Here is a 72,089-nt window from a genome sequence, read left to right on the forward strand (position 1 = left end):
CAATGCTACTAGGCATAGACGTGTTGTTCCAAGTGCGTTTCTGTGAAGAATCTCCCATTTTTTGTCCGTCATACTCGTCGACTTCTTTAATTTTTCACTCAATGGTAGGTACATATCTATTTTATACAAATAATATTCCATCTGCATCTTACACAATTGGTATTTTTGGCCATTAAATTTCACGACCCTAAACCTACCATCTTCTACCATTTCTCCTGCTCAAACCAAGAACCCTTCTCTATTCCGAGTTTATCAGCCAAATAGACCTTTGGCTCTAATACCAATTGTTAGAAATTATATATTACAAAGCAATGGAACACATAAAATATTGCAGAAACATGAACATAAAAATTTCATAAAACAAGAGAGGCACAGATATATGTGGTTCAACCAATTTGGGCTACATCCACGGAGAAATAACCAGTCCTTCCTTTATATTATCCAGGAAAATGAAGAGATACAACCTACAACAGATCCACGATAATTTCCTCTACACTCTCATACAGTCTTCTCTCTCTTTCTCACTCAGAATACGCATATACACAATGGAAATACAATTCCCTCATATATAGCAAGGGTTTTGCTTCTAGGGATAAAAAACCCTAAATTAAACATAAATTCTACCATTAGATCATCCACCTAATGAACGACCCGGATTAACTATGAATTTACAATATTTGACAAGAAAAATTTACTTTTATTTTTAGCTTCGGGGGTGTTGCACCCGAACCCCCAACAGGGTGGGCTCATAAAATTGTCGATACCCCCCCTGGACCTCACCGATGGAAATTAAACGAGTGATGTTGCTACCCTATTACAAAATGTAGTCCAACGTGATGATACCTATAAATAAAGAAGATAATTAGGCTCCACACCCAACAATTTAACGGAAGGGATAAGCTCCCAAATTGGGAGAGTCTTTTGTATGACTTGGTGGATGAGGAGATCAGAGGAAACACCAGAGATGGAGTTTCATCCATATCTAACGATGAATAAGACTGTGCTCTAGTTCGAAAAGGAAAGAAGGCCAAAGGCATGAAGGCACAAGGCGAGGTAAAATCTAGAGAGAACCATGGCAAGAAGAAAGACTTTAGCAAAATTAAATGCTTTCACTACCATGAGTATGCACACTATGAAACCAATTGTCTACATAAGAAATCTAGTCAGGATCCTAGAGCAAGAGTAGGAGGAGATGCTCTTGTATAAAAATTTGAGTTATATTTCACCCTCATTACCTACATGGCAAGCACAACAAGACAGAGTGAATGGCACGTAGACTCTGGTGCTTCATAGAATATGACAGGCAATAAGGAGTTCTTTAGTAGCCTAGAGGAGAAGGACCTGCAAATACACATAGAACTTGGATATGATGGAAGGTATAGTACCAAATGCACTGAAACTATCTCCTTTAAAAGGGAGTTAGGCTCCCATATTCACCTAGAAGATGTAATATATGTGCTTGGTGTTAGGGTCCTATAATTTATAGGATCAATTGGTGATTATCTATTGATTTTCTCCCATCATATGTTGTAAATAATTATTTCATTCTACAAATTATTTTCAAAAGTTCAAAGAACGAAGAAAAATAAAAAGATATGATAAAAAAGAGAAAGAAAAAGGAAAAATAAATAAATAGGGGATATATGTGTCTGTGTGTGTGTGTGTGTTAGTGAAAACAAAACAAAAGAATAAAAAAATAGAAAATAAAAAATAAGCCCCTATAGCGAGCCAATCAAAATGTTGCTTTAAAGTTAAAAATGTCAATTTCATACAGTATTTTTAAACTTTGGTTATAATGTATTATGATATAAAATAATATGAAATTTTTTATTTGTCATTTGCGGATAAATGGAGCGCTCAAACCAATGGCCCAAATTTGTCCTGCCAAGATCTACAGTGGGGGGATAATGCCGCCCCCCGCGCACTCCCAACAGTTAACACAACCAGTGGGTGGGGGGAATTGGTTTCCTCCCAAACCATTTGGAGTGATATGGCATCTCTTGGAGCATTTTGGGGGGTCTCCTCTCAAAACTACCTACCAATGGCACCCCTCGTCAAAATACCACCATCTCCCGCCAACAATCCATTACCTCCACAAATAAACTCTCGCCACTTGTCTTCTCATCTGCCACTCCACTCCTGCTGCATGTCTTCTCATCTGCCACCGCACTCCTGTCACCTGTATTCTCATCCACCACTCCACTCCCACCGTTTGTCCTACCACATCACCACCTCCACGTCAACTAGTTGTTCAACGTTCAAATATTTACCGCCAAATCCAATATTGAACATTGTTGCATTTAAAGTTGTCATTGTTTATCTGTTTTCTCAATAAATTGCCCCCACTCCATAACGCTAAGTTTTTCATTACACAACCAACCAAACTTCTATAAAATCCCCTAGAAGAGTGCAACCCACTCCTTTCACCACACCATTGATTTTGTAGGTCGAAGATCGAGCTGCCACCAACTGTCAACATTCTACAACAATTTTTCCTCCGCGAAGTCGACCAAATTTCACCCAAGTAACCTTGTTCTTTAGAATTATTTTTATCAAGCGTTTTATGATACTATTCTTCCTCCTTCCTATTATTCCATTTCCAATATGTCAACATGCAAAGGAAAGGGGAAATTTTTAGAGAAAAATCCCATGATTCCCCCTATCCTTGATTTTGATAAATCCCCTCTAATTGACACCCAATATAAAATTACCAAGACCCAGTGTGAATTTGACCTTTATGAACTTCAAAACTGGCCAAAACAAAAATTCCTCGACAAAAGTGATGATCTGAATGTTTGGAAATCCCTGCTCCCTCAGTTTACTCTCCCCCAAACTCACTTTTTTCCTGAATTCTCCACTTGGTGCCATACCTGATACCTACCAACCCAAAAGGTTGTTATTTCCCAAAATAATGAAGTCATATTCTCCATTTCCCCTTAAATTATTTCCCATAGTTTGCAACTTAATCACCAATCCTGCCACCATCCATTCTTAGCCAATGTATTGATGGAATTATAAAAAAAACTGACTTTCCCTCAAAGAGCACAAATCTTCAAATGTTTCCTTCTTGAAAATGCCAAATTACCCCAGACCAATCCCCCATACCCAGTCTTGATCTTCCCAGAAAAGTCCAAAGAAGTAATTTCTATGATAGCCTGACTGCTTGGGTATTATAATGATTAATGGGTAGATGAAATAGTTCTAGGATTTTTATCAATTTTTGTAGTTGGAAAAAAGCCATCCATTCTTTTTAATTATAGCCAATTTGTGTCTAATGCAATACATGATCATTTTGTAAATTCAAAGCCGAAGGTGTTTTCAAATATCAGTCAGTATTGGGTTATCTTTTTTATTTCATGAATCAAATAGATTCAAATTTCCTTTAAAGAAGATAGATAATGAGGGCAATCCTTTGTCAGTGATTCACTGGACTTCTCTAGTTAGAAATAAATTAGAGGAGTATACTTACACTAATTTTGTTGATAAATTTCTACATACCTCATTATGCTTGCTTTGCAGTGATGTGATCTCGAAGATTTCACCAGAGATAAAGAAGGTATTGCACTTGTTAGAGAAATAAAAAGTTGGAGACTAGTATTTATACCAGAACTATACTCAAATTAGAATATATGGATCATAGTTACCTCCTTATAGGTTACCACTATTTGTATCAGTCAGAATATTTGCATTAGAATACATTAAACAAATGTTGAACATGGATGAGCTGCACTTTGTATCCTATAAAAAGAAATCATAGTTCAAGCTAGAGGATAATATAGGTCATTATATTGTCAACACGAGAGCTGCAGCAAAGGAGGTGGAAGCTATTTTGAGTCAAATGGAATTTGAGCCTAGTTTCTCATGGTCTTATGATCCTCTAGGCATCATTTCAAAACTTGTATTGGAATAAAGGAGTACTTCATATGCACATACACCAAGGCCCAAAATTGAACAGTATGTTAACCAAGAGAGACATAGGGCACTTTACAAGAAGCTGAAGAATAAATGGTTAGTCATTCATCCATGCAGATGCCTATTCCTAAGGAAAATGAGGACAAAAGGGAGAGAGACGCCATCACCCCTACTGACTCTGAAACAAAAGGTGAAAAATTTGTTGTTTTTAAAACAAGAAAGAAGGACCCAAACAATACTAAAAAATCAGACCTTCGTGATGATCCTCAGGTGGTTACTATCGAAGATGAAACTCCAGACGAAAGTGATACGTAGTAGATGCCCACAATAGTTTTGACATGAACTCATGTCACTCCTTTTCCTGAAGCAGAAGAAACAATTTAGTCACCTATTATAGAACCAACAGTTCAGTCTCTAGTATCTTCTAGTTCTCAAATTTCAACTCAGCAGAGTATATTTTCAAGGTACATGGAGATAAAGTTGAAAAATAAAGCTTTAAAGGTTTCAACTTACTTGCAAGTTTGGAAGAAAATAGTGAAACACAACATAGATTTCTCTCTGCATTCGAATCAGAGAAACGACAGTTCCAAATGGCCTTCATGGAACCTTTAGTGCTAGCTCCCAGGAGCGCTAAAGACTACAAAGCCTCCATTTCCTCAATTGATACAAAGAAGATACATGAAATCTATCAAATCGATTTACACAAGCAAATAGGGGAGCTAATCTTTTCAACAATTACCCATTCGGTCAAGACTGTTTCCAAATTATAGTCATACTTGAACAATGTGCATTCCCAGTTAAGGATTGATAAGATGTCCTCATTTCCTAAAGACAACATAATCAAATCTGGAAGATTTGTTAGTAAAACTATGACATGACCCTGCTAATATCAATGAAGAAGAAGAGCTTATAAAAAGAAAAGAGGCAGACATTCAAGCATTAAGAAAGAAACTAAAGCTACCATCCACAAAACATCCTCAAGCTAAAGAAGTTTCTAGCATAGAAATGGAAAAGGAAAAATTATTTACAATAGTTTTTTAGCAGAATGCACAAATACAGAAAATGGAGCAAGACATGGAAACACTGTTAAGAGAAAAAGAATAGTGGGAAGCAGTAGGGACATCTACATCAGGCACAGGTACAACAATAGAGACTTCAACAAAGGAAACATCTTCATATTCTACAGAAGAGCTTGCTAAAGATTTGGAATAATTATCATCAATTAAGGCAGAGAAAGAGAAGTTATCAGCAACATTGATTTGAATGGAGGAGAATAAAATTAAAGTTGATAATGCCTATTTAACAGAAGTGTAGAATAACTTCAAGCTCATTCAACAAATTCAGAAATATGAAGACCAGTATTTTATCATTTAAATGTTGGTAGAGGCCAAAAATAAAATTTGGCAGAATATAAAGGGTAATATAACAGATATGTGGCCATCAATTCAAATCACTTTTAAGCATGAAGAAATCATGCAAATATTTAAGTCAACAATACAAATTACTAAAGAAGATTTGGAGCATAAACCAAAAGAGGCACAAAGCATTATTACGCTGTTAAACTCCAAGACCAAGGATGAATTAGAGGACCTAAACATTCCAGACAGGACAACAACAATAATTGAGGTTAAAAGAGTTTTAACAAAAATAATTTGATGATACATCTAGAGAACAAATGTAAAGAGTTCAAGTTGCAAGTCAAAAGATTCAACAAAAAGTTCAAACTACTGTAGGAAAAGGGTCCTCCTACTTCGAGGAATTCTAATGGCAAATTGATTCCATTAGAAAACTACTAGGAACAATTGTGTAACACAGTTTTGGATGCTTCAAAGTTTATAAAGTCCAAAGGAGTTATTAGTGGATAAGCATTTATAAAATGCCTATAGTTTGATTTAAATATTCAACATGATATTCGTCACCTTTTTGTGAATAAGCCAACTTTTGACATTTACACTGAAGTGGATGAAGGGTTTGGAAATATGAAAATATTTTCTATCCCAAATGAAGAAAGGTTAGACCAATTACTAGATTTGATCGAGTAAGTACAACTAAACCGCTGAAATTTTGGCAGCCGAGAAACAACATTAGTAACAAAATATCCACAGTCAGCACCAAATTCCTTCAAAGCCCCAAAAATGCAGCAAAGTTTACAAGACTTCCCTTATATTCTTCTTCTGTATCTAAAATATACGTGTCTTTAAAAAATATTATTTTTTAAATCTATTTTATTTTGAAGTTCCATCTAAGATGTAAAATGTTTCTATAAATACTTAGTAAAAGGACTTAGAAAAGGTTGGAACTTGTATGAAGAAAGGAGCCACATTTTGATGTAAGTTGTGCATTGTACTGAAGTGATCAATTTTCAATAATACAGAGAAGTTTTGTTCCAGGATTCCCATGTCAAACCATTTGGTGATGTACTTTCTCATGTGAAATCGTTATTTTCTCAGTTTTCCATATGTTTTCTATCTTTATTGTTTCAAGAAGATTAAGGGCTAAATTTTCTTAAGTGTACTCTTCTCTGGCTTGTAAACAATATAAATGTTTTCACTTTGATGTTAAGTATAGAATTCATCTCAGCATGCTCTATATTTGATTGAACTTAAATCATATTCATCCTACACAATCCACAAATACTTTAAAAGAACCAAAAGTTTGCCTATCCTGCCCTATTACAGTTGCTCTGCTATTTTTGTGTTTGATAACCCAAAGACTTGTGACTCGATGCCCAGTGGTCTTTCCCTGCAATTTTCAACCAAATCTTTAAAAAACCAAACTCATAACTCAATAACTAGCCTAATATCTTAAAACAAAAATATAAATCAGATAGAGAGATCCTTCTCTGAAGCTAGAAGTTCTAGATACTAGCTCTGCAAGTGGTTTTTTGATTACCTATGGGTTTCTTAGCATAGCCTAGGGAAATTACAGAGTGATAACATTCTGGTGACCATATTGGGGAACCAAAACCTGATATAAGTTATATTATTTCCCTCGTGCATAATATTCTCAATGCTCAAAGTTGTTTCCAGTGTGTGGCTATGAAATAAATGTTCAGATCTTCTTCTGGATTCATCGCATTAGGTTTCTTTTGATCGACGTTTCGAACCAAAGAAACCTAATGCGATGAATCCAGAAGAAGATCTAAACAATTATGATGATCACAGGAACCTAAAAGATGAAATAAATGTTATGAAGCCTATTTTTTCCGCCTTGATTTTGTACATATATCTATTTGTAAATAATCTATTAAATATCTGGCTCCCAGAAAGATCTACACTAAATCCTATCCGGATCCTAACCCACCAAAATTGTGAATATTCGTGAGAAATGTATTAGGAAGAAGAGTTTTACTGAGGGTGAAGCAAGCAATAATCCTTTTCCCAAAGTTAACTCTCTCACTGGAAGTTTCATAGCTGTAGAGGATATTGAATTTGACTTACCTTTTGAGCACACTCTTTTCTAAACCAAGTGAGAATTTTTTTGCCCTGAGACAGTTTTTGATGAAAATGTTTTGAAACCTTATATCTTAAGACATGAACCTAACATTTCAGATTCTGATGAAGATGTTATAAAACAATTTAATAAAATTGAAGATTTATTGACTGAATTTAATCTAGCTACTCTAAAATCATTTACTGATCGATCGATTCTTTCCTCTTTTTCGACCTCATCACTCACCCCTCTAGTGGTTTCTCTTATTTCCACTATCCCTATTTCATCTACTATCCTTACTACTTCTATACCAACTCAACAAATCATAATCCCACTTTCTTTACCACCCTCAACATCCACATCAATTGTAGTTTCATCTTCCTCCCATTTACCAGTCATGGTAGCTCGATATGCCCCTCTTGTCTTACCAGGACAACTTCATGCCATGCCACGAGATTATCAGAGTTGTATACCTCAATTTGATGGAACTCGGCCAATCACAACACAACAACACATAGACATAATGAATGACTATTTAGATTTGCAAGAAGTTGATGAAGATGATGTGAAAATGAGGCTCTTTGCACAAAGTTTGACACGAGAAGTTAAGAAATGGTTCAGGGTATTTCCAGCAGCTAGTATTGTATCTCCCACAATTTCATCAAATTTTTCTCACAAGGTGGGAAGTAAAGAAAAATCCTCTTCAAATCTTAGCCAAATGTGAGAGTATAAAGAGAGCTCCTAGTGTAACAATTCAATATTATTGCACTAGATTCAATAATGTTTACAATTCTATTCCAACAACAATACAGACTCCACCAGGGCTAGCTCTGATCAAATTTATAGATGTTTTTGATGCAAATATTTCTTATCAACTGAGGCAGATAAATCCTGCTACCCTCAAGGAAATGCAAAGAAATGTTTTTAGTGTGGAAGAAAATTTATTCGCAAAGAGAGCAAGGTTAAAGGCTGAGAGAAGAGTCGTGATCAAAGAACAAACTTCATCTTCTTCATCAGATGCAAAGTTAGACAAATTAGTTAAAACCATGGAAAGAATGATGGAAAGGATAAGTTTAACTGACAGGGCTCCACCAAGAGAAACTCAAGGGGTCCTCAAATTAGAAATCCTAATTTTAGGAAGAATCCACCCCAAATTAAACAAAGAGAGCAAAGAGGCCCAGTTGATTGCAACAAATTAGACCTCCTTTCCAGGAGAATTATGTAGATGAAGAAGCAGAGATAGTTGAGGAGCATGAAGAAGCTCAAATAAATCTAATTGGGGAAGGATAAATTGACAATATTTTCTTAACTAAGGAGGAACAAGATCTATTCTTGTTATCACAACTAGAAGTGATCCCTGCAGAGTTGGATGATTATAAAAAGGGATATTGAAATTCTATCAGGGAGGTACACAAATAGTACGATTTGAGAAGTAAGAAGACTATTGGAAATACTCCCAAGATGATTCAGATTGATGCCCCTTTCACTAGCCAGGCAAAGGATCATTGTCAAAGGGAGACTTCTCAAAAAAATGATGTAAGTATTAAGGAAGTTGATAAATGTCAAATATATTTCAGTATTGAAAATGAATTAGCCAAGTTTAAAATTTCTATTGCTTTGATAGAACTGATTAACAAGAACACATATAGATCTCAAGTGATGAAGGCACTAAAAATAGGAGAGGGAACAGACACAGTCAACTTAACTAATGACAAACCTAAATTATTGTTTGGACCCAAAGTTGAAGGGAAGTCTCAGGATGGTATGTTGTGAAGGTAAATCCCCTCTGTGGACAGAGGTGATCCCTCTAGCCCAATGAGTGGGTCTAGAAACAAACTAAACAAAATATAATACACTTTCCTATCTTATCTTTAACAAATGCAGAGAGAGAGTAGCCTACCTCACTTTGATGCTAATCATTCAATCCTTTGGAGATGACTTCGATTCCTTTGCTTCCAAGCTCGCTTCTTACCTTCTCTTCACATTCGAGTACCTGTAATAGAGATGAAAGAGCAATGCAAGATAGAAGAACATATATGGCATACATCAAACATAAACTACTTAATATATCAAGGAGTATTAAGCTAAAAGCATAATCATTTATACAATTGTGGAAGGTGAACATCATATATATATATATATATATATATATATATATATTAATGAGCTAAAAATGGAAGCATACAACCTATTCCTTGATGTTTGAGACCCCCTTTTGGTGGATCTCCAAGTTCAAGAAAAGACTCTTCAAGCACTCCTCCAAGTTAGAATGGGAAACATTTGGGCATAATCTCAGTATAGGAATGGAGGATGGAAGGGAGTTGATTTATATGAAGGGAGAGGGAGTTAGGGATCCATAAAAGAGGGATGAAGGTCTACATCTCAAGGGGGAAACCCATAATGATAAGATCAAGAGGTCCAAATGGGAGAGCTCAACCATATCAACAACAACCAATATCGAAACCACAGTTCTTGAAGTTTCTTGCACATGAAGCTTCTCCTCCAGTTTGTGAAATCCTTCCAAAAGAGGTCCAACACTAGTTTTCATATCAAAACCCACACTGGTAGTGCTAGGGTAAAGTAGAGAAACTTGCCATCAGCATAGGAAGGCAGTGGAGAAAAACACAGTGGCTCTAAAAATTAGGGTTTTAGCTAACCTTCTTCAGAATTGACTCAGGGAAGTTTTCCTTTGTTTCTTCAAGGAGGTTCTAGTTTTTATATCATGATGGATATGCTTCATAGTTTTCAATGTTTTAGGACTTCAAGATATGGAATAAGAAAGGAATAGGAGGTGTGACAAAATACTGTATAACATATGCCCCCTAAAGCATGAAGGCAGAATAGGGATTGATGGCTGAGATTCTTTACAATTTAGTGCAAGGACTAGAACAACACCATCAGGAGACCTACAAATCAAGCTTATACATATCCGACATCTCTGATAATCATGCCTAGTGTCACATGAATAGGCATTTGATGATACATGAATCCATGGTACGGATGAAATCATTCAAATAGAAGGGATTATGTGTATAGATCCACGATGTTATTGTAGCCATTCAAATAAAGAGGATCATATATATGGACCCACGATATGGTCACAACCATTTCTACAGAGAAAAACATGTGTACAATCATGAATAACTCATAACTCCACACAACCTAGATTTCATGAAACAGAATCCAGGGTCTTGCTCTCCATCTCGACCCGATCAATGTACAAATTCTAACATGTGAATAGATGTGTTGATGTTGAACATGATAGAAAACCACCTGATTGCTTTTGAATGATGTAAACCATTAACATGCATGAGAGAAACCATCAATAATGACAATGGCTCTCAATGTACAATCAACACAATCCATGAATGTGAATAATGAAGCTGAAGTTGAAACCTGTGGAATCATCCGATCAAAGCCAATGATGTAAACCTATTGTCGAATGTGAAGAAATTTTCCTTGAGGCATGCAAGCTCTAAGGTAGTTGAAGGGATATTCTAGATCATCTTCCCGGATAATGAGCTGACGTCAACAGGAAGTGATCCATCTAAGGAGGGCCATAATGAATCCCACATCATCAACATGAAACAAAATGATGTATTAGAATAGATAAGTGTGATCTAGGACTGTGGAAGAAAGTCAGGCAGTGTATAAGAAGTAAAGAATTGCAAATAGGACTTCTCTTGAACATATTGGCAGCACGACTCTGGGGTTTGATAACATTTGACCCAACATATAATTAGAGGTCATGATGATGAAGTGGTATAACTAAATGAGAGTAAAAATAGATTTCCCAAACCCAGGAAGGCAAGTGCCTAAGTAAGGATCTCCCAAACCCGACAAGGACAAGAGATGAGTGTCATGTTCAAGAGAGACATACTGCCTTTATAAAATACAAGAGATGATCACTTTTACTTTTTCCCCCACCATTTATAATGAGCACCCATTATTTTTTATTGCAAGATTAAAGGGCATATAATATGATTTCCATATAAGTTCATCCTTTGAATGAATCCATCCTAGTAATTTTTGCGAGCGCTAGGAAGGAGAAACTCAGTCTCATCATGGTGACAATTCTTACATCGTTTAAGTTTTACGAGTCCGACGGAGGGGAAGCTTGACATATTTTTCATGTTTAGAGAGTTTTAAAGACAAGAAAAAAATAAAAATCCAAAGGCCCCTTTTCGTAGATCGTCTCTTGAACCCAAAAAGGTAGAAAACAATATCCAAGAGAATCTCTTAGCCCTATTCGACTAAGGTATTCCTTTTTCGTACAATAGTCTATCTCAGTTCGGAAAACGGTTAAACTGATATTGAGTAGATGTCATTTCATTTACTTTATTAGGTTCGAAAGGATAAGTACTCGACATATTTTCAGTTTTTGAGAGTTGGAAAAGAGCTTAAGGATGACTCTAGTGGGTTTCTTTTTCATTTATTTTTTGTGTCCGAAAAAAGTAATAAAATAAAACTTGTTGAATCAATCAAAATAAATCACCATCATCAAGAATGCATGACCTATCACTGCACAAGGAAGCACACATTACTGATTTCGATTAAAAATATTAAAAAATCAGTGAAATATGCCCTAGTTTGGTACAAAATATTATTTAAACTCATAAAAAGACCAAAAAGTAAATCATTTTTACCATTTCACCAATTTACAAATCTCAGATCATTTTACTTCATTTTACCTCATTTTTTAGGCGAGGAGTATGATAAATCGCGGACACCATTCACTGAGTCGTTTGTTGTAGGTAAGAGATTTGTCCCTTCCCTTCATTTTGGTACTCATTTCATGCATTTTCATCCATATATTAGGTTACAAGAGGATTTGTAAAAAAAATATGCCAAGGGTGATCAACAGGGGTTTTACCCATCAGACATGTGCTACCCACCCTATGGCCAACTAGGCCATCACATTGGCAGCCTATGAAAATACACACACAGTTGCACTGCTACCGAGGTAATTTTTATTATTGAAATCCTCCATGTTGAATGGTGTCTCTTCAATTTTCTCTCCATGGAAGCTCATGAAATGTTGGTTTATTGTTTTTCCACAAGATAATCAGTGAAAAATGGTGGTTGAATGGAAATAATGGGGACATGAAGCTGAAGACCATCAAGAAACTCATGATCCAAATTGTATTGATGCCATATGAGCATGCAGGTTTCTCAAGTTTTTCAAGATTCTTGGGAGTATATGCCACCCTGAGTTATTACAACATTTTATTAGTCAGTGGGACGTGGATTGCCAAATATTCATGATCAGGGACCAAGAAATCGAAATAGATTTCACAGATATTTATTTCATTACTAGATTGTCTAGAAAGGGATAAAATATTTAGGTGCCTGGTTCACGCACTAGAGGAGAGAGCACAAATATGCTAATTGTAAGAAATTGTCTAGGGACTAAAATGGACCAAATTGGGAAGATAGATATAAAGATCATCACAAATATCCCACTATGAATGATCCTGCATGCTATGGCCCAAATAGTTGGGGCTTAGGCATTACATCAAGTGACAAAATCACATTTCCAGTACGCAAACGAGTGTCTAAATCCCACAATCTTCAATTGGAGTGATGGTTTGTTGGTTTACCTGAAGCACTAACTTACCAAGTGCAAGCCAGGAAGTCTGAAAAAATTCAGTTTCAGATCTATTTTGGTAACATTCTTCCTAGAATGTGTGCCATTATTTCATTATCAGTGGTTAGAAGTGGATGCACCAACGCCGAGAGATCCACAATTACTCAAATGGGGTGAGTTGATGCCTCAACATGGAGGCAACCAACAATTTTCATTCCCTCTAACATTTTTTGGATGGCTATGTCAGAAACTAATCATGGTTGATGATTGGGCATATGCAGCCATGGATTTATGAGGAGATCTAGATCTTCCACTTCCACTAGCTGCACAGTGGACTGATGCAGGTAAAAACTATTTTTCAATTTTTTTGAAGTTTTATTTATTTATTTTTATATGTGTACTGATATTTTAACTTATGATGATATGTAGATGTGGGACCAAGGAGGCCTCTAGGGATTTCTACGATAGCCAGATGAGTGGCACGCCAGATTGAGGAGGCTCCTTATGAGGGATTTTATCTAATTTTTGAGGTAGAGCATAACCTGGAAGCTTTAACCAAGGGCATTCCAAAGTACACCTCGATAGATGAGGTGCCATTGTGGTACCAGAGACACACTATATCAGTTTCCACTAGACTATGTTGGCTATTTAGTCATGTGTTTATGGATATTTCGTGGTATCATGAGAACCATGTGCGCAAATAACCATCTCTAGTTCACTTTCTACACTGATGTCGGCTTATGAAGCCATGTGTCTCAGAACACATATCTTTTCATTTTGATGTGGCAAAATATTTTGCAAACTCTTTATATATATACATGTTTTTCTATTCATCATGTCTATTATGTGACGTTTTATGATTTACATGTTTTATAGATATATATCTAACACATAGTTAGCCAATGCATATGTTGATGTGTTCATGTGTCTCGGAATGTGATGATAACTAATATTGTCCATTAAGTTGTACTACAATGAGATGTTAATCAAGTTTCATGATTAACTCTCTAATTCCAAGAGAAATAGATTTTGACAAAAGCTCGATGACTGCACTATATTCAGCAATGTTATTAGTCATACGACCTAAACATATACCTTGTAAATTCACTAACTCACCATTAGGGTCATATATTTCCCATGTAGCAGAAGATAGATTCTATGTACTATGACAAGCACCATCAGTAAAACCAACGTAACGGTTGGATAACATCTACAAACTAGTTAGAGTACAAGGTAATCAGAGGAAAACCTATTTGCAAAAGCAAACTAACACACCAAAACCACATTGCACAGTAATGAAAACACACTAATGTACAAAATTATTTACATGAAAAATCACACATAATACTTTTTAAGGTAAATCCTATTTTGGGGCTTAGCCAAAGAATTTCCTTCATAATCGAATAACTCATAGGCACCTTTTTGTAAAAACATGTTTTACAATGTAACGCCCATGCCACATTGGTTCGAATTTCCGAGCTCCCAATTGGTCATTGGCTTGATCATATAACAAGACCAAGTCACCCTCAGAAAAAATGCAAGGAGAAAAAATTCTATCATATTGAACCCTAACTCATTTATTTTGTGCTTCAATTACTAATGCAGCAATACGACGAGTTTCATCAAGCCTTTCAAGGTAAATTAAACATTCCTCCTTAGGTGAGGTATTAGGGAGTAATTTGACAGCTAGTTTCAGTGAAGGAATTTCATACTCAATTGAAAGAATTTCCTCTATACCATACACCAGCTGAAACAGTGTGAATCTAGTGGCAGTCTTAGCTACGGTTCGGTAAACCCAAAGAGCTGAAAATAGCATGAGATGCCAATTTCATTTATGCATCCCAATGGTGTGTTGAAGCATGGTAACCAAGAATATTTTTACTACCTCAACTTGGCCATTGGCCTATGGATAATAAAGAGTTGAGTTGTCATGATGAAAGCCCAACTGAGCAGTAAGCCCTGCCATCATGTAATGTCGAAAATGAGAGCCATGATTAATAGCGATGGTTTGAGGGACACTAAATCGGTCTATAACATGGTTAAAAATAAATTGATCTATAGTTTTACTGTCAGTAGCATGTGTGGCCATCATCTCGGCCCATTTAATGAAATAATCAAGGATGATGATGATATAACCATACCCCCTGCTCGAGCAAGGGTTAGATTTCATGAAATCAATACCCCGTTTACCAAAGGGGCCAATTGTAACAACTGGGTCTAAGGTTGTAGGTGTGGTGCACTATTTACTGTTGTAAATCTGGCAAACATGACATTTTCGGACTGCTAAAATGTAATCATTAAAGATTGAAGGCCAGAAATAATCGACAAGAAGGATTTTTTACGCAGTAGCATATCCTGAGATATGACCACCATATGCCCAATAGTGATAGTTATTTAGGACTCTCTTAACTTCTTCAGGTGTTAAACATCTACGAAGAATAGAATCGACAACAACACAGTACTAGGTATCCCCAATGATTCGATACAATTGGGACTGATGTCGAATGCAGCGACATTCAGAATTGGACAACTTTGATCCAAAATTTTGGGTTTGGAGATAAAAAATAATATCCCCATATCATGGGTCAAGAGCATTGATGAGAAAGAGAGTTTTGCCAGGAATAATCTCATCAAAAGCCATAGATATGGTCGCAGAGGGAGGTCAAAAATTAACTCGATGAAAACAAGTGATTTCTTTGATTTGGTTGTAGAAAATTCCAAATCAAATTCCTGAAGGATAACAATCCACTTAGAATACTTGTCCCCCAGCAACTGATGAGTCAGAATCTAGGTCATGGGGTTGCATTCACAAATCACAGTGGTTTTCTGCAAGAAAAAATAGTGGCAAAAGCATTTCACAACATGAACAACTGCTAAAGCCAATTTCTCAACATGGGCATATCGCATTTCAATGTCAATAAGGTTTCTTCTTAAGTAGTAAATCATATGTTCATTTCCATCATCATCCTCTTGAACTAGTACCATGAAAATAGTACTATTAGTTGTGGCCAAGTACAAGAAGCAATCACAGAGGTAATTGGGGGGATGTGTCAAAGGAGAACTAATGAGGGTGTTCTTTAATGCACCGAAATATTGTTGAGCTATTTCATCCCAAATAAATGGGATCCCTTTTTCCAGCAAATGAGTAAATCCCTTGGAAAGTTCAACATAATTAGGTACAAAAAGACAAAGGAAATTAGGTCTCCCTTGCAAGCTCTGCCATCGGTATAAATATAATGGAGAGGGTAAATTCACAACGGCCTTGACTTTGAGGGGGTCAATCCTGATGCATTCTTTAGATGCAAAAAACCCTAGGAGATGACCAAATTCGACACAAAAGATACACTTATTGAGATTTACACAAATATTGTGGTGTCTACAGTGAATAAAGATCACTCGAAGGTGGTTAGGATGGTCATGACACTTAGCCAAATGTGTTGATAAGTCATCAAGATATGGTTGAACAATGCTTTTATTGTGATGAAAATCATAAGACATCACTCATTGGAAGGTAGCGCCAAAATTTTTCAGACAAAAATGGATTTTTTTGTAGGAAAAGGTTCACCATGGACAGATAAAAGAAGTTTTATGTTGATCGACGAGAATAATGTTAATCTAGTTGTAGCCATAAAAACCATCCATAAAACAAAAAATTTCACTCCCTACACACTCATCAATTATCTAGTCAATTAATGAAGTTGGATAATTATCTTTCAGACACGCCCAATTGATATCACAGTAATCAACACAAACCCGAATCATCCATTGTCTTTTGGTCACAGGAACAATGTTGGAAACCCAATCTCTCAATGGAATGGGGTAAATGAAACTATCCTTAAGAAGCTTTTGAACTTCCCCCTTTATAGTGGCTACCTTTCTAGGGTGCACTGGGCTAAGACATTGATAAATAGGCTTCCCATTTGGATAAGTAGGTATTTCATGTACAAATATACTCGGATCTATGCCAGGAATTTCTTCATATGCCCAAGCAAAGACATCATGAAATTCCTTAAAAAGGGTAGTGTAAATATTGATGTCATATGGAGAACAAGAAACCCTGACATGGATGATTTTAACAATTCCTAGTTTAGCATAAATGTTAATGGGCATCATAGTACTAATGTTCCCCATGTTTCCCTCAGACAAAACTTCGTGCACCAAAATAGGCATTCGAAGTGGATGAGTCAGTGCATGGGAAACAAAGGTATATAAACACAATGAAATATCTCCAAGGCTTGCGAGAAACGAGGAATGATGATGGGCATCATTCCAGGGAGTTTTTTCAAGAGACATAACCTTGGTGATACTCTCATTGGTTGGAAATGTCTCATTCAAGGGATCCAGAGAATCCCAAGAACCAAGCCAAGGGAATTGTGAATACGCATCTAGATGCATACTAAGATTAGCATGACTTTCAAAAGTGGCCGCTGAAGCCAAAAAAATAGCTTCATAGGCTTGTTCTGCTGGGCTGAGCGGCATGACAAAGCAAACAAATCAACTTGATTGGGATCATGAACTATCCAAGGATCATGTGAAGTGGAGATCATGTTGACAAAAGAAATGTTTCGAGGTGGGAGGGAAAAAGTTCCCATAAGAGAAGAGTCCTTAAAGAGATCAGCCCCAACACTCCCATAAGGGATGTCAATATTTCCCACATATGGCACATTTCCATTCGAAGAGCTAGAAGAGAAAAAGACTAACTGATCAATGATGACTATTTTCCACTCATGAGGAAAACAGAGCGCATAGAACAATGTAGAAACCACACAAAACATAGCATTGGTCCAACTCAAACCAATTAGAAGGTTCATTCAAGTTTCAATCAATTACTTCTACTTCTAAGTTAATGGTTTTCCCTTCCAACGTTATGGGAAAGCTTGTGAGAATAGCATATGGACAAGATCCTTTTCCATTAAAGGCTTCTAAGGTGTTAGGAGACTAGTTGAGAGGTGGAGATCCAATAGCTTTCCAGAATGAAACAAACATGATGCAGGTGGAAGCACCCTCATCAACAATAGTCTGATGAATCATATTCCCTTTGATAATTACTTGGATTAAAAAGGCAAGCTGATGTGGAAGACATGGAACATGATTGTCCAAGTCCAAGGTAATTAGACTCGAATCGTTAGGGTCAATTACTCCTATAACGTATAGTAATGATTTCTGTTGCAATGGAAAACTCTAGAGAAATTCCAAGGCAAACATTGCCAAAGGCGTTTGACCTAAATATTTGATAATATTATATTGCTGAGTAGCTTGCGCATTCGAATTGTATGCTAATTTCCAAAGAACACCCTGATAGTGTCAGTCTTATCATACTGCCATCAGTGATCAAAATTTGCTCTTCCGCATTTTCATAGTAGGAGTCCCATATTGCAAATTTTCAATAATCCATTAGGTCATAGATCCACTGATGGTTGAGGTCACTGATGTTTTCCCTCATGAAACATACTTGCTGATCCTCTTTCTTATTGTTTCAGTCAAAATTCATTTTCCTTCTACAGTTCATTTCATTAGGTTACTAGGGTTTGGTCTCATTAGGTTTTAGGGTTGTCACCATAATTAAATTTGATGGTTGAATTCCAATAAAGATCAGCAAGGTCATGAGGATGTCAAATAAACTGAATCAAAGTGTCAGAAGAATTGAAAATCATTTTTATCAAAGTCAAACGTAATTTTCACCTCAAAACATATTTTGAGGAGAAAACAGAGTATCTTGGTTTTTATTATCATTTCCTATGTAATTTCATGTTTCTATATGTAATATTGATCCTAAGCTGCCCATAAGTCACCAAACTATACTGCCAAGCTACAAAGACTACAAAAAAATCAAGGCAACATGAGCAAATCCACCTGTAAAAGCAAAAAGTGAAAGGCATTAAAATCAGGGTTTCTAAAAAGGCAAAGAAACATTGGAAAAGTGGGTTTTCAAAAAGAAAAAATTAAAATGGGGTTCATATTTAAACTCATCTTATTATATTTTCACTCCATAGCAAATCAAAGGAGCCAAAGTAGAGGAGGAATACGAAATTTAAAAGTCATTTTAGCAAAACAGGGGCAGTGCTGCAGGTAGGAAATCGATGCTACGCTTATGGAGGATTTTTTCCTGGTGTTGCACGTAGGGAGAAGGGTGCTATGTGTAGGGCCTTACACTATGCATAGGGTAGTTTTCCACAGTTCAAATTTCAATGGGAAATGTGCTTAGAGCCTTGTGTTGCGAGTCTATGCAGAGGCGCTGCGGTTAGGGTAGCCAACTCCAAAAACACTCCAACCTTCAAATTTTTGCCAGATTTCCTCCAAATTTCACCTTACAAGTAAGTACCAGCACTTGTCTTGATGATTGGTTTGCATATATGAAGTTTTAGACAAGTTTTTCACTCTCTATATAAAGCCCTAATTTTCACTATAAAACCCTAGTCATTTGGTTTTTCCCATCATTCAAACTCATAACTAAACCCTACACCTCCCTCTCATACCTTACCCATAGCTTCATAAAGTCATCCATACCCATCCCTATAAACCCTAGAGCATATCATTCATCCCATACATTGTCTAAACTATGTAAACCAAAAAATTGACTAATCATGAATAGAGGTGATTCTGATTATGACGAGGAGACAACAAGTGATAGTTCAGTGGAGAGGAGAAGGTAACAGAGAAAGCCTCATAAGGGAGGCAAAATCAGAAGAGAGGAACCAACCAGCTTAGCAAAACTACAGGCCTCTCCATTAGTAGTTTCTTGTTTTAGGCACCTTCAATGTTATGAATTCTGTGAACTAGTGGAGAGAGTGCAGTTTCATCATGAATTGGCTAAACTCTTTGTGGCCAACCTACATAACAACAAAGTGACTCTTGTTGGGGTGACTTTCTCAGTGTCACCATCAATTATTTTGGAGGTCACTAGAATTCCTGATGTTTGTGAGAAATGGTACAAGGCTCGGGACCTTAATGAGCATTACTATGAGCCTTACATCAAGCCTCAGTATAGAAACCAGGTGAAAAGGCTTTTCCCCTTTAACTCTTTGGAGAACAGGTATGTCCCTTTGATGAGGATTATCATCAAGTATTCCACATGTGAGGGTAGGTTTTCTAGGTTATACACTTATTGTATCAGACTCGTCATGCACTTCACAAGGGTAAAAATGTTGAACCTCCCTTATTTCATGTTTAGAAACATTGACAAGATGGCTTACCTTGTTTAGAAAAATCCATATCCTCAGCAGATGAATAGTATATATCATTACTCCTTAACTAAAATTATTTTCCTTCACCATATCAGTCTTCTCAATATTCCTTGGGAGACTTTCATAGCTCATGACATGTTCAGGGGACCTCAGATTCCTCCATCCATGGTGCAAGAGACAGTTGGGCCTTCAAATCATGTGGAAACAGGAGATGAACACCATGAGACAAAGACTGCTGAAGTGCCGGTGTTCTTGATATATCAAAGAGGGTCAAGGAACTTTTTTGTAGTGGCTAGACAAGTGTTTGCTCCACAAGGAGTGGAAGGGACCTTGCCTTCTTCATCAGTCCACAGGCAAATGTTATCTCCACAAGGTGTGGAAGGGGCTTTGCCTTCTACATCGACACAATAGGTACAGGTTGAGTAGCTAAGAAAAGACAAGGAAAAAGTGCAAGAGGAAGACCTTGGTGATGAGGAGGAAATATATTTTGACTTGAATAAGCATGAAGAGCTATAGCAGCGCTATACTCATCATGGAGTTGATATCATTGACTTGGAGGCTCAAGATCAAGAAACCATCAAAGGCATCATCATAAAGGAAAGGGAAACTCAAATACAAGCTTTGTCGGTCAACCTAGAGAGAGCCAAGTATGTCATCACATACTTAGAATAGGAAAATAAATAGTTGAGTGACAAACAAGTCCTCATGGAGCTGGAAATGATCAAAGAAAATAGGCAAATTTCCAAAGAGGCTCGTCACATTGACTCCTATTGAACAGGAAATTGAAAATGATAGGGAGAATTGGCTTGAGAGAGTCAACATACATCTTGAAGGACTCATTGAGAAGGCCAGCAGGGATAAGAAAATGCTTAGACACATGGCATACCATTACATGACCCGTAACAAAATTTGTAACATGAGGATTAGAAAGTTAAAGGCTAAGCTAAGGAGAGCTTTGGAAGGAAAAAGGGAGCAAGATAGATTAAATATGTTGGATGAAACCTCCCTAGCCCATCATAGCATGGTGGTGTCTCATGCCAAATTTTGGCAGCTTTTGAAGAAATTTTCTCATTTTGAAATTTTGGAAATTCAAAACACAAGAAATATTTTTATACTAGCACCCAATGGACAAAAGGGTTGCATTTTTGGATTCAGGGCATCAAGGACATTCACTCTAGCAATTTTCAAATTTTGTTAAGCACATTTAGTCCACTAGAAGGTCCAGAAACACTCAAAATTTGACCTCTCTACGAGTTTTTGGACACACAAAGGCAGCCTTGGGAGAATTGGTTTTTGAGGGGGCTAATGAGCTCCAAATGAAAACATTCTAGGTGTTCCAGAATCTAGACTTTAAGACCTTTCCAATGACCTATCCTGGGCTCAATCTATATGATGGGAAGGCCTCAAAAAGTGGACTCAAAGTGGCACTACGCGTAGGACCAGTGGCGCTATGCATAGGGCATTTTTCACTCAAGATGACCTTTTTGCCTAATTTTGCCTATTTTCTTGATTTCTCTCTCATGCAAGTGAATTTTCTGATGTAATTAATGATGTGGATTGTAAATTTAATAGTCAAATACTAGTAGATGGTAGATTAATGGACAAAAAGTGGTTTTGAGGGTAACAAATATGTTTCCACTCGTGTAGAGGCAAGTTATTTGACTGCCTAGATTCATGTTCTTAGTTTAGAAGTGGTTGAAACAACTCCTCTCCTCTTGGATTCAACCCCTGATGCATAGAATGAGCGGTTTAGATGTCTATATCATGTATTCTCTTTGTCATTTGCAAGGGTTGGATTCAGCTGGATGCTCATGTACTGAACACATATAATTTTGTAGCAGTTTTGGCAGGAAACTAATAAAGTTGCAGCTATTTTTATGGGATCCCTATGGTATGGCCTTTAGCATGTGTTTCTTCTTTTGTTAATATGTTCTCATGTTATTTATGTATGCCTCTTTCATATAATTGTTTCGGATTGGTTGTTTTCAAGTCAGATATGTGGAATACATTAGGTTCTAATGCTCTACCTTGGGAAAACACCAGTATTTCATGTTTTTATACTGTTTAGGAAGGATTCACGACTTTCTCATGCCCTTCTTAGCTCCTCACCAGTCTAGCATTTCACCCCATCAAGCCTAAGGTGCTGAAGATCATACCTACCTTGCCCCATAGAATCCCCTGCAATTTTGACTTAGTTTCCCAGATCCATATTTCCCAGCTCCTCGTGATCTGGAAAAAACATCAACAATTTCAATCAAAACCCTTGAGATACTATACCTAGCCTAAAATCTTTACCTAATTCAGCTATCCCGACCAAGATTCATAAGGAGAGAGCCCTCTTCTGGCCTGGTAGGGCTAGCTACTAGGTTAAGCTTGGTTTGTGGTTACCCTAGAATTTCCTCCATTCAGCCTGAGGTCAATTTAGGCAATAACATAGTGGCAACCATACTGGGGAACGAAAGACTAATCAACCTAGTAATATCTTTCATATAATTTCTTGAACTTTGGATGGTGAGTTTTAGAATTTGATAGGCTGAAACAAAAAGTTGTAAAGAAAAATAAAAATTTCGAAATTTGAACACACTAGCTTCGAGAATGTATATGAGGTCCAATCCTGATCCGAATCCTCCCGCTGTATTTGAAAATCCCAACCTCATTCCAAGAATAAATTGTTGACACCTAATCCTCATGATTGGGTGAATAATTAAATTAGGAATGTGAACAATCATTAGGAGATGAACTGAACAGTCACTCCCTATTGTATATAACAAAGACCTACCTGATGGAATAATACACGAATCAATTTTTTGTTTTGTGGAGTTATTGCCTGGCCTGACATGGTATCAGAGCCAGCTCCTTTTTTTAGCTCTTATGCTCCTGTAACTCCTCTGTTTGCCATATTCCTTTTCAGCGCTCTCTGTTCTGCCATAAACGCGTTGCCTCTGCCATATTCCTTTTCAGCGCTCTCTGTTCTGCCATAAACGTGCTGCCTCTGCCATATTCCATCTGACCTGAGTTACCTACGCTCCATGAAATTTCAATCAGTATTTCCACCTCCTATTCTCAATGGGCGCAGGAGGTCCCACTGTCACTGTCACTGTGTGCCAGTCTGCCAGTTGAATGCTCCAAACTCGATTGTGATTTTGTGAGTTAAGTTGGGGGTGAGCATTTCAATAAACATTGCCGTCACATGCAGGCGTAGCAAGCGATCTGCATTTAACAATGCGAGTTAAGTTCGTGGATGAGGGTTTCAATAAGAAATATACATTTAAGAGTGCAATTTTTATGAAAAAAAATTGTCGCCGACTCTTCTCTCTGTAATGCCAAATTGATAGGGAGAATTTCGATGAAATTTCAAGAAACATTGTCGCCAACTCTGCTCTCTGGTGGCCTATGCGCGGCTTCATCAATTATTGCAAGAAACCGAGTTTCATATGTTTGAACGCTGGACGCTTCTGTTGTTTCATATGTTTGAACGTTGGACGCTCTGTTGCTTGATTTCTTGCTACTACAGATCCATTCATTGCTGTGGATGCCAAGGACGCTGCTGATTTCCAGCTATATTTTTTTGAACGATTGGCCCGGATTCACTGTTGTTACTGCGTTTTTGTGAGAAGATGGAACACTGTCCTGTTTTGTTAATAGTTGAACGATTGGCCCGGATTCACTGTTGTTACTGCGTTTTTTGTGAGAAGATGGAACGCTGGAACGCTGTCCTATTTTGTTAATAGTTGAATGTTGGTCATGGTATATCCTTTCAAATAGTTGAACGCTGGTCATGGTATATCCTTTCTAATAGTTGAACGCTGGCCTAATATCCTTTCAAATAGTTGAAAGCATACATTTGAACGCTGATAACAAATTTGTGGCAGAATGTTTGGTGAAGGCATAACATCCATGATGCATTGAGCCCTTTTAAAAGAGGCCATATGCTATGAAGAATTGGCTTTGCATGTTGCGTATGCATTGAATGTTTTTTTCATTGGTAGCCATGTACGTTTTTAAGGTCATTTTTTCTCTGTGTATTGAAGTTGTGATGGTCGTGATTCAATGGGTACATGAAAACCTTGTGTTAGAAGTTTTAGTGGACGATAATGCCCTTTGAGAATGCCCTTTTGAGTACATATTCACTGTATATTGGTAGAAGTATTTTTTTTCTATCAGCAAAAGTTTTTTTGACAGAATGCATTCAATCATATCCATGGTAGGAATAGTTCTCACTGGCAAGGAGAACTATCCTGAATGGTCCCGGATGATAAAACACACCCTCATCTTCAATGAGTTGTGGAAAGGAGTGTGTGTCGGAGAAGGAGAAAATGACCCAGTACAGCCTACCTCAGACAAAGAGCTCGTCATTTGGGAAAACAAGAACAACAAAGCTTATGCATTAACTGCAACATCTGTAAATGAAGAGGTGAGTCGCCATATTTCGTCATATTCAACTGCCTTTGAAGCTTTACAAAAGCTGAAAGAACTTTATGACTCACATTCTGCACTTGAAGTCGTTCAACTAATGATTAAACTCTTCACTCTTGAACTGCAAAATAATGATCCTCTTGCTCTTGCATCTGAAGTAAAGTCTATAATGCATGATATCAAATCCACTAAGGTTGAATTGGATATAACTCTGATTGCTTTTCTCAAGGCACTCTATCCTACTTACTCCAATTATCTTGAGTCATTGCAAGCAAATGGAAATCTCAAATATATAACCTTTGACTCTCTTGTGAAAAAGTTTGCTGAAAGAGAGAAAGCTTTTGGAAAGAAGACAACCCCTGAATCTTCTCAAGAGATTGTGTGCCTTGCTCATAAAGAAAAGTGATGAGCCCCAAAAAAGGATAATTATATGGGCTCATTCAACCTCCTAATTTGACTTAATCCACCATTCTCATTAGTTTATTGCATGTTTTTTATTATATTTATGCTAATAGAGTGAATTGGGTTAGTCATTATGCCAACAAGTCTAATGTGTGCTTTGTGTAGCCTTTTTGGTCAATTTGGAGACAAAATTGAAGGTTTTAATGAGCACTTGGCAGCCAAATTCGTGGGAGAACAAGGGAGAGGATTTGTAGGACGGTGTTCCCTTCATTTATGGGCCCTTACCTTGAATTCTCCACCATCAGCTCGGAGTTCAAGGACCACCAAATCAATTAGCACAAGGGCAGCCAAGCAAGTCAAGTAGGACTGCTGTTAACTACAAGTTTTGGGCAGCCAAGTCCCTAAAGTTTAGGAGGATTGTTGGGGTCCTCAATTTGTATAAATAAGAAGGCTTAGGGCCTCATTTTGGTTAGCCAGTAGTTAGTCATTTTGTATTCATTGTGTAGTCATTTTGTAGTTCGATTTTTAGGCAGTAGATTAGCTTTGCTTTCAGCACATTTTCAAGTTCTCCTTGTAGATAGTTTTTGGAATGTAACATTTCTTTTGATCAATAAAGATGAATCCAGCTTTTCACCAGCTCTAAATCTCTCTTAGGAGGCTGTAGCTCTTGGGGTTGGGCCCATCTCAAGTGCCGAGTACCTCCTTTGTTTACTTTCATGTGTCTTTGCTGCATTCTTAGAATAAAATCTGTTATTTAGATTTAAACCTTGTTTTATTATTTAGGTTGTTTTTGATGAGTAAAATAGCTTTTCATGCTCAGATTTAGTTGATAGGTTGTTAACAGAAAAAGCTTCAAGAAAAGGGCCAACAAACATCTATGGTTTCACCTCTCCCTCAGTGGGATCAGGAGCTGTGAGCAGGATGACTTTGCTTCCCACGAAAACACTTATTTTGCTTTCCCATGCAATCACTAGTGTTTGATCTTCATGTGTAGAAGTTGGTTATAAGTTCAGACTTTCGTTTGCTTAGTTGCATGAGTTAAAATACATGGTTTCATTGCAGGTCACACTTCTGTTCATTCCCTTTACTGACAGCTAGCAAATTAGGTCAACGAAACTAGGTCTTTGAATTTACAAGTCTTTGTTGGTTCAGATTGGAAAAACAACTTGCAGAGCACCTGTACCACTCCTTCATCTGCTTATTCTCCATCAGCACCATCCACTCCACCCTCTACTTATAATCCTTACCTCTCATTTACCACATTTGCTCACATAACCCTAGCTTTTGTACATCATTGTTTAAGCATTCTTTGAGCCAACTTAGCTATCTACACCTTCTCACCACTCCATCCACCAGTCCCTGGGCCACTTCAGACCCCTATCCTACCTCCATATCCATTCATGCATCTTCCCTCACTCACCCATCCTCCAAAATCCAATTTTAAAACATCCTGTAGAAATTTCTGAACATCCTGTAGAAATTCCTGAAACATCCTGTAGAACCCCTGCAGACTTCCTATAGAAGCTCACAAATGAGGTTTATTGATAGCCAAACTCTGTGAAAATCTCTGGAAGGGTGTTAGGGACCCCTTAGGCCCTCTCTGAACCTTCCCGACCTCTTCCAAGTATTTCCTCTCGCCAATCCACCTCTGCACAGTCACAAACAGTTAAAAGCACATGCATGATAATTCTAATAACTTATTCAAAAATACAAAAAGATGTTTTCTTCAGGTAGAGGTAGTCTAGACACATGTATTTTACCTTTGTAGAAGTAATGGCATCCCTTCCAGTAGTTTGCATTCTCTCCTTTGCATCAGTAGGACTAGCTAGTAGAATTAGGGTTTGCTAGGGTTTGTGTTACTTTTTGGCTTTCAGTTTCTTTCTGCAAGTAGATTAGCTTCCTTTGACTTAGCTTTCATCCATCAGTTAAAAAGCTTCTTCTAAGAGCTCATAGAAGTTGGCTTAAGCCCTAGCGGACTTGTGCCAGCTGACCAAGTGACAGCTGCGGCAAGAGCTAGTACTTGTGCATACAGCACCGTCGCTTCCAAGTTTGTTACGAACTACCGGGTTGATAAAAGTAAAGAAGGCAATCCCAAGAGTTGCAACATTATTGCTACAATACTGGAGCCCACCATCTTTTTGGCGCCATTGCCGGGTAAGTGTCAGAGTATTGGTGATTGCCACTTTTCTTCTATTTTCCTACTCTCACCTTCTGCTAAATAGTTTATTTCGTTTCCATTTCTACAAAAGTAAAGTAGATATTTCCTGCTTTCATAGATTAGCATTTCAATTCCACAAGTTCATTTCTGCAAGCATAGATTAGCATTTCAATTCCGCAAGCGTAGACTAGCATTTCATTCCTGCAATTTCATTTGAGCAAAATAGATTAGTCCTTTCCTTCTTTCATTTCAATTCCGCATTTTCATTTTAGCAAGATAGTTAGTTACAGTTCAATCTATTTCAATTTTGGAGGTAGAAGTAGAAAAAAACAAAAATCAACCAAAAAGATTTCATTTCATGCCTTGTAGGAGTAGAGATAAGTTAGAAAAATGATTGCACAACACCCCCACTGCTTCACACAGCCAACATTTTCTCTTCTTCGATGGTTGTGATTAAAGAACCCTTAGGTGGACAACAAGACATATTTGAAGAACTTCAAGGGAAGAAGAAGAAGAAACCATTCCTCTGGAGCAAATGGCAACAAGCAGAAATGTTAGGAGCAGTACCTTGTCCAAAATGAATTTGAAAATTAGATGGAAGATTTCAAGAGTGATATGAGGCAGTTTCTTGCCATGCAATTGGATACCCTATAGATCCAAAGGAAGCAAGAGGAATCCAAGAGGGCTTTGGCCATCTTTTGTCCCAGGTGCACTAGAAGGCATCCTAGGAGCAAATGTCCAATGCACTCCCTAGAAGTGTGTTTCGTTTGTGAAGAATACCATCCTACGAATTAGTGCCCTTCCTTTCCTGGACTTAAAGCTGCATATCAGAGAGCCAAAGGAGCCACTGAACCACTCTATTATATGAACCAAAGGAGGCCACATAGACCTAGATCTTACCAGCCGGAACTGCAAGGGACATCCGATACCTATTATGACCCCTATCAAGCCACTTTCATGCCTTCTTGGGGTCCCCCTGCTCATCCTTCCTGGTCCACACCCCCTCCTTGGTCAGATCCATCTCCATATTATGCCCAACCAGCTGCTCATTCGTTTCACTCTTATGCTCAGCCACAGCCTCAGTGGAATGCACCTCATCAGGGGTGGAGGCCCCAATACAACACTCCTCCCACTTCTTTTCCTCCACCACCTGCTCATCCACAACCATTGCCTCCTGCTCCACCAAGGCAACCCCAAATGCCTGCCCAACCACAACCCCATCCACATCCATCTCAAATATACACCCCCACTCAACTACCCATACCACCATTTCCAAACCCGCACATTGGAATAGCTCAACCTAATTGCAAAGCTAAGGCACAACATGTCCAAATGACTCCTCTTGAGCTTAATGATCTTCACCATAGCTCAGGAAAAGCATTGCAAAAAAGAGATTATCTTGAAAGCATTGAAGGACCACATCCGAAAAAATAAGATTCAAAAGAGGAGATCAAAGAACCATGGGCTGCACTTGATGAAGAGAAGAGATCAGAATCAGAGATCGAGAGAGTTCCCTCATGGTTACCATCAAATCCTCCATGTACTCAAGAGAAAGATCAGAAAAAAGAGGAAGATGAGAAGGTCATGATAGAAGGTGACATGAAGAATGATCCAGATCAGCAAAAGGACCAAGGATATCAAAGCTATATTGAGACATGGTTCCAGTCAGTCACTAAGTTGTAGCAGTACTCTCTTCCTCAGCTATGTTTGATCCCTTCAAAGTCAGATCATTTTGTCTCTGAAATCTGGATAGCTGTCAAAGCATGCATTTCGAGCCTTCACATCGTCTTGTCTCTAATCTCGATGTGTACATGGCTCCATTGGAAGTATTATTATACTTGAAAATGATTTTGTTTTTCAAGCAGGGTAGGGTAGAAAAGAGGAAGAAAGAAAAAAAATGAAAATAAGAAGAAAAATAAAAATCTAAGGTGAAAACCTCCTCGGAGGCACCTTAGATTGGCTCATTGATTGAAAACCTCCATGAGGCGGTCAATGGGTTGGGAAAAAAGAGAAAAGAAAATAAGATCTCTGGGTGAAAACCTCCCTTGGAGGCACCCAGGGCAGACAATTAGGGTGAAAACCTCCATGAGGCGCCCTAGTTGTTTTTCAAAAAAAAAGGAGAAAAAGAGAAATAAAAATAAACCTAATTTCCATTGGATAATTGCAGGTTGCAAGAAGGACATTGCAGGTCAGGAGGATCACTCAAAACAAAGACAAAGGAATTTTTGTGCCTTCTACAGGAAGTTCTGTATTTCTACAGGAAACATCCTGTAGAACCTTCAAGCGAGCTAGATTCGATTTTGGAAGGGAATCTAAATCTTGGAATCTATTGGTTATGCCTGCAAGCATCCATTTTTCCATTCCTCACCCTTTTCCATCATTTTTTCCACCTCATTGTGCTTCTTTTATGAAAACTGTGTTTTCTACAGGAAGTTTTGTGTCTTCTACAGGAAGCTTACAAAAAAGCCAAATTGATCTCCGAAGAGGACTTGAAGGCTGGGAATATGTCCATGAGGCCTGCACACATCCATTTTTCCATCCCTCACCCTTTTCCATCATTTTTTCGAGCTCATTGTGCTTCTTTCCTCAAAACTGTGTTTTCTATAGGAAGTTCCTGGAGAAATTACAAGAAGTTAAAAATGGATTGAAAAAAGTAGTTTGGCGAACATGGTAGCTTCCTCAAGGGTTCAGAAGTCCTCTTGCAATTTTCAAACTCCTCCTCCGTCACCTCCATGCCTGCATCACAGCCCAAGCTCATTCTTTTTCACCATGCAAAAACTTGCAGAATGCTTTGAAGAAAAAATACATAGAACAGAATTTGTTTTTGCCATAACTTGAAAATCATGCATGCATTTGAAAAACCGTTTTATGGGGAATTGTACAGGGGTGATGGAAACATGCCTGAGCAGTTTCAGCCAATTTCGGTGCACGGTTTCCAAGAAATCAGCCTCCATCACCTTCAGCCATTTTTGCATTTTCTCCATATTTGTGCATCTGTTTCAAAACATGTTTCATGAGGAGATGCATGTAGGTGATAGTAACCTACCCAAGTAGTTTCAGCCAATTCCGACATATAGTTTCTGAGAAATTGATCTCTAAAATCTTCAGCCATTTTCCATTTTTCTCGAAATCTGTGCATCCATTGATTGTAATTTTGCTATGGGAGGTGCATCATGATGATAGGAACATGCTCAACAAGTTTCAGGTCGATCTGATCTATCATTCTGGAGCAATGGCGAAAACAAGTTTCAGTCCTGTGAAAATTCAGCAGCAGCAGCTTGAGGGTGCAGATCTGAACATGGAAATGAACTCCTGCAACTTAGATCTGGGTAGAGGATACCTGCACAAGCAAAATAACCACACATCAGACAGCAAAGAGCTTATAGCAAAAAGGAGCCATCATGCAACCACCGAAACAGATGCATGCAGCAGCAAAAAGCACCTCACAGCAACCATTTGACTTTAGGTACGTGACTAAAACTCATTCCTCTGGTTGCATGAATGTAATTCAGAAATAGCATGAGCAATGGGATGGTTGGGATTAAAAAATTGGTGGCCAGCTAACTGGCCAGCCTCATCTAGTTCAACAGCACTCGATGGGTGAGTAAGACACATGCGCTCAGCCATCTCAGGAGGAAATTGAGAAACAAGTAATGGTGACTCTTTGACCTTCAACGTGATTGATGGAGTGATCACAGGTAGGAAATATGACGATTTGTTGCAACACTTCCATCTGCATGGCCAACACATGTTTTTTCCTCCTCACCACAAATCACGCAGCAACTAAAGAAGGCTCGGCTGAAACTCACGAACTGCTGTTCATCTGCACTTTCCACATCCTCAACTGAAGTGTGCACAATCGGTTAACCTATTGTCCTCCATTGAGTTTTTTTACCTGTCTTCGAGATTTTGCTGCATATCAGGCTTGCTCAGAGGTGCAGGGGCGCTCTACAGGCATTTCTACAGGAAGCTGCGCTACAGGAAACCCAGCATACCAAGAAGCTTGGACTGTTCACATCGAGGGTGGCAATTCTTAGGGAGGTATGCCTGAACATAACTTTCCCATGCAAATAATTCAAAAGGTGGTGAATTCGACGTGTTGAGGGGGTAGGGAAAATGTGAATGCAAGTCCGTCTATGAATTCAAAAACTGTTTTCTTATTGCTGCCTGGAATTGTCTTCGTGGTCTGCATGCGAGATTTTCTCTAGGGTCTTGAATTAAAATCCCTCCTGTAGAAAAATTGAGACACTGTCAAGGCTCATCAGTGAAAAATTGTGAATTTTATATGACTGTGTGCATAACGGAGACGTAGCTCTATGCTCTGTGTAGAGAAATCTCGAAGTCCTCCTTTTGTACACGAGCAGGCAAGTTCAGAACAACAAAAACAGAGTTTTTTACCATGCCAGGAGGGTTCATTAGAAAAGAACCTTCGGACTCCAAGAAATTGCGGGAAACCCTGAGGTGGTGGACTTGTTTTCCCATGCATTAGAGAATGAAATGTTGCTGAGAATAAAACATCAAGGATTGGACATCGAACCTGAAATTATTGTGGTGAATCGTTTGATTCCTGAGGCCTATGGTACAACATGCAATCAACAAATTGAAATAATTGGTGGAACACAACATTCAAGGATCCTCTGCGTACCCTTTAGAACAGAAAAAGGAGTTCTGCAGAAATGGGTTTCTCGATTTTATGTGTGGCCTTACTTGGAAAGATTTTTAGAGGATGTATTAAATGAAGTAACGGTAGAGCTAAAAGGTCAACCTGATCTGATCATTGGAAATTACAGTGATGGAAATTTAGTTGCATCTCTGATTTCACATAGACAAGGAATCACTCAGTGCAACATAGCCCATGCTGTGGAGAAGACCAAATACCCAGATTCAGACATATACTGGAAAAAATATGAAGAAAAATACATTTCTCTTGCCAGTTTACTGCAGATCTAATTGCAATGAATCATGCAGATTTTATTATCACTAGAACATATCAAGAGATTGCTGGAAGCAAGGATATTGTTGGACAGTATGAGAGCCACACTGCTTTCACCCTTCCTGGTCTTTATCGTGTGGTTCATGGAATTGATGTTTTTGATCCCAAATTCAACATTGTTTCTCCTGGAGCAGACATGCAAATTTATTTCCCTTATACAGAGGAGCAACATTGTCTTACTACTTTACATGGTTCAATTGAGGAACTCTTGTTCAATCCTGAATAGACAGTTGAACACATGTGTGTTTTGAATGACCATAAAAATCCCATTATCTTTTCTATGGCAAGACTCAATAGAGTGAAAAACATGACATGACTGGTTGAATGGTTTGTAAAGAAAAAACACTTGAGGGATACTATCCCCCACATTTTGGGGAGGAAACCATATACAAAATTCCCATTCTGATCAGTGCACAAGCCAAAATAGAGCGTGAGGAAGCAAGATAGTGAGGCAGAGAAGAAAACTTAGGGTAAGGAAGCTAAGGGAAAGAAAACCTAGGGCAAGCCATCACAGGAAACGCCATAGGAGAAGCAAGAGGAAGAGAAATAAAGAAAAGAAGGAAGAAACAGAGAGGGAAAAAACAAGTTTAATCCATGGAAATTGTTGCAGGTTGCAGGAACACAATGTGGAAAGGGGGCCTCCCAACACAAGCAGAAGGGTCCCTACCAAGTTCCCAGGCATCCTCACATCCATCCCCTCAATGAACACTCATTTTTTCAGGGTTTGGACACATTCTAGTCATGGTTCAACCTTCTACACGAAGCTACAAGACTTCTACAGGAAGTTCTGTATTGCTACCAGAAACATCCTGTAGAGCCTTTGGGCAGGCTAGAATCGATTATGGAGAGGGATTTGAAGCTTGAAGTCTGTTGAGGAGGCATGCAACCACTCTTTTCTTCCATCCTCCACTGGTTTCATCTCCTTTCACCACCATTGCCACCATCTGATTGAATATACTTGCACAATCATACCAATGCTGAAACTTCTCTAGGAAAAGGAGCACAGGCAGTGGGAAGAAGCAAAGAGAAAAGCATGGTTTCATGACTGAGAAGAGGACATCGCTTCAAGAGCTTAGCATGACAGGGAGGCCACCAGGGCCATCAAAGATGAGGAGATAGATTGGTTGCTCAGAGGATGAGCAACACTTTCAGTAGGGGGGTGATGATGAGCCCCAAAAATGGATAATTATATGGGCTCATTCAACCTCCTAATTTGACTTAATCCACCATTCTCATTAGTTTATTGTATGTTTTTTATTATATTTATGCTAATAGAGTGAATTGGGTTCGTCATTATGCCAACAAGTTTAATGTGTGCTTTTGTGTAGCCTTTTTGGTCAATTTGGAGACAAAATTGAAGGTTTTAATGAGCACTTGGCAGCCAAATTCATGGGAGAACAAGGGAGATGATTTGTAGGAAGGTGTCCCCTTCATTTATGGGCCCTTACCTCGAATTCTCCACCATCAGCTCGGAGTTCAAGGGCCACCAAATCAATTAGCACAAGGGCAGCCAAGCAAGTCAAGTAGGACTGCTGTTAACTACAAGTTTTGGGCAGCCGATTCCCTAAAGTTTAGGACGATTGGTTAGCTCTTGGGGTTGGGCCCATCTCAAGTGCCCAGTACCTCCTTTGTTTACTTTCATGTGTCTTTGCTGCATTCTTAGAATAAAATCTATTATTTAGATTTAAACCTTGTTTTATTATTTAGGTTGTTTTTGATGAGTAAAATAGTTTTTCATGCTCAGATTTAGTTGATAGGTTGTTAACAGAAAAAGCTTCAAGAAAAGGGCCAACAAACATTTGTGGTTTCACCTCTCCCTCAGTGGGATCATGAGTTGTGACTAGGATGACTTTGCTGCCCACAAAAACATTGATTTTGCTTTGCCATGCATTCACTAGTGTTTGATCTTCATGTGTAGAAGTTGGTTACAAGTTTAGACGTTTGTTTTCTTAGTTGCATGAGTTAAAATACATGGTTCCATTGCAGGCCACACTTCTGTTCATTCTCTTTACTGACAGCTAGCAAATTAGGTCAACAAAACTAGGTCTTTGAATTTACAAGTCTTTGTTAGTTTAGATTGGAAAAACGACTTGCAGAGCACCTGTACCACTCCTTCATCTGCTTATTCTCCATCGGCACCATCCACTCCACCCTCTACTTAGAATCCTTACCTCACGTTTGCCACATTTGCTCAAATAACCCTAGTTTTTGTACATCATTGTTTAATCCTTCTTTGAGCCAACTTAGCTATCTACACCTTCTCACCACTCCATCCACCAGTCCCTGGGCCACTTCAGACCCCTATCCTACCTCCATATCTATTCATGCATCTTCCCTCACTCACCCATCCTCCAAAATCCAATTTTAAAACATCCTGTAGAAATTTCTGAACATCCTGTAGAAATTCCTGAAACATCATGTAGAACCCCTGCAGACTTCCTGTAGAAGCTCACGAATGAGGTTTCTTGATAGACAAACTCTGTGAAACTCTCTAGAAGGGTGTTAGGGACCCCTTAGGCCCTCTCTGAACCTTCCCGACCTATTCCAAGTATTTCCTCTCGCCAATCCACCTCTGGACAGTCACAAACAGTTAAAAGCACATGCATGATAATTCTAATAACTTATTCAAAAATACAAAAAGATGTTTTATTCAGGTAGAGGTAGTCTAGACACATGTATTTTACCTTCATAGAAGTAATGGCATCCCTTCCAGTAGTTTGCATTCTCTCCTTTGCATTAGTAGGACTAGTTGGTAGAATTAGGGTTTGCTAGGGTTTGTGTTACTTTTTGGCTTTTAGTTTCTTTCCGCAAGTAGATTAGCTTCCTTTGAGTTAGATTTCATCCATAAGTTAAAAAGCTTCGTCTAAGAGCTCATAGAAGTTGGCTTAAGCCCTAGCGGACTTGCGCCAGCTGACCAAGTGACACCTGCGGCGAGAGCTAGTACTTGTGCATATAGCACTGTCACTTCCAGGTTTGTTACGAACTACCGGGTTGATAAAAGTAAAGAAGGGAGTCCCAGGAGTTGCAGCATTATTGCTACAATACTTGAGCCCACCAAAAATCATCCTGCTCAAGATTCTACAAGAGGAAGAGGTGGATGAAGAGGAAGAGGAAGATATTTCAGAGGTAGGGGGGGCAGACATTCTCAAGGAGAGAAGGCATATTTGCACTGCATTCGTTGCAAATGAAATGGATCACATGATGCCTCTACATGCAAGCTACCATGGGACAAAATTGAGCAGAAAATAAAACAACAGAAAGGTAAAACTGATGATACAGACAAAGGCAAAGCACCTGAATCTGCTCACTATGTTGAGGCACAATGTAACATTGGAGTAAATGAAGATTTGTTTAATGCTTCACTTGCTTCATGGAAAAATGATTGGTTGCTTGATTCAGGAGCAACCTGCCACATGTCTCATAGAAAATATTTTTTTGAAGATTTCACTAACAATGTTGATGGAGCAGTATACTTTGCAAATCAATAAAAAATCAAGCCATCAGGGCTTGGCACAATCAGGCTTAAACTGCATGGTCTTCCAGACTTTCTTCTGCATCATGTTCTATATCTCCCACAGCTCAAGAGAAAGTTGTTGTCATTGGTCCACATCCGCCAGCAAGGTCACTCCATTCATATGTTTGATGGCAAGCTTGAGCTAAGAAAAGCATTTGACCACTCACTTATCATGAGGGGAATAGAAGAAGAAAGGCTTATCAAGCTGCAAGGAACCTCTGCTCATGCACAACATTTCTCATACAATGCTCATCATGAAGAAGGTATACTTACATCAAGTTTATTATGGCATGCTAGATTTGGACATTTGAACTATGACAGTCTCCACTTGTTGAAGAAAAATGGTGTTGCTGGTTTGCCTACAATTCCTAGAAAACTTAAGCAATGTGATGCTTGCATTCTAGGAAAGCATAGCAAACAGTCTTTTCATGATTCACATTCAAGAGCACATAGAAAACTTGAACTCATTCATTCAGATTTATGTGGTCCAATGCCTGTTCCTTCTACAAATGGAAATAAATAGATCATGACATTTATTGATGACTACACCAGAATGTGTTGGGTTTACTTATTGAAGAACAAATCTTATGCTTTTCAAACATTCAAGAATTTTCATAAATGGATTGAAAATGATGCACAATCTCATATTGGGTCTATTCGCACTAATAATGGAAAAGAATACACATCAAATGAATTTGAAAACTATCTTCACCAACATGGGATCAAACATCAAACAACTGTGCCTTATAATCCCCAACAGAATGGTGTAGCTGAAAGAATGAATAGAACAATCTTAAATATGGTACGATCCATGCTCTTCTTCAAAAATGTAAAGATAATGTTTTGGGTTGATGCTATTCTATGTGCTACATATATAAAGAATAGATGTCCATCTAATTCTATAAGAAACAAGACTCCTTATTCTTATAGACATTTTTGGGCACTACAACCCCAATCATAAATGTCAATAAACCAAGGGCTCTTAAGTCCCTAAAAGTGTTGTTCTAACCCCTAAAAGAACAAGGTCAACTGATTACATATTCTCCCAGAAGTTCTCCATGAAAAACTACTCAGCACTGGTCAAAACTAGACCATTTCACCTGCTCCATAGGAAAAGTGCGTTGCATCCCACCTGAATACACACAATAGGTGCGATGCATGTCAAAAATCCCTTCTATGGGGTGCGATGGGCGAGAAGGGACAAAAGCCAGGGTCAATCCTCAAGGTGGAGGAGCATGGAATCTTCCAGAAACTTCTCCTGTGACACTTGCCTCTCTGAATTCGACCAGGGATGAGTAAGAGATCATCAATCTCCAAGTGGAATCAAGAACTATCAGAGAGAAGACACTAATCAAATCTCAAAAGATGACTCACCCCCCTTGCAAACATCTATATATGGATCCCTCACCCTAGAGATCTAGAGGCTGGAATTTTGTATCTTGTAAGGAAGTGCTGCTAGTTTCTTGGTGCAATATCATAGTGTTTGGTGATCTAAGCTTTTCATGAGGTGAATAAGGGCTTCTTGCTGAGAGGATGATGCTAGGTCTAAACAATTGGTTGTAATTCTCTTGCCTCTTTCTTGATTATCAATAAAGATATTCAAGTTTTCCTCCATACACTTGTGTGATTGATGTTTTATGCATTTGTGTGGTCAATGTACATCTGATCCTATATTGTTTATGATAATAGATCTATGTTCTTCGATAGTATTATTCTGCTTTGATTCTACGGGTACCCTGTGAAGCTGGGTGAACAAGGAAGTGAGTAGCAAAAGATCTATCAGTAGGGAGAGGAATCGAACAAGGAACCAAGCGCAAGATAGAGGTTGGTCTCCTTTATTCGTCTCTCATCTATCTCTCATAAAGGAAGACGAAAGTAGTTTTAGTTTGTTTGTTTCTAAGGTAGCTACCAACCTTAGTGGGATTAGCAGCTCTGCATAGACATTATTCCCGATAACAAAATGGTGACTCCACTGGGGAGCGAGTAGATTGTTTGTGCATCTACATTTGTTTACTTTATAAACTTACAGACGGAGCCTGAAGTCAAGCCAGCTAGCCTTCAAACTGCATTTGCTATGCAAGTGCAAAGTAGATCAACGCTGCTTCAGTCAATCTCCAGGTTTTGTTTATGAATTAAACAATTGATTTACAAGCTCTCTAATTTCCCTTGTGGTGGCTCTAGTAACCTCTTAAGATCTACCCCTGTGATTGATTTACTGATTGCCACTTGCTCGGCCTAAATCCCTGAACTAAACTGCAAACTATGACCCAGAACCCAATCAAAGTCTCATCCCTGGTCCAGTGCACTGTCTGTTCTGTGAAATTCAAATGCAGTGCACTTCCCGAGTGTAGTAGGTACGTTGCATTTCAGTTTCACTGTGTTACAGGTGCGCTGATCAGACAAGGCCTTGTTCCTAAATTTTGGTTTCTGTGTTCACTCTTTTCAGATCTATTCAGGAGTTTTGCTGCCTATAGTTAGTACACCTCTATTTGAAACCCCTTTCCTTGCTGTTATTCTACCTCCATCGTGCAAAGAACTGTAAATGTTTTTATGTATTTTTTGAGTCATTTTCAGTTCTCCTTTACAAAGAACTAGCATAATTGTACTGTCGTTTCTTGATTTGAAAGTGTCGCAAGTATCGTTTTCAGTCATAGAAGAGAATTTGATTGTTCTTGATAGTCGATTACACTGTTACTATTGTATTTGATCTGAATTAGTAGTTGTTCTAGTGTCGAAAGCAAGTTTTCAATTCCAAATCACAAAGTGTTGTCATTGTCCTCATTTTGTCTTCAAAAGAAACTTGTTAGTAATTGTCGCTTTGAAAAATAATTCAGATTTGCGCTTAGCTTTCTTTTTATCATTTACACATTAAGAAGGCTGAAAACAAATACATGCATGTGCATTTGCATTTATACTATTTTTCAGTTTGATTTAGGACAGTGCACATAGTGTGTGCTCTTTGCTCTTTGTTGAAAGAACGCCATCTCTCTTTCCTTAGTAGCTAGGATTTTCATTTGCAAAAAGAAGACTAAATGACTGTTTATCATCTTAGATTTCATTTTAGGAATTGTACATCTACATCACATGGTGAACTTGAAAGGCAAATTTCTTAAGCAAGATCAACTATAAAATAAATTTAATGAATCTAAAAACGCTTTGGAACCTAACGCACAACATCTAGAAGTCTAGGCTAGAGACGTATTCCGGCGTCGTAAAGCCTGGTAACTGTTGTTTTCACTGTTGGTTGGGTGATTCCTCCACTTTGAAACGATAAGTGCCAGTACGGACTTGTGCTCCAACGTACCATCGAGTATATTTTGTGAGACCACAATAGGCTTAATCCTTTATCCATAGGAAGCCATGTCTGCCGCCCTATCGATTGCAATGCACTAAACACAGCATTCAGGAAGATTGACTGCCATACCGTAAAAAGTATTTTGTAGTTTTGCGATTGGTTTGGTAATCCCTCTATCTATATTTCCAGAGTAGTCCCTTTCATTCCTTTTTAGACTCCTTAATGGAAAAGGTCCATCTGAGCACTTGTCACTTCAGGCTCATTAAAAATCGAAGGCGACTAGAGTCATCTTTTGTTTCTTCTCGACTCTTAAAAATTGAAAAAACAAGTTGTGTCAAAGCGTCTAAAATTCATCTAATTCAGAAACACACTTCCCCTTGATTTTTAGTTGATCTAGTAATCTGCAATCGTGGAAGAAAGTCAATTGAAACCCCGTCGTTCGCGGAGGCTTACGAGTCAACCATCTTTGTCTCCGGAATTGAAACTGTTACGGACAAAGCGAACTCATTTAACCGGTTCCAAATCCCCTGGTAAAGTTAGAACAAGTGTTCCAACACCATCAGAGACTCCGGTTACTCCAAACATTTCTGGTATCTCTTCCTTTACAAAATAAGTTCAGCATCCACCGAAGGACAGTAGCACTGATCCTAGTGTGAGGGTAAACACTTGTATTACTGAACCAGTTCCATCTACAGCTGATTCGGAGGGTGTTATTCCCCAAGCATCTGTCGCTGCAGATTCTATACCTTCTTCAGCACCAGAAATATTTTACAGACTAGACGGTCTACCTCTTCCACCTAGTCTGATTGCTATAGAAGAGATTGTGGAGGATCCTCCATCTAGTACTCCATCACAATTTGGAGTCGGGATCACTCTGTATCCTTCTTCATCAGAAATTAGTCTACCGCCATCGGAAGCTCTTGTAGAATCGCTAGGCAATCTTTTGGATAGACTAGAAATGTCTGAACAACCGTCAACATCTAGGACTGTGTCGTCCGACACAGCGACGGCAGAACTTCCTGCTGTCACTCCAACAATGTTCGCCGGTATACCATCTGTCCCAACTAACTCTCAATCGCTAGAAGGGGCCCACTCAGGGGCTATTTGGATAGTATGGTCCGTTCCTATTTGTTCATTCATAATAGTATCCGGAAACTCTTATTTTGAGTCTCAGCAAATTGATCCTTTAGGGTGTCAATTTTGGCAGTCCGGTCCTCAAGGGCAAACAATTCCTTTAAGTACCGGATTACCACTCTATGGGGGGCAATATACCCTTTCATTGTCTCCTCTGAGAGGACAACCATACGGGAGTTCACAACAAAATTTAGGTTATGTTGGAATTACATCTAGCGGTTGGGTGCCGATACTGCCTCAACAACCAAGAGTTGTATATTCGATGCAACAATGCTTACCTATGTCAAATATACCAACTACGCCAGCTATTGTGATGGTGTCGCAAGTACAAGCATTGCCTGTTGTATGCCAACCTCAGGTTTCTCAGGTGGTAATGCAACAACCTCTTGTCCCTACGACTCAACCACAATCGCCAACTAGTGGAATGACACAGGCCCAAATGGGTACAATTACCCCTCATCTTGGTCAAACAGTCAGTATTGGACAACAACACATGGCTTCACAACCATGGCTGGTGTAATACCAACAACCGTAATTCTGACAAGTATACCAAGGATCTGAACAATAGATCTTTGCAAATAGTGGGCAACCGTATATTCAAAATGGTCAAAATCAACCATTCTACAATGGTTATGCCCATCAACCTTACCAAAGTTACCAGCATCAAATGCAATATGCTGGTATGCAGAGACCAACTGCTCAAGTGATTCCATCTTATCCTGGGTATGATTCGCCTAACCTGAATCAACAGTTACCCTTCGTGGCGACTTTAGAGTTACTGGATCTAAATCGGTTAACAAACAATCCAATTGCTTACGCCCCTTGGTGGCCAGCGATTCCGCATAAACGTCCGTCAGATATTCCTAAATTTAATGGAAATCCGGGTGAAGATCCGTCAAATCATGTGATGACCTTTCATCTGTGGTGTTCATCAAACACCCTAAACAATGATTCGATTAGGCTTCACCATTTTCATAGGACGTTAACAAGTCCGACAGCAAAATGGTATATCGAATTACCCAGAGCTTCATTTGACAACTTCAGTACCCTAGCCACAACCTTTTTAACCCATTTTCAGTTACCAATAAGGTACGAAATAGGAACGGAACTTCTTACCAATTTCAAACAAACAACGGCCACTCACATATCCGATCATATTCATGAGTGGCAACGTCGTTTTAGAATGGTAAAAACGTATGTTCCTGATCAGCTTTTAGCTGAATGGTTTATTAAGTCATTATTGCCTTCCATTACAGAAGATGTGGCAAAAGGAGGAGTCGTCACCGAAGAGCAAGTTATTGCTCGTGCGCAATATTTAGACTTGATTTATACTCAGTCTGGCACGCTCTACGAAGAAATCCCAGACGCTCCCAGACCAGAATTTTCCGTTCCCCCTCCTCCTAAATCGAACAATGACTCTCATGCCGACGATGGCATGATTGGTACCACAGACACGAAATCGACAAAGGCTACATCTGAAAAGGCCCATAAGATTTCCAGTCAAAATGTGAAAGAAGAACTTCTCGCCTTGGAAGTAAATGCCATCTTGCCTGATAAAGGCAAAGAAACCAAGAAAGCAAGAGGCAAGAAGAAAAACAAAGGGAAGAAGAAGAAACAGGAGGAATCATCATCTCAAAAATCTTCTGCAAACCCTACTGGAAATAGGAAACCAAAAAATCCATGCATAATATGTGATGAGGATCATTAGACAAAAGACTATCCATTTAAAGTTGAGCTTAAAAAATTCTGCAAGAATTCAAAAACCTCGACAGTATTAACTGATCTGTTTCAAAATCCAAGAACAAATCTAGTTGACAGTGGAAATGCTTCCCCATCCCAAGTGCTGATGTTGTCGGTTTCCAAGCAGCAAAATGATGCTTTGATATCGACAAGGAACAAAGATTACGGGAATCCACAGCTATCGAACAACAAGGATGAAGATCAACCTAGTAGCTCGACAACAACTTCGACAGAAGTGGCGCCACCCATCATTCCTGAGCTAAAAATAAAACCACCAAAGGGAGTAGTACATAAGTCGACATTTAATTCTCGTGCCAGAGCAGCACAGCATTATAATATAGTGGAAGATCTGGCCCAATCGCCATCTGCTATGTCGACACTCAAGGTACTGCAAAATTGCCCATCCCAAAAGCAGGCTTTATTATCAGCTATCGGTGGGATAGACCCAAAGGATTCTAATATTGTGTCCTTTAATCATAAAGGATACGATCCTCAGTTACCAGCTCAACTAGCTTTTCTCATTCAAGTGAAAGCCCTCAACAAAACTATTCATCGAACAATTATTGATGAGGGGGAATCTACATGTATTATGTCGATGAGTTGCTGGAAAACTTTAGGATCTCCAACCTTGTCATGATCTTCAACAACATTAAAAGCATTTGACGGACGAACATATACCCCATACGGTATTCTAGGTAACTTGCAAGTTGAACTAGGAGGGAAAATAGTAGAAATAGATGTCGAAGTAATCGACAGAAACCTCGATTACAACATCCTACTGGGAAGACCATGGATATATGCTATGGCCGCTGTTGTGTCGACCTATTTTAGGAAGATTGCATTTCCCTTTCAAGGAGGGATTACAATCGTCGATCAACAAACTTTCCTCTCCAATGGTTCCCAAGTTACGGGAAGCACTCCGATGATCCATGGAAGCCCCCATTCGCTTCAAAATATCGGAGTAGGCCTACTAAAATACCCTATATTAATGGGTACTTTTGCCCTCCCACCTCCAATCAACCTGGCGGAAGTGGCAACAATAGGAACCTGCAATATGATATCTTCTATTAACAAGATCTCAGAAAACGATATAAACATGGATCATACGCTGGTATTGCCTCCAAGCCCAATAGAAATATTGTAGGAATCGATGCTTCTAGCATGGGAGGCAAACCCAAATCAACGCTCATCAAGCGTTTGGATAGATAGGTCTAAGGAATATGGCACCCCTTCAGATCCTTGGTCGCAAGTGCATTACACCGACGAAGGAATTGTTCAATCAATGGTAATTGAAGGGGAGCCATGGGAAGATTACCACCATCATTCCCATCTTCCGAATTGTAAAGAAGATACTCCTGATGACCTTCATCATCCGTCAGTTTTTTATTTCCTATCAAATACTGTAAACACGGTGGATTCTGAGCAAAACTTGTCCAACATTGAAGAGACTATCGCCATAAATATCTGACCAAAATAGATGTTGTAGATAATATTTATGTTGGCAAATGTTGTTCTCCTTAAGAACTGGAAATATATAACGCTCTTTTTCGCGAATTCAGAGATGTCTTTGCTTGGTCACATGATGAAATGCCAGGCATTGACTCGAGTATAGTTGAACACGAAATTAAGATGTATCTAGATGTCAAACCAGTACGACAACGGCTATGGCAGGTGCACCCCAAGAAAGCTGTTGCCATCAAGGTAGAAGTTGAAAAGCTTCTCCATGTCGGTTTCATTTACCCGGTTCCTCTAATCGATTGGGTATCGAACATTGTTCCTATTATGAAAAAACAAGGAACGATTAGAGTGTGCGTTGATTATAGGGATGTAAATCAAGCTTGTCCAAAAGACAACTACCCTACACCCTTTATTGACCAGATAATTGATGAATGCACCATATGAAAAATCTTTTCATTCATGGATGGATTCTCTGGGTATAATCAAATAAATATCCACCCATAGGACCAGTCAAAGACTGCATTTATTTGTCCGTGGGGCACATTTGCATATCACAAATTACCCTTTGGTTTAAAGAACACAGGGGCAATGTTTCAGAGGGAAATGAATTATGCCTTCCATGACATCAAAAACATTGTTCAACCATATTTCGACGACCTTCTGACTCATTCACGAAAGTGGACTGATCATCCCCAGCATTTAAGAGCGATATTTCTACGTTGCCGACACTACAAGATACGACTCAATCCACACAAATGTGTGTTTCGTGTCAGTTCTGGTCGTTTACTTGGCTTTGTAGTCTCAAAGGACGGGATTCATCATGACCCATGTAAGGTTCAGTCAATCATTAATTTGCCTCCACCTTTAAATTTGCTTCAGATTCAGAAACTCCAAGGGAAAGCAAACTTTCTGAGGAGGTTCATTCCAAATTACGCAGAACTTGCTAAAGGTTATACACGTCTATTGAAAAAAGAAGTACCCTTTAACTGGGATCAGGTCGCGCAAGCTTCCTTTGATGCTTTAAAAGAATCCCTGATGAAAGTATCATTAATGTACGCTCCTGATTATCAAAAAGACTTTAACCTGTCTCTGGCTGCAGCAGATACAACCATCGCAATGGTTTTAGTTCAAGAAGACAACGGAATTTAACATCCTATATATTATTTAAGTAGGAACCTAAATGATACAGAAAGCAAATATTCTTATGTTGAAAAGCTAGCGCTCGTAGCTTTTCAAGCGATACAGAGATTTCGACACTATGTCCTCTTTCAAAAAACTACCATTTTGTCAGATTACAACCCCATGAATTATATATTGTCGCGACAGTTGCTGGGGGGAAAATATTCAAAATGGATAGAAATTCTACAAGAGTTTGATCTGGAATTTGTAAAATCCAAGTCAAAGAAAGCCCTGGTTTTCGCAGAATTATTATGCGATCTCTCATCGCCGTCCAACGATAAAACATCCAAAGAAACAATTGTGGATGAATCTTTGTTTCTGATATCTTCAAGCAATCCGTGGTATGGAGATATAATCATCTATCTCCAAACCCAAAAATATAGGCCTAATACCTCCCGCTCCGAACAAAAACGTATTCGATACCAATCAAAAGACTACATGATCGTCGGTGACACGCTTTACCGTCGTGGTGTCGATACAGTTCTGAGGAGGTGCCTCACCCATGAGGAAGCCGAAAAAGTCTTGAATGATTGCCATTCAGGTGTGTGTGGGGGGCATCAATCCGGTTACGCTACGGTGCAAAAATTTTTACGAGCAGGATACTTCTGGCCAACAATGTTCAAAGATTTCATAACCGTAGTCAGAAGTTGCCATGCCTATCAAATTTTCGATAGAAAAACCAGAAGACCACCCGCACCTCTGTAGCCAATAGTTGCTTTTGGGCCATTCGCCAAATGGGGCATTGATTTCATGACAAGTAACCCCACCTCGACCAGGGGGCATGGGTACATCATAGTCGCAGTGGACTATTTTACCAAATGGGCCGAGGCGATGCCTACATTAGATAACATTGGTGAAACAGCTGCCCTTTTCTTTTTCAATCATGTAGTCGCCAGATTCGGCGTTCCATAGGCTATAGTCATAGATCATGGATCACATTTTCGCAATCACATGATGGCTAAATTAGCTGCCAAATTAGGGTTGTCTCACGACAGCTCTACTCCATATTACCCGCAGGCCAACAGACAAGTTGAAGCAATCAACAAGGTCCTGAAGTGCATGTTGCAAAGGATGATTGGAGTCCACAAAAGGAGTTGGCACCTGATCTGGTACTCGGCCTTGTGGGCATACCGAACATGGGTAAGGAATGCAACCGGGTTTACACCTTTCCAACTAGTGTATGGCCTAGAAGCAATCTTACCAGTTTAGTGTGAAATCTCGTTCCTCAAACTCGCAATCGACCTTCTCCCCAGAACTTCAGAAGAGGAGGCTCGTTTCTTGGAACTAATCCAATTGGATGAAACCCGTAGTGATGCCACTTTGGCTAATGAAGCCCATAAGAAACGAGTCAATGCGCAGTTCGACAAGAATGTCAAACCCCGTGTCTTCTCGGAAGGTGACTTGGTCTTGCTTTATGACCAGGAATCCGATAAATTGGGAGTAGGTAAATTCAAGTCTTTATGGATGGGCCCCTATATTGTTAAGTGAGTTTTAGCAAAAGGAGCCTATGAGTTAATGGATCATGACAGAATTCCACTGGCGCAACCCCGTAATGGGTTGTACCTTAAGTGTTATTATGCATGATTCAGTGTGGTAACCTATATGCTTTTGTTGCATTTTTGTTTTCCCTGAGGGTAATCATTTTGGTCAAGTAAATCCACTTTTTACATTTGTCGTAGATGTCAAACCTATTGGAATCTTTTGTTGGATATGCCGATGGAGCAAGTCGTAGTTCGCGGAACCTATCTTCTGCGGCCTGGGCCATTTTTGATCCAAGCGGCGAGTTAGTAAGTTTCAGAGGGGTATGCATTGGTCGATCAACGAATAACATCGCTGAATATAGCACATTGATAGAACTTATCTCTGATGCCATCACACATGGCATACACTGACGGGTCATCAGGCTAGACTCATAGCCTGTCATACTACAGCTCACTGGTATCTACTACGTCCGAAATCCAGCTATCTATCGCATGTTCCTAAGGGTCAAGATTTTGGAAAGGCAATTTGATTTTATTCAATATCAGCATATTTCCAGAAACTTAAACACATTAACTGACTCATTGGAAAATTATGTGTTAGATAGACATTTGCAACGTTTATGAAAAGAAGCATTTCATCAATATTTGCATTCGGATCATGTAACTTAACCAAAATAAAACTCCGAAAATAAAAAATATATATATAATTGTTTATGGTTTACACATAATGTTCTGTAACCAAGACAAAATTGGTCAAATGACCCAAAACTCAAAACGCTAGGGGGCACCCTAGTCTAATGATGCTGGTGATAACAAGTCATCGCCTGTGCAATCATGCGTAAAAGCCTAGTCCATCGACTTGGCACGCCAGTAGTATGTCGCTGCAACCTTAGAGGCAGCTCGTCAGTCCTCACATCTGGAATACCAAGAGTGAGGCCCTCGACCTGATCCTGTAATGCTGAAAGAGTCTCAGCCACATCAAGGTCGTGAAGGATAGCCCTTCCCACAGCCTCTCCTACTGGAGTGGCAGCTGGCACTCTCAGGCATACTACTGGCCGAACGGGACCAACATCTGCATGAGCACATGAGTTCTGAATAGTCTTGACAGAATAAAGCACAAGGACATTATAAAAGAGAAACAATGAATAGAAATATGGTCAAAGAATTTACCAATGGCACCCCACTGCTCGCCGGCCGGCAGTACTAAATTCGGGTCACCCCGGAAGTCCATACCAGCATATGGATACTCGGAAAAAAACCATCTCCTGACGATCGAACCACACGAAGAAGGTATCAGAAAAGGAAATCTAAGACTGACCAGCATTTCTGGACATATGGTCGACCCATCTCTGCATCCGTGGTTGAGTCGGTGGAGGTAAACCAAGTGAAATATACTGCGGTTGCATCAGCGGGATCTTTTCCAAGGCAAAGGTGGTAAAAATAGAACCATATCCAAAGTTCTTCAATCTTTCGTTCTTCACCTTGGTCAACTGTTCTTTCATCACAAAGAGTATTGCATCACACCAGTTGAACACTTTCGGTTTGAGACATTCTAAGGCATACTGCATATAAGACTGGTTGGCCACATGAAGAGCCGCACCACCAGCCATCCTACCAAAGGTGAACAGAATGGTCCTTAGGGACCTGTCAGTGACATCTCGGATAATGATCTTACCATCTTTACTCGGCTGAGATCCCTCTTTGCAATACCTGCGCATGTAATCTCTCACAGATTCACCCCCACGGGCTGAACCTGATAAGGAGATAAGGGCACCTCGCCTCGATAAGCCGGTCAAAAAATAGATGTCCACGACAGTCAAGCAGATGGATTTGTCCCTAATCTGGAACACCTGGCTGGTAGGATCCCAGGCATCGAGCAAATACTACAACAATTTGATTTGTTGCCTCATGCTAGAGATGCGGAAAAACTTGAACAGACCACAGTTCCGCAGTGCATTTACTGTAACCGGATCATGTAAAGCAAGCATGTCCTCTTCTTCATGCTCACATTCTCGCCATGTAACAGGCATTTTGCTCCAATGAATCTCTGAAAACAAATAAGAGAAGAGTTAGATCGTGATTTGGTGAAAAACAAGCAAAAATTTCCATTGAAATCTGTGCACAAATTTCCCTCCTTGCGCCCATCGCACCCCCAGCAGTGTTCTGGGTGCATTTCATGCTAATTGTCTAGTGGGTAGGCCAACATGCAATGCACCTTTTGATAGAGGAAGGGTGCGATGGAGCCAGGGTGAGTTTTTCAAACCCTAGAGGCTTAGAAAAACCAGAAATCAGGCTCAGAATGCAGAATGGAAAAGATGAAATGAAAGAGCTCAGGTTTAGCTCCTACCTGGTCTAGACGGCACTGAAAATCGTCCGCAAAATCTCCCGGAATTAGCTGGTGAAAATCAAAGGGGAAAGCACCTCAAAAGCTCCAACAAGCCAAAGTTCAAATGAAATGGTAAAATGAGGGGTAAAAGCACTTTTAAATTACTTTTTACTTGATTGAAGTAAAATATTAGTGTCTTAAACTCATTTTTCAAACATATATTGTTCATTTCTAACTAGTTTGATGAAGCAATTGAGCATGCAGTACAATCTTTGAAGGAACAAAGCTATTAATGGTAAAGTCAAGAAATGACCGTTAAATCGAGCAATTTTAATGCGGACTTCAAGCTCGTTAAAAAATAAACATAAGCAATGAGCAAGTGTTTCCCCCAGCGTTTAAGCTCATTTTAAAATAAAAAATGAACCAATTTCCGGTAAATAACCATCGTGAATGTAGTACTGCAGCCTTTGAAGCCTTGGTCGTGTTCTCATCATCACCTCCACTCTATATTGGCCGATCATTCACCTCCACTTGATTGTTTACCCCTTTGAGGAACAGTTGCGAAGAGTGATCTTGTTAGCCATCCTTGTAACACTACCGTGATTGGAAAATTCCAAACGTTACCTGGAATCAGCTGCTACCCAAATTTATCACTCGTTCCTCAAAGACGAGTCTCCTTTAAGCTCTTTTCAACTGACTCATAGAATGTGAAAAGATTGCCAAGCAATTGGCCTCTCCATCTCGTTAAAGTGACTGGAAGTGCTATCCCTCCTTTAGATTTTAATCTTTTTGGACCTGAGGGATTATTACACGAAAAGATCGAGCGCTTGTTTTGCTCGGCTCGTTAAAAGTACCAAAAATTCATCCCTTCTGTATTATTTTATAATTTTTCATACTTAAGGGATTAGATGACGAAAAAGGATTTTTGGAGTTTCCTTTACGTCCTTTTTCAAACTCTCTAAAATTGAAAAGGACCGAGTTATCTTTGTCGTTAAACTCGTTAAAACCTAATAGCGACAAACTTGTCCATAATAGATAAGAACGAGTTTCACTATCGCTAGGCTCATTAAAACATAGCGATGGGTTTGCCCGAAGGGAAAATTATAGAACAAGCATATGTTATCCTCCTCAAGCTTGACAAAAATAAAGAGGTACTGGTCAGCAATGACTGGGGAAAAATTGGGAAGAAAAGTTAAAGAAACTTTGTTGGTAGCAAGTCAATCTTGAACATGACACTTTCACTCCGCATCCGAGTCTGGTTGGGTTGTTCCATTCACTGGTCACATCACCATGGTTCCATCACACCATCCACATTTGGGGTTAATGCTACCAATCCATCATGTCAGTGTCACCAATATGTTCAAGAGAAGTCGCTCAGAGAATTCACTTGTGTCTCACCCACTGCAATACATTTACGCTCCATTCTTTCATGACCGCCACCTTGAACCTTATATCACCAGATCGTTTTCACCTCCATTAAAATCATTTGCTCCGTTCCATGTCATTTATGTGGGATTCACTAAGGCCCTCCTATGACAGATCGCTTCTTGTCGACATCAGCTCATTATCCAAGAAGTCGATCTAGGAACAACCCTTTCAGTACTTTGAAGCTTGCATGCCTCAATGGCAAGTTTCTCACTTCTGGCAATAGGTTTACATCAATGGCCTTCGACCGCAAGATTTTGCGTGGTGTTCGACGCCAAGTCCTTTATTCACACCACGTGAATTATACTGTAGTACCTTGAGGGTCATCATCATTATTGGTGATTCCTCTCGCGCCTGTTAACGGCTTACATCACTAGCTGGTAATCAGGCGATGTCTTTCCATGTTTGACTCCAGAACATCTCTCACATGGATCGACTTGTACTTTGAGTGAAGATCAAATGAGATTGAAGATCTCAGATCTAGTTTCATCCATTCAGGCTGCGATATATATTCAGGAAAATAAAGACATCAAATGTACATCATTTCTGCACAGATAATCATCCAATCTAAGGGATGATGGCTCTGCCAGAATAATCAGTCTACACTCAGACGATTGTCTGTCTCATGTACACAAAAATGAATTTATAAAGCTAAGCATGGGAATGCCTGCCTTAGCTAGATCATGAAAATATTATGAAGATAATGTATTGTATTGTATCTTATTACAGGTATCCTTCCAGCTTGAAAGAACTTCAGATCCTCATGATAAAGCATTTCACCCAACATTGACAAATTAACGACCTCATGCTTTAGGGGGTAACTTTTATAGACATTTTTGGGCACTGCAACCCCAATCATAAATGTCAATAAACCAAGGGCTCTTAAGTCCCTAAAAGTGTTGCTCCGACCCCTAAAAGAACAAGGTCAACTGATTACATCTTCTCCCAGAAGTTCTCCCTGAAAAACTACTCAGAACTAGTCAAAACTGGACCATTTCACCTGCTCCATAGGCAAAGTGCGTTGCATCCCACCTGAATACACACAATAGGTGTGATGCATGTCAAAAATCCCTTCTATGGGGTGCGATGGGTGAGAAGGGACAAATGGCAGGGTCAATCCGCAAGGTGGAGGAGCATGGAATCTTCCAGAAACTTCTCCTGTGACACTTGCCTCTCTGAATTCGACCAGGGATGAGTATGAGATCATCAATCTCCAAGTGGAATCAAGAACTATCAGAGAGAAGACACTAATCAAATCTCAAAAGCTGACACACCCCCCTTGCAAACATCTATATATGGATCCCTCATCCCAGAGATCTAGAGGCTGGAATTTTGTATCTTCTAAGGAAGTGTTGCTGGTTTCTTGGTGCAATATTATAGTGTTGGGTGATCTAAGCTTTTCATGAGGTGAAGAAGGGCTTCTTGCTGAGAGGATGATGCTGGGTCAGAACAATTGGTTGTAATTTTCTTGGCTCTTTCTTGATTATCAATAAAGCTATTCAAGTTTTCCTCCATACACTTGTGTGATTAATGTTTTATGCATTTGTGTGGTCAATGTACATCTGATCCTATATTGTTTATGATAATAGATCTATGTTCTTGGATAGTATTATGTTTCTTTGATTCTACAGGTACCCTGTGAAGCTGGGTGGACAAGGAAGCGAGTAGCAAAAGATCTATCAGAAGGGAGAGGAATCGAACAAGGAACCAAGCGCAAGACAGAGGTTGGTCTCCTTTATTCTTCTCTCATCTATCTCTCATAAAGGAAGATGAAAGTAGTTTTAGTTTGTTTGTTTCTAAGGCAGCTACCAGCCTTAGTGGGATTAGCAGCTCTGCATAGACACTATTCGCGGTAACACTTATGAAATGTGGTATGGACATGTTCCTTCAGTAAAACATCTCAGGGTCTTTGGTTCCACCTATTATTCTTTGATACCAAAGGTACATAGAAACAAACTTGGTGCCAGAAGTCATAAGTGTATCTTCCTGGGGTATTCAAACACCTCCAAAGCATACCGCCTCTATGATGAAGTAAATAAGAAGTTTGTTGTATCTAAGATGTATTTTTCCTTGAATCATCCAAAACTGACAATGTTGTTGAGCGGCAACTTGATCGCTTGGATAGATTCGCAAAAGAAAAATCATTTCAAGAATTTGATAATCAGTTTCCACATCTTGAAGGGTGGATTCCTATACTAGATCAACATGTGGAATCTTCTTCTGAAGAACACTCTCCCCCACATGAAACTCCAACAACAGATGATGCTTTAAGTGATGTAATTGATAGAATTGGGAGACTCAATCTTGATTCAGTCCCAACTCAATCAATAGAGCAGCCTGGACCATCCTAGAAAGGTCCCCCAAAGTGGCTGACAAAGACACTTGAAAGTGTTCATCCTAATGAAGTTGGAAAGACAGGGACCATAAATTCAAATCGGAAAAATGGAGGTGATGTATATGACTCTAATTCACCTGTTGATATGGATGTTTCTTGTGATTGTGAATTGAACTTGTCTATAGATTTTGAACCAACTTCCTTCAAAGAAGCTACTTCTCATGATGAATGGAAAGAAGTGATGCAAAAGGAGTATGATGCCCTCATAAAGAACGGCACTTGGAAGCTCGTTGATCCTCCATTAGGAACCAAACCAATTGGCTGCAAGTGGGTCTACAAGAACAAGTATAAACCTGATGGCTTACTTGACAAGCACAAAGCTAGGCTTGTGGAAAAGGGTTTTGCACAGAAGGAAGGGGTCGATTATGAGGAGACTTTTGCCCCCACAGCAAAATGGGCTACCATCCGGACACTCTTTGCACTAGCAGCTCAGAACGGTTGGAAAGTCCATCAAATGGATGTAAAAACTGCTTTCTTGAATGGAGATCTAAAAGAGAATGTTTTTATGTCCCAGCCTAAAGGATTTACTGTGAAAGGACATGAACATAAAGTATGCAAACTTGTGAAGTCCTTGTATGGCCTTAAACAAGCACCGCAAGCCTGGTATGAAAAACTGACTGAGCATCTTCTGAAACTCAATTTCAAACATTTTGATCTTGATGATGCAACTTTATTTGTCAAGAAAGTTGGCAAAACAATTGTATATCTTGTGGTATATGTAGATGATCTTTTGATGAGAGGGAAAAATGAAAGCTACATTGCATCCATAAAGAAGGAATTGGGGAAAAGTTTTGAAATGAATGATTTGGGCTATGTTCATTACTATCTTGGCATTGAAGTAACCCAACATCCCAAGTCCATATTTCTTTCTCAAAAGAAATGCATTGGATATCTGTTGAACAGGTTTGGCATGACAGAGTGCAATCCTCTTACTACTCCAATGGAACAAAACTTAAAGCTCACATATATTGAAGGAAAAGAATTTGAGGATGCAACAAAGTATAGACAACTTGTAGGAAGTCTCAACTACCTCACTACTACCAGACCAAACATTTCGTTTTCTATTGGAAGCCTCTCCAGGTTCATGCAAAAGCCTTGTGAGGGACATTGGTCTGCTAAAAAAAGAGTTCTAAGGTACTTGAAGGGAACTCAAGACTTTGGAATCAAGTATACACAGGTGGACGACTTCAGGTTGATTGGATACTCTGATTCAGACTTCGATGGAGACAAAGAAGCTAGGGTATCTACCTCAAGATATGTTATGAGTTTTAGATCAGGAGCTATCTCTTGGAGATCACGCAAACAATCAGTTCCAGCAGATTCCACAACAGAAGCAGAATATGTGGCAGCAGCTGAAGCAACAAAAGAAATTGTGTGGCGCAGGAAAATTCTTGAAGATTTGCAGGTAAAACAAGTACAATCAACTCCACTCATGATTGACAATACCTCTGCAATAAAGTTGGCCAAGAACCCAAATTTCCATGATCAAATGAGGCACATCAATACTAAATATCATCTGATTCGACATCATGTTGAGGCCAAAACAATCCATCTCCGTCATTGTTCCACAAATGAGCAAATTGCAGACATCTTCACCAAAGCGCTTGGAAGAGAAAAGCTTGAACGATTCAGAATGATGCTTGGACTCACCAACATCCCTTCAGATTAAGGGGGGGAATTTTGACACCTAATCCTCATGATTGGGTGAATTTATGTAAATAATTAAATTAGCAATGTGAACAGTCATCGGGAGATGAACTGAACAGTCACTCCTTATTGTATATAACAGAGACCTACCTGATGGAATAACACATGAATCAGTTTCTACTTTATGGAGTTACTACCTGACCTGACAGTAAGCAGTGGAGTGCTATAGGTAAAATGATTCAACCACATCTTTGTTTTTTTTTTCTTTAGTTTTATAATGTTTTTGTGTTTTTGATGTTACCAAGACTAATCAACTCATATGTGTGTGCAGATATTGGACTAGTGTGACCAGTGGCATGCCCACGGGAAGCAGATGACACTCCAGCGGGAGAAGTTGTAGGGAGGACCGTCCTTCGAGATTTCGACATATCAGAGACCCTGGCAATGTTGCAAGATCAGATCAAGGGCCTCACTCTCAGCATTCAGGATGTTAGGATCGATGAGTTACCTTTGAGGTTACAGTGCCATACTACTAGTGTACTGAGTCACTGGACTCAGCTCCTATGCATGATAGCATAGGCGGTGACATGTTATCACTAGCATCACTAGACTAGGAGGCTTTTCTGCATTCATTTTGAGTTTCTTTGTTAGATGACCGATTTTGTCTTGGACACAAAACATTCTATAAAAACTATAAACAGCTATCTACTTTTGATTTTTGGAGTTTCATTTTGGCTAAGTGATGAATCCTAATGCAAATGTTGATGTGAAATGCTTACTTTAAAAATGCTGCAAATGTATATTTAACACATAGTTTGCTAATGAATCAGTCAATGTGTTTAAGTTTCTGGAAATGTGCTGATATTGAATGGAATCAAAATGTCTTTCCAAAATCGTAACTCTTAGGAACATGCACTAAATAGATGTGTTCCGAATGGAATAAATGCCACTAAGCTGTAGAATGCCGAGTTGTGAATCTAGCCTAACAATGAGTTGGTGTATGCCATGTGAAATGGCATCAGAGAGAAGTTCAATCAAAGCGCTATACTCACCGATGTTGTTTGTCAATTGACCAATACATATCCCCCTGAAACTCACTAACTTGCCACTTGGACCAAAGTTGGCCCAGGCCGCATAAGATAGGTCCTGCGTACTATGACTAGCTCCGTCAGTGTATCCAACGAATGGTTCCAAAAAGTCTGACATCTGCAACGAATGTGAAGTGGATTACCTAACCAAAATGACAACTCTAAAAGAAAACACTCAAAAATGCAATAAAATCATATGTACAATGAGTTTACTACACTTAATTAAACATAGTAACGTTTAAGATACAACCCGTTTCGGGGCTGTGACAGTGGAATCCCATCATAATTGACTAGCTCGTAGGCTCCTTTTGTCAATAATCATTTAACAATGTAAGTGCCCATCCATAATGGTTTAAATTTGCCTTCTCCTAATTTTTCAGAGTCTTGATCGTAAAGCAAGACTAGGTCACCTTTTGAGAAGACACGAGGCTTGACATTTTTGTCATATTGCACCTTGATGCATTTCTTATGCGCTTCATTAGCCAACACGGCATCACGACAGGTTTCATCTAGATGGATTAATTCCAAGAAATGAGCCTCTTCTTTAGAAGTTTCGGGAAGCAGATCAATTTCAAGCTTGAGGTATGAGATTTCACATTGAATTGGTAAGACTGCTTCCAAACCATACACCAACTGAAAGGGTGTAAATCTAGTCGCATTTCTCACTGAAGTCCTATATGCCCACAGAGCTGAGTACAAGATTAAATGCCAATTCCGTTTATGGACTCCAATCATTCTCTGCAGCATGTGCTTAAGGACTTTGTTGATTACCTCAACTTGTCTGTTAGCTTGCGGATAATATGGAATAGAACTATCATGGGACAGTCCTAATTTGGTAGTTAATTCGATCATCATGTGATTGCGAAAATGTGACCCATGATCTGTGACTATAGCCTGTGGTACACCAAATCTAGAAACTACATGATTGAAAAAGAAAAGAGCAGTTGTTTCACCACTGTTGTTTAATGTAGGCATCGCCTTGGCCCATTTTGTAAAATAGTTGACAGTGACTATAATATACCCATGCCCCCGGCCGAGGTGGGGTTACATGTCATAAAATCAATGCCCCATTTAGCGAATGGGCCAACACCAATGACTGGATGTAGTGGTGCAGGTGGTAATCTGGTTTTGCGATCAAAAATCTGACAAGCATGGCAACTTCTGACTGCAATTATGCAACTTCTAACAAGTGGGCCAAAAGTAGCTAGCTCGTAAGATCTTTTGTGCAGTAGCATAACCAGATAAATGCCCCCCACAACCACCTAAATGACAATTATTCAAAACTTTTTTGGCCTCCTCATGCGTGAGGCACCTTCATGGAACTTTATCGATACCACGATGATAAAGTGTATCACCAATGATCAGATAGTCTTTGGCTTGGTATCGAGTATGTCATTGTTCAAAGCAAGAGGTGTTATGTCTAAAAGTTTGGGTCTAGAGATAGACCAGTATACCCCGTACCACGGATCACTTAACAATATCAGAAACAGAGTCTCATCACAAAGTAAGATGCTTTTGATGTTAAATCGTTGGATGACAAGGGAAGATCACAAAGTAACTCCGCAAAGACGAGAGACTTATTTGATTTGGATTTTTTGAATTCCAGATCAAACTCCTGCAAAATGGCTATCCATTTGGAATATTTGCCCCCCAGCAATTGATGTGATAAAATGTATGTCATAGGGTTGCAATCTGACACAATGGTAGTTTTGTGAAAGAGTACATAGTGTCGAAATCTCTGTACTGCTTGAACAGTTGCTAAAGCCAACTTTTCAACATAAGAGTACTTGCTTTCTATATCATTAAGATTATGACTTAAATAATATATAGGATGTTCAATTCCGTCATGTTCTTGCACTAAAACCATAGCGATGGTTATATCTGCAGTGGCGAGATATAGGTTGAAGTCTTTTTGATAGTCAAGAGCATACATTAATGATTCTTTTATCAGGGAATCTTTTAAAGCATCAAAGGAAGCTTGCGCAACCTGATCCCAATGGAAGGGTACCCCTTTTTTCAAAAGACGTGTATAACCTTTAACGAGCTCAGTGTAATGTGGAATGAACCCTCTCAGAAAGTTATCTTTCCCTTCAAGTCTCTGAATCTGAATCAAATTTGAAGGTGGAGGCATGTCAAGGATTGACTAAACCTTAAATGGGTCAAGTCGAATTCTATCCTTAGAAGCTACAAAACCAAGCAATCGACTAGAACCAACACAAAACACACATTTTTGTGAATTGAGTCGTATCTTGTAGTGTCGGCAACGTAAAATTATGGCTCTCAAATGCTGCAGATGATCAGTCCGTTTTCGCAAATGAGAACGCAGATCATCAAGATATGGTTTAACGATGTGTTTTATGTCATGGAAGGCGTAATTCATTGCCCTCTGAAACGTTGCCCCTGAGTTCTTCAAACCGAAAGGTAATTTACGATATGCAAATGTGCGCCACGGACATATAAATGCAATTTTTGACTGGTCCTGTGGGCGGATATTGATTTCATTGTATCCGGAAAATCCATCCATGAATGAAAAGATTTCGCATCCGACACATTCATCAATAATCTAGTCGATAAAGGGTGTAGGATAGTTGTCCTTAGGACATGCTTGATTTACATCTCTATAATCAATGCGCACTCTAATTGTTCCTTGTTTTCTTGTCACAGGAACAATACCCGATACCCAATCAGTTAGAGGTACAAGGTAAATGAAGCTAGCAGACAAAAGTTTTTCAACTTCTGCCTTAATGGCAGCAGCTTTCTTCGGATGAACAGGTCAAAGCCGTTGTCGTACTGGTTTGACATCTTGGTACATCTTGATTTCATGTTCAACAATTCTCAAGTCAATGCCTGGCATTTCTTCATATGACCATGCAAAGACATCTCTGAATTCGCGAAAAAGAGTGTAGTAAATTTCTAATTCTGATGGAGAACAATATTTTCCAACGTGAATATTCTCTACGACATTAGGTTTGGTTGAAATATTAATGGTGATAGTTTCTTCAATGTTGGACAAATTTCACTCGGAATCTACTATATTTGTAGAATTTAATAAAAAAACAAAAATTGAAGGATGATTGAGGTTGTTTGAATAATCTTCATTGTCATCTTGAAGGTGGGAATGATGGTGGTCATCTTCCCACGGTGTCTCTCCTATCATCATTGATTGGATGATTCCTTCGTCCGTAGAATGTATGTGAGACTAAGGATTAGAAGAGGTACCATATTCTAAAGACCTATCTACTTAGACACTCATTGAGTATTGATTCAGGTTTGCCGCCCAAGCCCAGAAAATTGATTGCTACAAAGATTCGATGGGGCTTGGTGGCAACACCTCACAATGATCCTCACTATCAGAATGGTCGGAGCTCTTCTTAAACTCAAATGATGTAGAAGAGATCATATGATAGGTTTCCACTGTGGCCACTTCTGTGAAACCAGATGGAGGCGGGAGGGTAAAAGTACCCATTAAGGAAGGGTCTTTTAAGAGACCTACTCCAACATTTTGAAGTGATTGTGAACTTCCATGGATCAATGGAATGCTTCCAGTAGCTTGTGAACTATTAGGAAAAAAGGTTAGTTGGTCAACGATTGTTATTCCACCTTGGAAGGGAAATGCAATCTTTCTAAAATATGTAGACACAATGGCAGCCATAGCATAAATCTAGGGCCTTCCTAGTAAAATATTGTAATCAAGGTTTCCATCAATGACCTCGACTTCAATTTCTACTATCTTTCCCCCCAGTTCAACTTGCAAGTTACTTAAAATCCCATACGAAGTGTACGTTCTTCCATTGAATTCTTTTAACGTTGTTAATGATCGTGACAAGGGTGGTGAACCAAGAGTTTTCTAGCAACTGATCGACATAATATAGGTAGATGCCCCATCATCAATCATGGTTCAATGAACAATTTTATTGAGGGCTTTTACCTATATAAGGAAAGCGAGTTGGGCCGGTAACTGAGGTGTATATCCTTTATGATTAAACGCCACAAGATTGGAATCTGTTGGATCGATCCCACCTATTGCTGATAACAAAGCCTACTTTTGGGAGGGACAATTTTGCAATACCTCAAGTGTCGACATAGTGGATGGCGATTGAGCCAGATCCTCCACTATATTATAATTCTGAGTAGCTCGAGCATGAGGATTAAATGTCAATTTATGTACGACTCCCTTTGGCGGCTTTATAGTTAATTCAGGAATAATGGGTGGAACAACTTCTAGCGAAGTTGTTGTCGAACCACTAGGTTGATCTGTAGCCTGGTTGTTTGACGACGATGGATTCCCATAATATTTATTCCTTGTCGATATCAAAACATCATTTTTCTTATTTTCGATGGATAACATAAGCACTTGGGATGTGGAAGCATTATCGATAGCAACCAGATTAGTTTCTGGGTTTGGAAACAGATCAGTCAACACCGCTGAGGTATTTGAAGCCTTCAAAAGTTTTGAAACTTCAACTTGATGTGGACATTCTCTCGTATAATGCTCCTTGTTACATATCAAACATGGAAAATGAGGAGGCTTCCTTGTTGCAGTAGGGTTGTCAGATGATTTTTCAGGAGTGGGGTTCTCCTATTTCTTCTTATTATTTTTCCCTTTCTTCTTGCCCCCTGGTTGCCTTGGATTTTTTCCCTTGTCAGATGACACAACATTAATCTCTGACACAAGAGGTTTGTCATTTGCATTTTGGCTAGAAACAGAAAGAGCTTGACCAGATGGACCTCTTGCAGTTTGTGTGCTTGAGGCACCAATCACACTGTCATCGGCATGAGAGTCCTTATTCGATTTAGGGGGAGGTGGAACTAGAAAAGCTAGTCTAGGAGTGTCAAGAATTTTGTCGTAGAGTGTGCCAGACTGAGTATAGATCAAGTTTAAATATTGGGAATGAGAAATGACTTGTTCTTCAGTGACAACTCCTCCTTTCACCACATCGTCAGTGATAGATGGTAATAAGGACTTAATAAACCACTCAGCTAACCGCTGATTAGGAACATACGTCTTTACCATTCAACGATGACGCCGCCACTCATGAATATGATCAGATATGTGAGTGGATGTGGTCTATTTAAAATTGGTAAGGAGTTATGTTCCTATTTCGTACCTGATGGGTAACTGAAAGTGGGCTAGAAAAGTAGTGGAAAGGATGCTGAAGTTATCAAATGAAGCTCTAGGCAATTCAATATACCATTTTGCTGCTGGACCAGCGAGCATTCTCTGAAAAAGTAGAAGTCTAATCGAATCATCATTCAGAGTGTTAGATGAGCACTACAAATGAAAAGTCATTACGTGATTCGATGGATCTTCACTTGGATTTCCATTGAACTTAGGAATATTAGAGGGGAGTTTATGAGGAATTGCTGGCCACCAAGGGGTGTATGCAATTGGATCATTCATCAACCGGTTCAAATCTAGTAATTCTAGAGTTGCTACAAAAGGCAACTGTTGATTCAGGTTAGGTGGAGCATACCCAGGAAAAGATGGAATTGCCTAAGCAGTAGGTCTTTGCATACCAGCATAATGTATATTCTGCTGGTAACTTTGATAAGGTTGTTGGACATAACCAGTATAGTGTGGTTGTTGATAACCGTTTTGAAAATGTGGCTGTCCATAACCTACAAAGACTTGTTGCTCAGGTCCTCGGTAGGCTTGATATTGACAAAATCTAGTCTGAGCTTGTAGACCAAGTCCAAGCTGAGGTTGGGTTTGCTGGAATTGTGGTTTTTGGCATTGTGCCAGCCAATTTTGTTGGACCATTTCCTATTGCCCATTATTGGAGAAGTGACCAAGTTGCTGATTAACCATGCCCGTCTATGCCTGAGTCATTCCACATAAAGAAGCACTGACCTGAGGTTGCAGTTGAGCCGTAGAGACAAGTGGCTGTTGCATTACAACCTGAGAGACTTGAGTCTTCTACCTCGAAACTTGAGGTTGTGTGGAAGAAGGAACAGGTTGAGGTTGAGACACAACAGGCTGTGCTTGTGTTTGCGACATAGTCGTAATAGCAGGTGTAGTGGGAATATTCGACACAGGTTGGATCAGTTGCATTGAATATACAACCCTTGGTTGTTCTAGTGGTATTGGTATCCAACCACTAGATGCAATTCCAGTTTGACCTAAACATTGTTGGAAACTCTCATGTGGTTGTTCAGAAGAAGGAAACATTGAAAAAGCATATTGCCCTCCATATGGTGGTAGTCGAGTGTTTAAAGGATATGTCGGTCTTTGAATACTGGTTTTCCCAAATTGATACTGGTGTGAAGGATCAAATTGCTGAGTTTCTACATAAGAAATACTAGATGGGACTTCAGATGAATAAATAGGAGCAGACCATGGTGCTGAAGTAACCCCTGAGTGGACTCCAGCTAGTGATTGATAACCAGCTGGAACAGATGGCGTACCATATAAATGTGACTCAGGTGGACAATAAAACATTGTAGGAATTGTAGTAGAAGTTTCCACTACAGCTGCACTAGATGACACATTCCTATATGTTGATGGTTTCTCAGACATGTTTAGTCTATCCAAAATATCTCCAAGCAATTCGACAATAACTTGTGATGAATTAGGATTAAAAGAAACAAACTTAGGAGTAGAAGGACACAAATGAATCCCAGTTCCAAAATGTAATGGGGTACTAGATGGGGGGTCCTCTACTATCTCCTCTATAGCCATTGGACCAGGTGGAAGAGGTAGACTGTTAGGTCCCTAAAAGATTTCTGGAGCCAAAGAAGGTATAGGTTTTGCAGTGACAGATACTGGACGGGTGACACCTTCTGAATTCTGAAACTCAACTTCTAGATGCTCAGGTAAATGAACTTCAGTCTCAAAGGGAGGTTCTTGAACAACTACTGGTTCAAATGTAGCCTCGGTTTGGACCGAGATGGGTTTAGGATCAACTCTAGAGGGAGTTGTTTGAGGTATAGAAGTGTCTACCATTACGCTAGGATCAGTTCTAATGTCCTGTTGTAACTATTGAACTTCTTCTCTAAAGGCAGATGTACCAGAAATAATTGGAGTAATTGGAGTCTCTGATGATGTTGAAACAAAAGTTTTAAATAAATCAGATGAATTGGACTCAGTTAAACGAGACTACTTTGCCTGGATTGGCTTCTCTTTTGGAGGCAAAGACGGTTGACTCACTAGTCTTTGCGAATGATGGGGTTTTGATTGAATTTCTTCCACGATTGTGGATTACTTGATCAACTCAAAATTAAGGGGAAAAAATATGTTATTCCGAATTCAATTAATTTGAAAGACGCTTTGGCACAACTTTTCTTTTTTAGTTTTTAAGAGTCAAGAAAAAGCTAAAGATGACTCTAGTTTCCTTCGATTTTTAATGAGCCTGAAAGGACAAGTGTTCAGATGGACCTTTTCTTTTAAAGAGTCGAAAAGGAACGAAAGTGACTACTCTGGAAAATCTAGATAGAGGGATTACCAAACCAATTGGAAAACTGCAATATACACCTTAGTGATAAATTAAACAAAAATTACCAAGGACTTATGTATGGCAATCAATCTTCTCGAATGTTGTGTTTAGTGCATTGCAATCAATAAGGCAGCAGACTCAGCTTCCTATGGATAAAGGATATAAGCCTATTGTGGTCTCCCAATTTATATGCGACAATACGAGGAGCACAAGTCTGTGCTAGCACTTCGTATCAAGGAGGAGGAATCACTCAACCTTCAATGAAAACAATAGCCACTAGTTTTAACGATGCTGGAACACATCTCTAGCCTAGACCTATAGATATGTTGTGTTAAGTTCCAAAGAGTTGTTAGATTCATTGAAATTCATTTTAAAGTTGATCTTGTTTAGAGTTTGCCTTTCAATGGTTCACTGCATGATCATGATTTGAAATTCCTAAAATGCAATCTACAATGATAAACAATCTTTGTTTATTTGAATAATGAAAATCCTAGCTACTAGGGAAAGAAGATTACAGTGCTTTTGAACAAAGAGAAAAGAGCACACAGTAATGCATTTCCCTATATCATTTTTTCACACACAAGTCTAAAAATGCTAAATGCAAATGCATGTATTTGTTTTCATTCTCCTTAATGTTAAAAATGCCAAAAAGGAAAAGTAAATGCAACAAAGATCTGAAATATTTCTTTCAAAATGACATTTTCGACAATTTCTTCTTCAAAAGAGAAAGGAAGACTCCACGACACTTTTCAATTTTGAATAAAAATGCTTTCGACACTTCGAATATAAACAAATCAAACCCATTACATGAAGAAAATTTCAATCGACTATCAAAGGGAAGGAAGAATTCACGACACTTCTCTTTTCGACACAAAACGACAATTACGACACTTTTTGTACCAAAACGAAAAATTGATTTAAACAACTTTTCGACAAAGGATTGTAAATGATGTACAAATACACAAAAAAAAATTCACTAATCCTAATGTAATGGAGGCTGATCTAAGTGATGCAAGTAAGCTTCAGTAAAGAGGCACTGTTCATTTGCGGCAAAACAACCAAACAAAACTGAAAACAAGGTTAAAAACCCTCAATTTCTAGATGGAAAAAGAGTTCAGTCAATCATCGCACCTAGGCTTCACAGAAACTAAGTTGCATCACACTTACTACACTTGGGAGTTGCTATGCATACTAGAACATAGTGGAACACAGTGCAATTGTCCAGGGAGCACAACTGGAATGGGTTTTGGCTCAAATGTGGAGCTATTTTCAATGAGTTAAGTTCAATTTTGATGAACAGTAGAAAGCAAAGTATGAAGGAATGTCTTGAGAGGTTACTGGGCTACCAAAATGGCATCTAGATGTGCTTGCAAGTCAAATGTTTAATTCATAAACTAATCCAGAGATGGACTGAAGCAGCATTCACCTACTATGCAATTGCATAGCAAGAGCAGTTCGAAGGCTACCTGGCTACTTCAGACTCTATCTATAGTTTATAAAACAAACAATAACAAAAAACAAACATCTGATTCACTCCCCAGCAGAGTCACCAATTTGTTTCTGGGAAAACTAGTATTCCTATAGAATGCTAGCCCTCTAGGTTTGGCAACTACCCTAGAAACAACAGTTTAAAGCAATCCAATGATTTCTTCTATGTGTAACAGATAAGAGAAAGATAATGGAACCAACCTGGAACTTCCGCTTAATCCCTTGCTTGATCTCTCTTCCCTTTGACAGAGCTTGCAACTCCTCCCCGTACATAACATGCTTGGAGAGTACCTGCACAAGTATAGAAACAAAGAACCATAAAACCATCGTGATCTATTACAACATAAACATTACAGAATCAGATATATAATGAACAAATGATAACATTCACAATTGCACAATCATATGGAAGAAAACTTGAAGAACTTTATTAATAGAAGGGAGAATCACAACCTAGTTTTCTGATCTAGCATCATCCTCCCAGCTTCAATCCCTCTTCACCTCATGAAATAGCAAGATCACACCAACGATATAATGCTCTTTCCTCAATCACAAACTATGAGCACTTCCTTGCAATTCACAATATTCCAGCCTCTAGATCTCTTAGATGAGGGATCCATTTATAGATGTGTGCAAGGGTGTGAGTCATCCATGGGGTTTGATTAGTGTCATTCCACTTGTTACAGTTGATTCCATAAGAAAAGGGATTGGAGATTTCTTAGATCCCTTAGTCATCTTTAGGAAAATTCAGAGAGGCAAGTGGCACAGGAGAAGTTTCTAGAAGATTCCACGAGCAACCACCTAGAAAACTGTCTCGAACATTTTTCCATCCTCACCCATCACACCCTATAGAAGGCCTAATAAGTATGCATTGCACCCTAGTAGTGTACCACTCAGTATGCATCGCACTTTGCCAGTGGAGCGGTCAATATGGTTTAGTTTAGGCAATTTCTGGATGGTTTCTCAAATGGAACTTTTGGGGAATGATGTAATCATATGACTATGTTCCTTTAGGGTATGCAACAACTCTTTTAGGGGTTTATGAAACCTATTTCATCAACATATGAGTTTTGGGTTGTTGTGCCCAAATATATCTATAACACCTCTCTAACTAGAGGAGATTTAGAACTTAGAAGACCCCTTAGGTGAAAAACCTGAGATTTTTAAAGAACATATCGAGGAAGAAGAAGAACCCATTTCACCTATCCAAACCATGGTTGAAAATAGGAATGAGGAGGTCTTCCCTATAATAGAAACTAATGGAGAGGCAAAAATGAATAATAATTCCCTTCTTCACTTCCATGGATTAACCTCTCAAGACCCTGATACATTTATGTTTAACTATGATGACAAAAAGCTCAAGTTATTCCCACCTACCCTTAAGGATGCAACCTTGTGTTGGTTTATGGGTCTACCTGGGGATAGCATCAGCAAATGGGATCAAATGTAACAAGCCTTTAACAAAAAGTACATGGACTACTGTAGGTACAAAGAAACCAAAGAAGAAATATTTAGAATGACTCTTGGACCTGATGAATCCCTATAGGAGTATGAGGAAATATTTTAGCTCATTTATAGGAGGGCCAGATGCACCCTTGATCCTGAATCACTCAAGTTAGTTATTCTCTGAGGGATCAGGGAGGACATGCTATTATAGACATTTTTGTGCCTTACAGCTCTAAGCATGAAATGTCCATAAACCAAGGGCTCCTAAGTCCCTAAAAGTGTTGTTCCAACCCCTAAAGGAACAAGGTCAACAAATTACAGCTTCTCCCAGAAGTTCTCCACCAGAAACTGCTCAGAATTAGTCAAATCAGGATCATTTCAGCTGCTCCACTAGCTAGGTGGGTTGCATAGCACCTAAGTCCACTAGCTAGGTGCATTGCAACGCACCTAAATGGACTACCAGGGTGCGTTGAGCGGGAAATGACAAGTGGCAGAGTCATTCCACGAGGTGGAGAGACAATGGAAGCTTCCAGAATCTTCCCCAATGACACTTGCCTCACTGAATTCGACCAAGGATGAGTAAGAGGCTCTCAATCTCCAAGTGGAAGCAAGAACTGAGGGAGAGAAGCCACTAATCAATTCATGAGCTGACTCATCCTCCTTGCATACATCTATATATGGATCCCTCATCCCAGAGATCCAAAGCCTGGAATTTTGCACATTGTAAGGAATTGTTGTTGGTTTTGAGATACATATCAGAGAATTGGGTGATCTATGCTTTGTTGGGGTTGAAGAAGGGATTTCTTTGCTGGGAAGTTGATGCTGGGTCAGGAATCATCAGTTGTAACTCCTCCTGGATCTTCTTGTATATCAATAAAACTATTTGAGTTTCTTCTCCATGCTTGTGTTTCATTGATGCTTGTTACATTTGTATGGTTAACTTAAATCTGATCCTAAGTTATTTATGAATATAAACCCATGTCTTTGTATAGTTTCCTTCTTCTGTGATCTTACAGGTACTTGGTGAAGCTTGGTAAGTGAGGGAGCAGGTAGCTGGGAACTGTCGAAGAGAAGAGAGATTGGATCAAAGGACTAGCGCAAGACACAGGTTGGTTCATCCTATTCCTCTTTGTTTATAGTTCATAAAGAAGAATACAAAAGTAGTTTTCTCTGTTTGTTTCTAAGGTAGCTGTCACACCTTAGTGGAATAGAGTAGATCTGAATGGACACTTTTCCCAATAACAAAATGGCGACCATACTGGGGATCATGTCTAGTTAGTTTGTTTGTGTCTCTCCTGTTGTTTGTTTCATAAACTTAGAAGCAGCAATCGAACTGCATTTGCCATTAACAAATGCAAAGTAGACATCTGCTGCTTCAATCCATTCATTGGATTTGTTTATGATTTGAACAGCTGATTCATAGACCAACTGATTGCCCTTGTGATAGCTCTTAGAACCCCCCTTAGATCTACCTCTGATTGTGCATTACTGATTGCTTTTACTCGGCCAAAAACCATAGATTAAATTGCAAACCGTGACCTAGAACCCGGATAGAATTCTCGTTTCTACCCCAGCGCAGGCTCTGTGAAGAGGTTTTGCATTTCAACGCACTTCCCGAGAGGGCTACCTGCGCTGCAATGTAGTTTCTCTGTGTAACAGGTGCGCTGATCAGCCTAGCCTTGTGCAGCTGAGGTTTCTTTGCTTCATTTTTTCAGTTTTGTCTCTGATTTTTGTAGCCTGTGATCAGTATTTCACTGTTTCAAACCCCTTTTCCTTACTGATATTCCGCCTCAGTTGTACAAAAGAAACTGTAGATGTTTTTATGTGTTTGTTGCGTTGTTTACAGTTTTCCATTGCAAAAGTAGAATAGTCGTGCTATCATCCTTTGATTTAGATCTATCGCAAGTGTCGATTTTGATCATAGGAGAAAGTTTATTTGCTGTTGATAGTCGATTATGCTTTTACTTTTGCCTTTGGTTTGAATTTGTGACTTTCTAGTGTCGAAACGAGTATTTATTTCAAAATCATAAAGTGTCGTAATCGTCTCTACCTTTTGATTTCGAAAAGAAGCTTGTTTGTGTTTGTAACTTGAAAGCAAATTCAGATTTGTACAACAAATTTCTTTTTAGGCATCAATATTAAGAAAGTGAAAAAACAAAACACATGCATGTGTATTTGCATATTGGCAGTCTGTTTGGCTTGATTTAGAAAAGTGCATTTACAGTGTGCTCTTTGCTCTTTGCGAAAAGATTGTGTCTTTCTTTTCCCCTAGTAGCTAGTATTTTCATTGCTGAAAAGAGATAAAAGTTTGTTTATCATCTTTAGATTGCATTTTAGGAATTACATCTACATCTCGTGGTGATCCCAAAAGGCAAACTTCATAAGAAAGATCAACTTAAAATAAATCCAATGAACTTAACAACGCTTTGGAACTTAACGCACAACATTTAGAGGTCTAGGCTAGAGACGTATTCCGACGTCGTAAAGCCTGGTAACTGTTGTCCTCACTGATGGTTGGGTGATTCTTCCACTTTGAGACGATAAGTGCCAGTACAGACTTGTGCTCCCACGTACTGTCGAGTATATATTGGGAGACCCCTATAGGCTTAAATCCTTTATCCATAGGACGCCGTGTCGGCTGCCCTACTGATCGCAATGCACCGAACACAGCATTCGGGAAGATTGACTGCCGTACCGTAAAAAGTATTCTGTAGTTCTACGATTAGTTTGGTACTCCCTCTACCTAGACCTCCAGAGCAGTCCCTTTCGTTCCTTTTCAGACTCCTTAACGGAAAAGATCCATCTGAGCACTTGTCACTTCAGGCTCATTAAAAATCGAAGGAGACTAGAGTCATATTTTGTTTTTTCTCAACTCTTAAAAACTGAAAAAACAAGTTGTGTCAAAGCGTGTTAAAATTTATTTTAAACAGAATATTCATACCCTTTTCCTACGTTGATCTTGGGTTGAGAAAATGGAGCCTACCAACCAAGGAATTCCCCTTGGTGGAAATCCTAGTCCCTTCTCCTCTTGGGGAGATGTTGGTGCACCCCATATGGCCACATTGTCGCTTCTAGGACTGACAATTGGCTTGCCAGTATGGCTCTTCTCAACCAATGTCATTCAGAACACCACCATTCCTGAACAATCGAATCAGCAATTAGACGAGTCTAGAGTTGCCCACCAGCCTTCTACTTCCTCTAATTCTTCCTCTCCTCCTTCCTCTTCGCTTGATGGAACTAGTAAAGCTAAAATCCATGTTCCTAAGGAGAAGAAAGAAAAGAAGAAGAAATAGAAGAAGAAGAAGGAGCCAAAGGCGAATGGGGGAAAAAGAGTGTCGTCTAACGAAAATCCACACACTACACCGACCAGGCCTAAATCACCATGTGTCATTTGCAAAGGAGACCACTTTCACAGAGATTGTCCTTGCATCCCCCGGATACTAAGGGACTGGTCTCCTCGTTTGCACAACCCGGTGTCGTCAACCTCTGGTGATCATGTTGAAAGCACACCGTCAACTAGTGAAAGTGAAGCCCCAGGACAAAAAGGGAAAGCTAGATTTCCTTGTAAACTGTGCGAAGGCGATCATGCCCTCCACCGTTGTCCCTTCTTAGATGAAGCTAAAAGAGTTTTGGATGATCGTCCGGTTTCACCGTTATGAGTTCCTCCTGGATATAAAAAACTCTTGCCTAGTCCGTCCCTAGTTGAGAATCTAGCTGGCCCGCTCAGGTGGTCGGCTGAAGCACCTATCATTGAAGATAAACCAACTGAATCCATACTAGACAAAATTCAAAAGGTCGAGGCGGCAGTTGACCCGGTCTTGCCTTCAGAGGTTTTATCTTCGGATGATACAGTCACTGAAGAGAACAAGGATGACACCGTCCAAATTCTCTTCATCAACACAGACTCCGACGAACATGGGGCCAATCTACCCATTCCTTTACCGTAGGAAGGAAGTTCGTCAGAGCCATACCCGGCCGTCTACTCGGTCCCACCTCCAAGCAACCTAGTTGTCTCCTTCGACTGGAATCAACTAGGCAGACCCCATTTACCAGCAAGCATACCATTCCGAATTATCGTTCAAATATATAGAATGGTCATGGCTAGTACCATCATAGATGAGGGGGCTTCTGTGAGTATCCTTTCCTCTACTGCTTGGAAAGCGCTTGGTTCGCCATCGCTTTTGCCTGAGATGAGAAATCTAACAGGCTTTGATAAAGGAACTAGTCAACCTTTAGGGATCCTTCTCGATGTGCCCATAACATTGAGAGGGAAGACAGTTCGCATGAACGTAATGGTAGTTCAAGGACCCTTGGATTATAACCTACTCCTTGGACGAGACTATATTTATTGCATGGGAGCCATCGTCTCCTCACTCTTTAGAGTAATGTGTTTTCCGCACGAAGGAAGAGTGGTCAAGCTCGTGGACCAGCTTTCATTTCCCAGATTACGCATAGCAAATAGTCATATACCATCCCTAAATGGTCTCTTCACGCAAGAAATGTCTCAATCCCCAGTCCGTCCTCCCGATACGTGCGAGTAATTCGGAGGGATATGACTGAAACCCAGGGGGCATGCGTCCTGGTCTGCTTCGGCAGGAAAACTTCGGGTATAGAGTAGGTTTCCACGGGAGAATATGACTAGTCTGTACCCTGTCCGTGATTGGAAGAGGGGTTATTCTAGAATAAGATTCTCTTGTCAAAGTTATGTGAGTTGGCGGGCATCGTCACTCACCTTTGTTTATTTTCGAGAAACATCGCCGAAGAAGTGTTTTGTTTACACCGTAAATAGAACAATCTTTGGGTAGCCTGTAAGAGGTAGGCCTCTCTCGGTAAAACAAATGTTTTAACGGACTAAAGTAGAGGTAACTTTGAAACTCTGTTTTATACCTGGGGGCATGCAAACCTTTTGGAGTGCAAGCGAGGGGCGACTATTTATTTTTTTTAAATTTTTAGGACCTCTAACCCTTTAAACTCGTAGGATTAGTCGTCACCTAACTTGCATAAAGAAAGGATGTGGGGCAAAAATCTAAAAATTGCCATTTTTATATGAGACATTCTTATCATATGACTAGATTAATCGAGCAGTTTTAGCACATAGTTCAAGCTTGTTAAAAAATAAACATAAGATATGAGCAAATGTTTCCACCCACATTTAAGCTCGTTAAAAAATGAACTATTCCCCGGTAAATAACCATAGTGAATGTAACATTTCAGCCATTAAAGCCTTGGTCGTGTTTGCACCGTCACCTCCACTTTTCCATTGGCCGATCATTCACCTCCATTTGATTGTTTACCCATTTTTAGGAACAGCTGCGAAGAGTGATTTCACTAGCCATCCTTGTGACACTGTCGTGATTGGAAAATTCCAACCCTTACCTGGAATCAGCTGCTACCCTTTTTATCACTCGTTCCTCAAAAGACGAGTCTTCTTTAAGCTCTTTTCAACTGACTCGTAAAATATGAAAAGATTGCCGAGTTTTGGCCTTCCAGCTCGTTAAAGCGACAGGAAGTGCTATCCCTCCTCTAGATTTTAATCTTTTTGGACCTGAGGGATTATTACACAAAAAGATCGAGTGCTTGTTTTGTTCGGCTCATTAAAGCTGATCGAAAATTCATCCCTTCTGTATTGTTTTATACTTTTTTCGGACTTAAGGGATTAGATGACGAAAAAGGAATTTTGGAGTTACCTTTACGTACCTTTTCAGACTCTCTAAAAATTAAAAGGACCGAGTTATCTTTGTCGTTAGACTCGTTAAAAAGATTAATAGCGACAAACTTGTCTTTAGATGAGAACGAGTTTCACTATCGCTAGGCTCATTAAAACATAGCGATGGGTTTGCCCGAAGGGAAAATTATAGAACAAGCATATGTTATCCTCCTCAAGCTTGACAAAAATAAAGAGGTACTGGTCAGCAATGACTGGGGAAAAATTGGGAAGAAAACTCAAAGAATCTTTATTGGTAGCAAGTCGCTCTTGAACATGACACTTCCACTCCGTGCCCGAGTCGGGTTGGGCTGTTTCATTCACTGGTCACATCACCATGGTCTCGCCATACCATCCACATTTGGGGTTAATGCTACCAATCCATCACATAAGTGTCGCCGACATGTTCAAGAGAAGTCATCCAGAAAGGCCACCTGTGTCCCGCCCACTACCATACATTATACTCCATTCTTTCATGACCGCCATCCTGAACCATATATCATCAGATCGTTTTCACCTCCATCAAAATCATTTGCTCCATTCTGTGTCATTGATGTGGGATTCATTAAGGCCCTCCTGTGACGGATCATTTCTTGTCGACGTCAGCTCATTATCCAAGAAGTTGATCTAGGAACACCCCATTCAGTACTTTGAAGCTTGCATGCCTCAATGGCAAGTTTCTCACTTCCGGCGATAGGTATACATCAATGACCTTCGACCGAAAGATTTTGTGTGGTGTTCGACGCCAAGTCCTTTATTCACACCACGTGAATTGTACTGCACTACCTTGAGGGTCATTATCATTATCGGTGATTCCTCTCGTGCTTGTTAACAGTTTACATCATTCACTAGTAATCAAGCGATGTCTTTCCATGTTCGACTTCAAAACATTTCTCACATGGATCGACTCGTACTTCGAGTGAAGATCAGACGAGATTGAAGACCCCGGATCTAGTTTCATCCATCCGGGCTGCGATATATATTCAAGAAAATAAATACATTGAAGTGTACAGCATTGCAGCACAGATAATCATCCTACCAAAAGGATGATGGCTCTATCAGAATCATCAGTCTACCATCAGACGATTGTCTGTCCTATGTACATGAAAATGAATTTATAAAGCTGAGCATGGGAATGCCCGCCTCAGCTAGATCATGAAAGCAGTATGAAGATAATGTATTGTATTGTATCTTATTACAGGTCTCCTCCTAGCATTGAAAGAACTTCGGATCCTCCTAATAAAGCATTTCA

At 39.3% G+C, this 72,089-nt stretch overlaps 1 pseudogene; it reads left to right on the forward strand.

Moving 5' to 3' along the window:
* Positions 1 to 31,588: 31,588 nt before the first annotated feature.
* LOC149146018 (sucrose synthase pseudogene) lies at positions 31,589 to 32,041 on the forward strand (annotated as a pseudogene).
* The last annotated feature ends 40,048 nt before the right edge of the window (positions 32,042 to 72,089 follow it).

The sequence above is a fragment of the Pinus tabuliformis genome, chromosome X (genome assembly GCF_031772625.1).
Source record: "Pinus tabuliformis cultivar Carrire ecotype Pingquan chromosome X, CPIR1, whole genome shotgun sequence".
In the NCBI taxonomy this organism is placed as follows: domain Eukaryota; kingdom Viridiplantae; phylum Streptophyta; class Pinopsida; order Pinales; family Pinaceae; genus Pinus; species Pinus tabuliformis.